General features: G+C 36.7%; 1 protein-coding gene and 1 long non-coding RNA gene across 6 annotated transcripts; both read left to right on the forward strand.

The window, feature by feature from the left end:
* Positions 1–25,656: 25,656 nt before the first annotated feature.
* Positions 25,657–31,491, forward strand: LOC129451662 (uncharacterized). 5 transcript variants are annotated; one of them, XM_073854669.1, is made up of 5 exons: positions 25,658–26,200; positions 26,404–26,469; positions 26,617–26,733; positions 26,902–26,949; positions 27,117–27,558. In XM_073854669.1, exons 1-5 carry the CDS (start codon positions 25,909–25,911, stop codon positions 27,356–27,358), a joined length of 765 nt encoding a protein of 254 aa, XP_073710770.1. In that variant the 5' UTR covers positions 25,658–25,908; the 3' UTR covers positions 27,359–27,558. The 5 variants fall into 5 exon arrangements, with proteins under 5 accessions (XP_055071007.2, XP_073710770.1, XP_073710769.1 ...); XM_073854668.1 differs by lacking the exon at positions 27,117–27,558 and adding an exon at positions 30,929–31,466 and having other exon boundaries at positions 25,659–26,200; XM_073854670.1 differs by lacking the exons at positions 26,902–26,949; positions 27,117–27,558 and adding exons at positions 30,710–30,757; positions 30,929–31,466 and having other exon boundaries at positions 25,659–26,200.
* A 562-nt stretch (positions 31,492–32,053) lies between these two features.
* On the forward strand, positions 32,054–43,338 carry LOC129451666 (uncharacterized). Its single transcript, XR_008646839.2, has 3 exons — positions 32,054–32,143; positions 32,352–32,452; positions 42,596–43,338. It is a non-coding gene; the product is annotated as an uncharacterized lncRNA (long non-coding RNA).
* The last annotated feature ends 18,263 nt before the right edge of the window (positions 43,339–61,601 follow it).

The raw sequence follows: 61,601 nt of genomic DNA on the forward strand, positions 1-61,601 counted from the left end.
TGGACCCGTAATCGAAAAAAAACTTTCAGAAACTTGTACGAACCCTGGCGAAGTGCATTCGGCACAGAAATACTCTGTAACGCCCAACTGCTTTTTTAACACTTTGCCTATGTTTAGCATGAGGAAACAACTCTATAACTTTGTTAATAAGTCAGAATGCATGAAATACCATTGAACCACCCCTTTTAAAAAATCTAAGTTTTGCTGAGATTGCATACATTTTATGTCACTTTTGATTGGATTTCACAGGTGTTTTTGGCATACAGTACAACTTCTGTTCATTTATCTGAAAGCGTCTGCAAACAGAGATGTTTACAACAGCATTTCAACTTTTGGCACCGTCACTGGCCGAGCACTATAAGCTTATGTTTTCTCTGAGCTTGATGTGAACATTCTGGATGTCCAATTCAGGAAGAAAACATTCTTACATCCGCTTAATTAAAACTGCAATCCTTCCTCTGTGTAAATAAAGTTCACACTTAGCCTTCTGTCCTTCACGCTATTTTTCACCCTTATTATACTTAAATCCCATAGTGTAATGATTATTAAAAACTGTCTTGGGAATTACAGTTTGTCTAATTAAAACATCATATGTGTTTTACAGCAAAACAGCCACTTCATCCTTAAATTATGCTTTTGTTTAGAGCTGAGACTCTCTCTCTCTATCTCACTCCCTCTCTCACAAACACATGCACTAAACTGACTGGTTTATTTCTAATCAGATATGCAATAACTGGTAGGAAAGGTGACTTAAGGCCTGGAGGCATAGCCACTTTCACTTCATTTGCTGAATGTTAATTTACTGTTAAATTTAGCAAGTGCAACAAAATGAAATGCATTTAAAAATTAACTTTCCCCATGATGTACACACAGTTACACGAAATGTAATTTTTGCATTGGGATTTGTTATAATGGTAATAATAACAGCAATGCCTCTCTCACCAAGCACAAGTAATTATCAGTATGGTATGTGTGTCCTTTTCTGGTATGTTCTGAATGTCTCTGTGATTTGCTTCAGAGTAATGCTAAAGGTGAGAGTCCTTTGTTGAATGGTGGGTGTCTGACAGGACTGTAATAATACAAGTGAGAAGAGAGAAACCATTAAAATAAATGAGTGAATGTGATGAAACAGAATGAGAAACAAAAGGTTGGGTGAGAAGCTGATGGTGGTCTACAGTCATTGGCTCTTCTCAGACTGTGGTCATTATTCTGAAGGGTTGCCTTGACACTTGTATTGATTGGCCCTACATTTAACATCTGATCACATACATGAACAAACCCTGCTGAAAATGTTGAGCACCTTGAGTAGCATCTTTACAACACCGACACTACAGTATTTTGTTTTCATCCTTGCATGATGAAAAATAAGCCGAACTGCCAAATCTCTTCTTCACAGTGAAGAAAAGGCATTTAGTCAAAAACCCTTAAAATAAACATTTCGTTTATGTGAAACATTTCTTAAAACAAAAAGGTTCATTTGATGTTAAAGGTTCTTTATGGCAGTGGTTTTCAAACTGAGGGCCACGAGATGGTGCCAGGGGGCCCCATGCTTTGACATAAAATCAGGGCCGGGACTCGATTAAAAAAATTAATCTAATTAATTTGAGGCTTTGTAATTAATTAATCGAAATTAATCACATTTTAATCACATATAAATATTTGACCTGAGAACATTGAGAAATAATTTTTTCACATTTTTAGTATACCATGAATAATGACTGAATACATAAGCTTAAGCAACAAAATATTGTTTATTTTTGTTCAACCAAGTCGTTGTACTCGAAGTCGGGCTAACGTCCACGCTAGCTGCTATATGTTTTGCATTGAGATGATACTTGAGGCTCGATGTGCTGCGGTGATATGTGAATTCCTTGTTGCATAGCTTACACACAATTCAATTCAATTCAATTCAATTTTATTTATATAGCACTTTTCACAAGTGTTAATTGTTGCAAAGCAGCTTTACATGAGAAGATGTAGAGGAGAACACAGAAAATCAATAGATAATAAAAGAAGTAGAGAAAGCGGTTAAACCGTACAAGCGAGCATATTAATAATTTAACGTATACAGTAAAGTGCTAAGTTAAGCCAAAGTTGGCTGACTCTCCCTGGGATTAAAAACCCTCTAGGAAAAAAAAACCAATGGGAAAAAGTCCTAGAAGGACAAAAACCCTTGGGAGGAATTAATATATATTTATATATATATATAGAAACGGTAGGGATAGGAGGCGGGTAAGCGAATTAAACTGGTTTAGCCGGTGGTCGTTGGTCGGGCATCGGCTGGTCATCACGTTGAAGGACAGCCAGTGGATCAGTGATGCAATGATCTTCACAGCAACCGGAACTGGGTCTGTTTGTCTCATGGTCCTCGTGGTTGAGGATGAGACAGGGAGAGAAAAACAGAATTCTATTAGCGTAGGGGCCGTTCACATGCAATGCAAGTGTCAAACATTATAGTGGTTCAAGTCGGCTCGGTTCCAGACAGGCTAACTATTGCGGCAATAGTATATTACCCATATGAGGTATGTGAGTGCTTTGTTCTAGACAAACTAACTACTGCGGGAAATGTACATTTACTAGACATTTTATGTGAATGCTTTGTTAAAGAAGAATGTCTTAAGTTTAGATTTAAATTGATCTAAATCAAGCTCTTATCGACGCTTCCATCCGTTCTTTTTTATGAAAAAAATTCCCATCCACGGGGCAAACCAAAGCGATCTCATCAGCTTCTTCGTTCATGTTCACTGTGGTTTGTTGTTGTCTGAAGTCATGATGAACGCTAGTTGGTGCTCCAGTATAATCGTTCCGCCGAAACTCATCCAATGAGAAATGTTCCGCGGTGCACATATAAGTGTGATTAAAATGCGTTAAAAATGTTAAGCGCGTTATTTTTTTGTCTAATTAATTAATCTTAATTAACGCGTTAAAGTCCCGGCCCTACATAAAATACATTAATTTATCATGAATTATGTTTAATTAAACCTAAAAAAAATCAGGCTACTAACCAACAGCACTACTTCGTATAATATAATATGTTTTGTTTATTAAAATATAAGTTTTATAACAAATTTGTCATAAATTTTCTTTGGGGGGCCGCGAAAGAATACACCGTACATAAGGGGGGCCGCACGCTGAAAAAGTTTGTGAACCACTGCTTTATAGAACAATTTAACCAGAAATGGTTCTTCTATGGCATCAGGAAGCACCTTTTTTAAAGTTTTTAATTTGTCTTCTGTCCACTGCTTTTTTAATTAAACTGAAAAGGTATAGTTCACACAAATATGAAAATTCTTTAAATTTTCACACCCTCATGCCATCCCAAATTTTTATGATTTTCTTTCTTCAGTTAAACACAGACAAATACTTTATTATTAATATGTCATCATGTTATCTTCTTTAATAAGGGTCAACATCTCAGTGCTCTGGTTCTCGCACATATAATTGACACATACCATATTTTTCGGACTATACGTCGCTCCGGAGTATAAGTCGCATCAATCAAAAAAACATATATAAGTCACATTGGACTACATGTCGCATTTATTTCGAAAATTATTTCACAAAATTCAAGCTGAAGAACAGACATTTAATCTGGAAAGACAAGTTACAGTATTCAACTAAACAATAGCACACAGAACAGCAGGCTGAATAGGTGTCTGTATGTTACGTAACATTATCAACTATTTGTGTGCATAAAAGTTCCGGTCAAGCACATAATTCACAAAAAAAAAACATCTGCATACTAAAGCTTTTTTTTACTGTGACAGTTTTGCGCAATTAATGAAAATATATTTAGCATATTTATTTGATCAAACGTGCCTATTATATGTTCTACTAAACACTGCTATTTGATTAAATGTTCTTGTAACTTGTAAATCATTTTAAATTATTGGTTTTTAAATATAAAATTATACTAGATGTAGCAAAAAGCACTCTACACATTTAACAATTTTATTATTAATTCAACAATGGTATCGGATCGGTATCGGGTATCGACAAATATACAACGCCCAGGCATCGGGATCGGTATCGGGACTGAAAAAGTCAGATCGGTGCATCCCAAAAGACAACACGCATCAAGTTTGAAATTTCGCATCACTAAATTCATTGAATTACATAAATACAGGAGGAGCATCATATAACGGACTCTTGCGGCTGTAGATGGTAATGTTGTTTCTTGGTTCATATATATAAAAATTAATTCATACTGACTTACAAGTCGCGCTTGACTATAAGTCGCAGGACCAGCCAAACTATAAAAAAGTGTGACTTATAGTCCGGAAAATACGGTACTCTCATACGGTTTATTTTCAAGCAAAAGTTGGGTCAAAAGGAACGAGCCTAGCCCATTAGGTTGTAATTTAACCTATGTTGGGTTGTTTCATCCCAAAATGCTGGGTTGTTTTAACCCATTTTTGGGTCAAATATAAACATTTTCTGGGTTATTTTAACCCAACAGCTGAGCTCGTCCCTTTTTGACCTAACACAACATATCAGCGTTAATCTGTGTTTCCAAGGATATGCACAATACTGATCGCTAAATAAGATTTCAAGATTGATTTTTAAAGATTAACAATAGATTTTTTTAAAGATTAAATTAACTATTAATTATAATATAAATAATACAATGTGTTCGCGTGGTTCATGGTTAAAAAACACATTATTTTCCACATACGGTACATTTTTAGCCCCAGATTTTACTCTGTTCCTGAAACACACGGATTTGAAAAGCGCTGTCCCTGATTGGCCATCTAATCTGTACGTTGTGATTGGTCTTGAATACCTCTGACGTCGGCCGGAAATGTGACACTTTTTACTAGGGATGCTCCGATTGATCGGCCGATAATGCTTGCTTTGCTTTTCAATGAATTACGGCGAAATGCCAATACATCCAAAAGCCAGGGGGCGCTCTCGTGCAGAAACTCAAAATGCGCTGTAGACGAAGAACAATACACACGTTGCTATGATGACACGCAGCTCCAGGAAATGTCTTAAAGATATATTTATATTGCTGTTCTTCAAACCTTTTCAGGTATTTTCATGATAATAAACAATATGTTTAATAATTATTGACGAGTGTTGCTTTTTCAACTGCATGTTATAAACGACTTAAACTAACAATGATTTTAGATCGATAAGGACTTACTGATCAAAAGCCGTAGTACATGAAATAGCTGTGAATAAGATCGGCTGTCCGATTCAGAATAGTGATCGGCCACGTATTATTAGTGGATATCGGCACTGATTGGAGCATCCCTACTTTTTTCCATGTTTGAAAGATTCGCTCACAATGCAATGCTAACAGGAGTGTGAGTCAGAAGTGGGAGGAATTATGATAATGTCGGTCTTGTCTACATAACCAATACCAGGAAGTAAACTGTTGCCTATAATCCATGTGTTTGTTGTAGTCCAAGAAAAGAGATTTACTTTGGAGACGATAACTCGCAGCATTGCTTTCTTTGGGGTATGTACCTTTTGCAATTGTTAACATGTACTAATACACACTTTCACACCAAAGAAAATTTAAAAACGTGAATCGGACAATAGGTGCTCTTTAATGAAGAATGAGATGCTGTATAGCTCAGTGGTAAAGCATTGTGTGTTAGCAGTGCAAGATAAATATATATATATATATATATATATATATATATATATATATATATATATATATATATATATATATATATATATATATATATATATATAAAACCTTGTATAAATGTATATACCTTGCACTGTAGGTTACTTTGGATAAAAGCACCTGCCAAATGCATAAATGTAAATGCTTTTTGGAGCTTTGCCATCTTAGCTCCCTTAGATAACATGACATCATTTCAATATCAAATTATTTGTTTGTGTTTAACTAAAGAAAGAAAAGCATATTGTGTGTCTGGAATGGCATTAGGGTAAGTAAACTATGAAAGAATTTTCATATTTGAATAAACTATTCCATGCAAAAATTTCAATTTTGTCATTAATTATTTACCATCTTGTTGCTTCAGATCTGTATTACCTTCTTCTATAGAAAAACAAATTAAATGATTGGCATAATATGAATAGCTTTTGAACTTGAACAGTCCTCATTAACTGTAATTGCGTGGATTCAGAATGTCACCGATTTCCACCAAGGCTTGAAAGAAGAAAGCGAGGGCACATTATTTAAATGTTTGGTGAAATATGCCTTTAAAGGGCTCTATCATCACCCATGTGATTTTCTTCTCGGTCTCACTGTCAAAAAATTAATTGAAGGATGAAACCATGAGAAAGTCTACAGACTCATTCCAGGTTATCTCTGAGTATTCCATCACACGATTGCTTATTGAGCAAACCTATAATCTTATAGAAGGATCAAAAGAGATAAGCAGGTTTATCTCATCCCTTCTCATCTGTTTGTCAAATCTTCCTGTAAACCTTCCAGTCCTCTGTCACTCATTATTCTGGTCAAGAACGACTGAGGCAGGAAGAGACCTAAAGACTGAAATCCCAGTCAGCTAAAAAAAGCTTTTAAGTTTTGAAAGCATCAGCTTTGAAGTAGTTAGCTTGGCATTTTTGGTCTTATTAGATAATAAGTTGATTGTTTACTGCTGTAACATGTTTTTCCTCTATAAGTCATTACTTGGTATACATTTTCATTCATGATTAAGGTAAATCAATAGCAAGGGCACCTTGGCTACTAAGTATTTTTCAGGCTTTGCACTTTAAGCCTTAATAATGTAATTGCTTGCCAATTGTGTGGATAATTCAAGAATTAAATGTCTGCCTGCTGTCTGCTTTGTGATGATTGTACACGTTTGAAATCCTTCCTGTGAAAACACATATCATGCCATTGTAAAGGTGGAAAATTGAATTCAATGTTTCTTTTTGAATTAAATGAAAAATTGATAATTGTAGTTTGTGTAATCTGGTATTTTTAAAACACTATCAGAAAAAGGTACAAAACTGTGTCCTTTCTGACACTGGGGTAGTACCCTCAAAGGTCAATTTTGTACCTTTATCGGTATACAACACATAGAAATTTTTGTATTTTTTGGGGTACAATGTTATACACTAATGACCTATTGTGTCGGTGGCAGCTGGTGACTGTTCTTCCGATGGGCGCAAATTCAAAATATGTGTTGCTCGTGTTTTCAAAATATGTGTTTGTTGTGTCGTGTGAACCATGTGCATCACGAGTTTTGTCAAAATAAGTGCCTGCTGCATACGCGTCAAAACCGTTTATGATAAAAGAGACGCTCACGTTCACAAAATACACGCAAGACACTACCTTAACACTAAACTCTGATTACGCATGAGATTATACGAGTATTTGGCAAACGCGGGCGTCTTTTTTTAATCATAAACCCTTTAGACGCATCTGCAGCAGGCACTTATTTTGCACTGTATTGTGTACCTTTAGGGACCAATTTTGGGGTGCAAAACATTTAACTGTACCCTTAAAGTTTCACAATACAGTTTTGTACCTTTTATTCTGACAGTGTAAACATTTTGCTCGTAATTCTGCAAACAGTGTGTTTCGTGTATGTGTGATATTTCTCTGGCACATTTAATGCTGGATTGTTACTATTTCAAATTATAATTGTGTAGTTTATTATAAAATTAAATTTATTATTTTACGGTGAACAAATGATACACACATTCTAATAGCTGGGTTTGTACAGTTTCAAGAGCCTTATGTTTATGTAAAGGTATGAGAGGCTGTGCTTAGGGGAAAACATTTTCTCTGTGCGACCTCTTCAGCCGTGATTTATTCTTGATACAGCACTAGCCTCGAGTGCCTTATTGCTCTTATAAAACCATACCACACATTACAAACATTAAAGCAGAAAAAATATGTATCAAGTCAACTTTCATGAAGTAAAATCCAGGTGCTTCTTTCTCGAGGACGCACGATGCGCAGTTCATCACAACATGTATGTAGCCCGTCATGTGTGTGGTTTGTCATTTCAAAATATGTGTTTGGCGCGTCATGTAAATTAATGTGCATCACAAGTGATGTCAAAATACAAGCCTGCTGCAGATGCTTCAAAGGGAGTTATGATAAATTAAGACGCTTGTGTTTTCCAGATACTCAGTTAATCTCATGTGTAATCAGAGTTTACTGTTAAGTGAGTGTCTTGCGAGTATTTTGTGAACGTGAACGTCTCTTTATCATAAATAAAACAAGACACATGATGCACACGGTTCAGATGATGCAACAAACACATATTTTAAAATGACGAGCAACTCACGACACCCATAACACACATTTTGAATTACTTTAATTGGTAACACCAAAAAATCCGCTTTTTTCACTTTATATTTACAATAACACATTAACAAAAATTGTTAATTGAAGTATTTTATTAAGTTGATCCAACTTCTGTTTAATCATAAGTAAAACAGACACTGTAAAATGCAGCATAAAGTTAAAACAACTTGGTTTTGCAAGTCAAGTTTTATAAGTCGACATAACTTATAAAAACATGTTGAGATGATTTAACTGATATTTTTGTGTTAAGGGCTCGTTATAGTTGTGCGTAGGTCCTACGGCGTAGCGGCGACAGCGTAGGTTCCACATCAGTTTTAATTTATACTTTCGCGTCGTCATCCACGTCAACGTGCAAACACACGGGCAGACCACTGGCAGTATCTCTCTATCTCTCTCTAATCCACAAATGAAGAAGAAACAGCAACTTGTTGTTTATGATTTGAGAAGACAAGCAACGATGGAAGTAAAAAGACAGCAACTTTTGTTGCACTTTGAGTTAAATCAATACTCAACTTGGCCCATCTTTGTTTTCACCGTCGCAAACGGAAATACCTATGACGCAGTTTTTTTTACCTGTTGGGAGGGGTTCTGGTGGACCAATCATAGCGCTTGCGGTCTGCGTAGACTGACGTGCTGTTAAAAATTTGCGAGGTGCACGTCAGCGCAGAGCTACGCACAGGCTACAGATAACCTATGGCGTAGCTACGGCGTACGCACTACTATAAATCGGGCTTTACTCTAACTTAACAAATTTTGTTTATTTGACAAAAATTCTGTTTTTTTAACTGTGCAGCTACTGAACAATCAGAATCAAGAACTGGAACCAATTAAGATCCCTTTACCAATTAAGAACCAATTAATATACACTGTCATTTTTTTGCTGCCTTGAAGGGATAGTTCACCCCAAAATGATAACTTTACATTAGATGCGGTTAACAAATACAACTTCCAGAAGACGCACCTGAAATCCTTGCCAGGACACTTCCGGGAAGAATGGCACGGTCACCCTGGTACAAAATCCGTGCAATCAATGGGTGCAATTCATTCTTTGTATTTTTCCCTGAACTGTGTGTTGTTAAAGCTGTGTTGTTTTTCTCTGTAATCTGGAGCAGCCGTGTGGTAAACATCGCACAGTGCCACAACTGATTTATTGCCGCACAGGCTAATCATACATCATTGTTGTGACCGAGATCCGTTCGAATGCTAATAGTACCAGAATCCTTTGCTGTTTAAAGATTGCAAGTATTGTTTTTCTAGTCTCCACTGGACTTCTTTTCTGCACAAATGATGCAATTAAATCCCAAGTGGCCATGTTACCGGGTACATGGACTCTATTCAGACCCAGCTGGATGAAGCTGTGAGTTTTCTTCCCCTCATGAGGACTGTGGCTTCATATGAGTAGAGTGGGTCATGCTTCATGCTGAGAGGAATTAATCAAAGCAATTTGAGTTTCCTGTGCCCGCAGGTAGAAAAAGGAAGATGTCTGCCAGAAATAAATAGGAAGGAGAATAGCTGGCAGCGAATTGTCCCATTAGCAGTTTCACATATGCAAATGTACCTAGCAGGGCCCTAAACCACTTCAGTAAAGATATAAATAGTAGGAGTCTTCGACAGCTCGCCGACTTATGTTAAAGTGTCCTGTGATAAAATCTATAAATTAAAATTTAGTCATTAACTACTCACAGATACACTCTAAAAAATGTTGGTTTGTTTTTAACCCAGGGCTGGGTCACTATTGGACAGAACACATTTCTGGGTTAAAATGTCCCAAATAATGGGTTGTTTTAACCCAACTGCTGGGTTGTTTCAACATGGTTGATTTCCATGGTTTTGCCTCAAAACACAAGTAATGTTTTTAGTGAGGCATGTTTGTTAAAACTATATTTCCTAATTAAACTAGGGCCTAGTCCTGGCTTAAACCAATTCCTGTCTGGGAAACCACCCCTAAGTGTTCCTGTACTTTAACAGGTAGAGCCATATGGCAAAATATTATTTTATATATATATATATATATTGTAATATGTTTAAAAATATATTTTTCACCAATGTTTTTTTTGGAAATTTTTTGTATATTTTTACATACATTTAAAAAATAAATAAAGTTTAAAACATTTAAAATATATATTTAGCCCTCCATATATTTCAAACCAAGAAAATATTTTCACGACGCACTGGAAGAAAAACTTTGTTTTACAAACCTGTAAACCTAATTAATAAATTTGAGGAAAAGGTTCAAATTAAATATATTTTCAACTTCAAAAATTATACTTTATAATATTAGCTTGTATTTAGCGCATATCATAGACTGTAAAAAAGATGGAAGATGCGATCCATTGTAATGAATTGAAGCCAAAAATGTCCAACCATGGTTGCCCCCATGTTACGTAAAAACGTCAGTTTAGAGCCAAGGCATGCGCAGAAGGAATCATCCGTGGAGCGAGAGGCGGAGCAGCGGTATCAAACTTCCGCCAAAACGCTCGCGCGACCAATTCAACCACGCCAATCATAACGACACGCCCCTTTTCTATAGCATCAAAATACTAGCTATAATGAAAAAAAAAAATTATATATATATATATATATATTATAAATTTTGGACAAGAAAAAATATTTGCATACAATGGGTTGTAAAATTAGAACTGTATTTGCTTGCCCTTGAATTACATTTTAAAATATATGTTGATATATGAAGGTTAAAAGGAAGGTTAAAACTAAACATATTTTCAAATTAAAAAATATATTTAATTAGGCTTTACTTTCTACAAAATGTTTTTAGCATATATTTTAAATATATTTTTGGCCAGAGAATTTTTATTTTGCCGTATTGTGTCTGCAACACAAAAGTCATGGTGATCCCAGGAACAGACATACTGCTTAAAAACATACTAATAGATTGAATGCAGTGCACTGTAAGTCGCATAAGAACACGGGGGCCGCATTTTTTCAAATACCCCACACTTTCGCATAAATTGCAGATTTTCGCGTGCAAAATATACGGGGCTTGCATGATTTCATAACCCCTGCATTTTCGTAGCAAAAAGTCACATATATCTTAGCAGAAAGTTGAAAAATGTTGCATTTACTTCACACAAGCGCAGCCATGCCCCCTGTTGCCATGGGAATGTTAGGAAGTGACGTAATTACGCGATGTGAACATCCTTGAATGAGAACAGGGTTTTCGGAATAACTTTTTTATCTTTTTCATCTAACCGCAGTTTTTGCAAGTCCCAGCAGTTTTTGCAAGTTCCTGCAATTTCATTGTATAAAAATGCATAAATAACTGCATATTTCAACGCATTTTTTCCGCAAGATCAAGGATTTTTGCCCGTAACAATCACAAAATAAACATAATAAGTGTTTTTCTGGAAGGACTGAAATCTGCCCTGATCATCGGCTAGTTTAAAAAAAAAACATCTGTTGTCCGAAAATGGGAAGAAGTGCTTTAATCTGCTGATACCTATTATAGGTCGATACATTAGTGCACCCCTAATAGGAACCGATTGTATTTTTTCATAACTGATATTAAACGTAAAAATCTGAATGAGATGTCAGAAAGATTATGAGTGATTAAATGCACAGACACACCATGACATTTATATTAGCTCTGCATAATTTGAGTTGATAGGAGCATTGAGCAGTAGCCTTGTAATGTCTTAACCCTATAATATCAAAATACACACATTATTCTCCGTGGCCCTGTAAAATAACCCATACATTTCATCAAGTTACCACAGAGATACTAATTAGTGACCTCATGTAGTGTCATGTTCAACAATTACAGCCATAACTGATGAAATCCATTAAGCGCACTTCTGCAGTTTTAAGTTAATAGCTGATGTCTCTCAGGATATTAGTCCTGGGGAATAAAATGTGGAACGTACCCTATAAATTCTTTTTGACAGCAATGATGTACAAAGACCTTCATCTCAAACAGAGACGCTCACTTGTATCATCTATATATCATAGATATCACCATCCTTCTTGTCAACAGGGATAGCAGATTGTAAAAAAACTGGTATTTTAGGGGTTTGAAAAATATGCTTTTTAGATCAGTTAAATTAAATTAAATTAAATAGCCTAAATGCATGTATTAATATATGTAACAGCATCCTTAGCATTATCAACTAGAATTGTGTTTTTAAAATTAAGTTGAATTTTCAAGACAAAGTAATAATCCTGTTTGGACTATTAATTGTTTTTGACAGACTATGTTCAGGACAGCTACAGAAGCTTAAAAAGAAAAATTTGAATAATAAAACACAGATAGTGTCCTTAAATTCTTAAAAAATAAAGGTGCTACAAGGTTTTTTACTGAATTTTCCCAAAAGCCCCCCCCCCCAAAAATTTTTTGTCCCAGGTGCCAGGTCGTTCTCTTTCCCCACTTTTTGTATATTTACTAGCTGATTTCAGATTATTTGATAAGACTTAAAATGAACGTTAAGTCTGTTTGTATAGAAGCATCTACCAAATGCGGTAAAAATCCATTTCTTTAGGATAAGAAGAATATGCAGCATACTTTCAGATATTTCCCTGAAACATTGTATAATCTTTAATAAAATGTTTAAGATTCAGAACAGCATGTAGAAACGAAATGTCATTTCATAAGTATGCCAATCACTGTATCTCGACAAAACAACCGGCACCGGCAAAGCAACAACACACTCCAGCACTTTACATAATGACAGTAAATTCAACATGTGAAGGAGGCCAAAACAACACAGTCTGCTATTGAAGGAATAGATCAGCCAAAAATGACATGATTTTCTCACCCTCAAGCCATCATTAATGTGTATGATTATCTTTTTAAACAAACACAATCTGAGTTATATTAGAAAATGTCCTGGCTGTTTCAAGCTTTATAATGGTAGTAAATGGTTCTTCCAGCCTGATCTCTTGAGAATTCGTACATATTTTATGAGTTTGCTAATTCGTATGAATTCAAACAAAGGTAGCCTCATATGAAACGGCTGAAATTCTACAAGGGGGCGTATTTGTTCCTCAGACATTGCACGATAAACGTGACACCCGAATATATAATTATAAATCGTGAATGAACAGTGAGTCGAATGAATATCTGGTAGTAAACTAATTGTTTACAGTATTTATATCGTAATTCGGTCAGAAACATCAAGATTGTGAGGTGAACAAATCGTTTTGAATTAAAAGGCTTGGATATTCCATTTCCTTGGACTTTGGGGGATTTATGAACTATTTGTTTTGGACAATTTCACCGAAGCGGACAAAGGGAAGATTTTAAGCGCAAGTAAATATCCTTAATTGGCGCCGCCCGGTTTATGTAACTAACAACTAGATTATAGTTTTAGGACTGCTAAATCATATTATGCTTTGTGTGTGCGCTTAATGGAATCCTGAGAGTCTAAGCTTTCAAACAATGTGCCGCATGACCATATATTTTGAAGATTTAATGCTTCAAAGTTACAATGATGTTTATGCAGCCCCACGTGCAAGGGAGGGGGTCTGCCGTGTACGGCACAGTGATCCTTATTAGGTTAATCATGAAAAATTGTGCGATTCTCATGAAAAAACAACAACAATGAAACCGAACCCCTAACCCTGCACCTAACCCAAATGTCACAGTGGTCAAGGCAAATCGTACCAAAACTTACGAATGTGATTGTAGGAATTAATAAGAATTAGCCAACTCATAAAATATGTGCGAATTCTCGTGAGATAGCATTGGTTCTTCTGATTTAAAGTCCCTCTATTCTTCACAGTAGTAATCCACATGACTCCAGTGGGTTAATAAAGCTGAACTGAGGGCAATCGGTGCGACTTTGAAAGAAAAATATTTAAAACTAAAAATAATAATATATAATAATAATACATACTTTACAAACTAAAATAACTAACTTCCGGTAACGACCGACACAGGTTTACGAGAGAGTGCGTTTCCAACTCAACGATTGTAAAAGGTAAAAGTTGGATCAACTTAAGAATGTACTTCAAATGGTAACGCCTAAAATAAGTGTTTTTTTTTTACTTTGGGAAGTGAGAAAATGTGTAAATATTTTAGTTGTTACCAATTGAATTAAGTTTTTCACCTGGAATTTTTACCTTCAAAAGAAAACATTATTTTTTTAGGTGTTACCAATTGAAGTAAGTTTTTTAAGTAGAGCATCTTGCATTTTTACAATGCAGCGTCAGAATGTCTGGTTGTTGTGTTTGGCTGCACCAACATAATATACTAATATACTTATATATGTATCACTTTATATTTGGCCATCTGCTAACGTCTGCTATCCACTCCACTATAGTACACAGAACTGGTAGATGTGTTGAAAAAATTTATAAAGTTAACTTTTTAAAATAACTTTCTCTGTCTGTGTTGCTTCTCTGATTCTTGCCGTACTTCCGTTGCCAATATGCGCGCACATAAGTTGCCATGTCATCATTGTGTACAAACAGTAAAAGTGTCTATAAGATGTTACATAAGACGAGAGAGACTTCGAGAGAGTATTTTTTTACCTTCACAAAGCAATCCTAGGATCAATTCCAGCACATATTTGTGTTCACACGAAAGGCACTCTGGCAATTTTATGGGAATTTTATGGGATCAGCACGGTGTGTGAAAGAGGTTATACTGTATTAGGGGAGCTGATCATACCCAAACCCCAAAGGTGTGTGCAGTATTCAGCTGTTCTGCAGGCAATGGGAAATATACAACAATACAAACAATAATACAAGATCAACATTAACTGGTGCAAAGCCTCCACCGGAAATATGTTTGGCCTGCATGTGAAATGCAATTGACCTTAAGCCTGGAGGCTTGTAAAATGATATGTTGCTGTCTGCAGAATGATAATGTGAGATGTTTGAAAGCACAGCTCCGTTCTCATGCAGAAAAGTGCTGGTTTGAAGCTTTTCTATCAAGGTCCAGTGAAGCTGCTACACTGACCAGATGTCAGTAAACTGAATAGGACAGACAAATACTGTACAGATGCCACAGAAATGCTGCCCATTTTCACTCTGTTCCCCGCAGAGCATGTAATAAAGTTCTCAGCCGAAGCTTTGAGCACAATCCGTCTGTCTCTAAAGAAAACCATATCTCTGAAAGCCACGGGAGAGACATTACACCTCTTTGCACTTTAGCTTGTGTTGTTAGACAGACTAAAAATACAGGTACACATTTTATTCACAAGCTGCATTTCCACAACCATTCAAAGTGCGCAAATTGAAATTGTGAATAAAAAATATTGCCTAATGGAAACACTGCAATTTCGCATAAACTCCAATGTATTGCAAAAAGGTTTTTGTGCTCGGGTGAGGGTTTTTTCATGCAATTTAAAAAAGGAACATATTGCAAAACTGAAACCTGACATGCGTAGTCACATGATCATTCTTTAAATATGGCACTGTATGGTTGGTTGAAGGACAAGACTTTGTTTGACTTTATGCGGCACAAGAACCAACAAGCGTCAGATTTACAAGTCATTTCAACTTACTATTATTTATCTTGACAAGACATAAGTTGCTATAACTTATAAAATTAAGTTGACATATTTCAACTATATTTTATAAGTTATAACAACTCATCTGTACTCATCTCACTCCGCATGCTGGTTTGTAGCTCTGCGCGGCACCGTATGATGACGAACACACCCATCACCATAGATTTTGGAATGACTTATCGCGAGACAACAAAATTACGTTTTAGTCACATAACATTGGTTAATTGAAATGTCATCATTACGCAGTAGTTTTTTGCCAACGTTTAGAAAATAACGCTAAAGTTTTGTGCAAATCTTTAATGGAAACGCATCTATAGATTAATTTAAAGTTTAAAGACAAATGTGATCTTGCCTGCCCATATGGCAAAAAAATTAAAATAAAATATTTTTTATATATTTCGAAATACAAAAAATTGCCAAAAATATATTTGCTGAAAAATATTTTGATATATGTTTACAAAAATATATTTATATATATATATATATTTTGGCCATTTTTTGTATATTTTGAAATATATTTAAAAAATAAATAAATTTTAAAGCATTAAAAATATATCTATCCTACTAAATCATTACGAACCTGTAAACATAACAGTTTTAAAAAGATTAAAATTAAATAAACACTAGTCAACATTTGAAGTGGATCAAAGCCATTAATAAAATTTGTCTTAACCAATACCCAATACCCGTTTTTGTCTATAGGGCACTTTTTTGATCCACTTCAAATGTTGACTAGTATATTTTCAACTTATAAAAAATATAGGCTACTTTATAAAATAAAAGTGTATTTAGCATATTTTTCAAATATATTTTGGCAAAGAATACTTTTTCCACATAGGTGGTAAAATTAGAAATGTATTTGCTTGCCCTTGAAATACATTTTGAAATATATCTTGATATATGAAGGTTAAAACTAATTTCAAAATATATATTCAATTGAACATTACTTTCTACAAAATATATTTAACATATATTTATAGCCCCAAAAATGTGTTTTTTTTTTTTGCAGTATAAAATCCAGCCTAAAGTCTCAGTCTACGTTTTAGATTAGGTGCATCAAAGTTTGATTTTACTTATTGATTTCTTACACAGTCAATATTAAAGTTATCAAGATTATATTTTTATTTTCATGTTCTTCACATCATGTAGGATGAGTTTCTGTAAAATAAACAGTAAATAACAAAAAATTATTTGGACAGTTGGGTTTTCACAGGCAGTGTCACAATGATTTCTCTATTTATTTGGATCACAGATTGCACTATAGATCAGTCCATGGTGTTGTTCTATTAACATAGATAATTTGACAGAGAAGGACCTAGAGTATCTGGGTTAGGACAAGATTGATGTGTGTAAAACTGTGTTTGCAGAGCAGGCCTGAGCACACACAATATTCCCAGAAGGTATGTGTATTTATGGGGAGAAATGACCTAATACAGTATCTAATTTGTGGAGAATCGATTCTGCTATCATGCTTCATCATCCAGTCTCAGTCGCTGTGGTGTTTAGACTCAAATCGACCATTCATAGCATCTGTCAGGCAGGGGATAGAGCTGCTGGTGAAGAAGCAAAAAATTATATCATGATGGTATCACTAAAATAAAAATAAAGGGATCCAGGCTAGTCGAGCTTTCTGAAGAAATACTTCAACATTCTATCAATGTCCTTGACAATCCTTTCACTGATGTTTATGCTGTATGATTAAAAGACTAATTTTGCATTCAATTTGCTGTGAACTTTGGCTTCGTCTAAAATCTGTAATGAACCTGGAAGCCGAAGTTAAAGGAATATTCCATTTTCTTAAAAGAAAAATCCAGATAATTTACTCACCACCATGTCATCTAAAATGTTGATGTCTTTCTTTGTTCAGTCGAGAAGAAATTTAGATTTTTAAGGAAAACATTGCAGGATTTTTCTAATTTTAATGGACTTTAATAGACACCAACAATTAATACTTAACTCAACACTTAACAGTTTTCAGTTAAGTGTTGTTTCAAAGGACTATAAACGATCCCAAACGTGGCATAAGGGTCTTATCTAGCAAAACGATTGTCATTTTTGACAAGAAAAATAAAAAATATGCTCTTTTAAACCACAACTTTTCGTCTAGGTCCGGTCCAGCGCGACCTAACGTAAATGCGTAGGGAGGTCACGCGTTACATATATAAAACGCACATTTGCAGACCATTTTAAACAATAAACTGCCACAAAGACATTAATTAGTATCAGTTGACATACAACAACGTAGGAATGGTCCTCTTTTTTAACACATGTAAACACTGGGGCGGAGTTTCGCGTTCGTCTTCTGTGACCTCTTGACGTCATGACGTATTGAGTCGGGTCACGCTAGTGCATCACGACCGGATCTAGACGAGAAGTTGTGCTTTAAAAGTGTATATTTGTTATTTTTATTGTCAAAAATGACATTCGTTTTGCTAGATAAGACCCTTATGCCTTGTTTGGGATTGTTTATAGTCATTTGAAACTCCGTTGAAAAAAACTGTTAAGTGTTGAGTTAAGTATTAATTGTTGGTGTCTATTAAAGTCCATTAAAATGAGAAAAATCTTGCAATGTTTTCCTCAAAAAACATAATTTCTTCTGGACTGAACAAAGAAAGACATCAACATTTTGGATGATTTTTCTTTTAAGAAAATGGAATATTCCTTTAAATGAGGTTAAAATAATTAAAAGGTTAAAGGGATAGTTCACCCAAAATTAAAATCCTGTCATCATTTACTCCTCCCCATGTAGTACTAAACCTGTATGAATTTCTTTTTCTGTTGAACACAATTTTTTTATAATAATGGTAAGCACACAATTGACGGTTCAGGGGGCGGGGCTGGATCTCTTCCCACTGAATTTTTATCACAAGACATAGTGTTGTTGCTTGAGTAAATTAAGTTCTTCTTTTGAAGGAAAAACAAACTTTAAACACATATTTCTACAAAAAGTAGGTGAAATGTAAGGGTTTTTGTTATATTTTGAAGTAAAAACAAATAACAACACGGCTTTACCGGGTATGAGTCACCTTACCAGGCGTAGATTAATACCTATGAATTCATACAGTAAAAATATGTATAATGTGTAATAAATGAATAAATTGAGTCATCATCTAGTTTGGACTTTGAATATGTTTGGACTGTGAACTAGGGCTGTGCGATATGACGATATTTGATCGTGAATGATTAAAATGTCTCCACGATCAACTTTTTCGGAAATATCATTGTATTGTGCCTACATGTAGGCGAGGTAAGGGCCATGTATACGCGTCTGTGTTCGGCTCGCACGCGCAAGTATACTCTATGCAGCTACACGCGGATGGCCGTGTTCGACACATATGCAATAAAAAAGTTTCTTATTCAAATTATTACTCTACCAGGCCATCAGGGCAGCACCGATTTGCGACATTTACATTGCAATTGGCTACTTTTCACTTAACTTTAGAGCAAATATCAAGAAAACAAAGAACATGAATCAAACATTATGGTGACAAATGCTCCACAGCTTTCTGTTCTTGGGAGAAGTGAAAATAAGAGAAAACGATAATGTGTGTGCAAATGCTGTCTATTTCCTTTGTAAAACTTTTGTAGTAAAGTGTCCTGTCTCCATATTTTCTTGCGCATGCGCTGTTGTACGCGTACTGTCCTTGCATATTTTGTTACCTTGTATGACCGCATTTTTAAATGGGGGCATATAGTAAATGGGCCTGTTTTGTTAAACAATGTGGTTTTATTTGTTGTAAAAGCTTCCTATGGACTGGTGTTGAAAATAAGCACATGTGCTACAACACTTTACACAATGCATCTGGTATGTCCAATGTTATTGCTATGTCCGTATTAAATTTAATAAATAAATAAGCATGGCTGTATTAAAGCTCAGTAATGGCAAAATAGTCTTTGTTTGGACTTTGAACTTGAGTCTTTGTTACAGCCATTAGAAAACAGGTTTCCCTCGCAGAAGGCTTACTTTTCTTAAAAATGAGCTAATAAAAGATGTCAAATAAAAATTTTGTGTCTATAAATTTACTCGTATAGCCCTGTAATATGTGGGATGATGAACAGTCAACCGGGTTGTTATCACAAATAAATCCCTTCAGGATGATATTACTTACAGGAGTTAACTAAATTATCAATCTATCTCGACTATATTATTAATCAAAGGTAGACTTAAAGAGCAAACGTTGCCATCCACGGGTTGCAAATAATTGCGGGCTGGAACATCGCAAATTTGTTGGTTCATCAGGTGGAGCAAAGTATTTAAAGTGGAAGAAGTTGGATCTGGATCCAACCTTGTTCACTTGGATGTCGTGTTCATCTCATGTGGCATCAAAACACCTTCTTTTGGATGAACTTTCCCCAGTGAAACAAAATATTATATAAAAAGTATCTATTTCACCATTGTTTACTGTCTTGTCCAAAAAACTGTTTTTTTTTTGCCCAAAAAAGCTTTTTGAAAGACAGTCAAATTTGTTAATAACAAAGAAATGACTCAAGTGACATTTGCGAGAGGCATGTATGCGCCTTACCAACCTTCTTATTGATTTAAAGTCAAATTATTGAAACTAAACATACAAGAAAACATGTCAAATGCACTTAGAGGGTTTTGCATCTATGCTCCTTAAATGATTCTTCAAAGATCTTTGGACTGATTGGTTCTTTGAGAAACCAAAATTGTTTCTTTTATGGCATTGCTGTAAAACATTTTAAGCACCTTAAGTTTTAAGAGTAAATTGCTAAAATATATTTCATCTTCACAGACTTGCTTTGTATAGTGGTCAATATATCTCTTTCTAAAATACTTTTGTAAAAACTGTCTCAAAAAACATTTATTCCTGGTGTGATTATCGATGAAGTAGGCTATTGTAAGTAAAGCTTTTTATGTAGCACTTCTTAAAGGTGTTTTAAAAAGTTCTTTACACAACAAAATATGAATATGAGAGCTAGAAAACTTGAATACCCGACTTTATCTATTTATAGTTAATAATGGTTGCCAGTCAGAATTTATTGTTAAATGAATGACCTCTGACAAAATATTGAGCTTTAATGTCTGTCCTCTTAAAATACTGAGATGTTTCTTCTTTGTGTCTAGATCATCTGACATGTTGTGCTGCTCTTAATGCTATTTTAAGACCTGCAGTTTTCTGACAATGTGCCTCTTGAGACATCATCAGAACATCAGCGTTCAATTTATTATTTAATCTTTAAAGAGAAAAATATAAACAACAAAATTTCCACACATAATAGTAAAATGATTGCTTGCGTTTGAAACAGTGGCTTCTTTTTTCGAGGGCGCACGATGCGAAGTTCGTCACATTCACAACATGTATGTAGCCCGTCATGTGTGTGGTTCATAATTTCAAAATATGTGTTCTGCGCGTCGAGTGATCATGTGTGCATCACGTGTCTTGTCAAAATAAGTGCCTGCTGCAGATGCATCTAAAGGGTTTATGATAAAAGAGACACTAGCGTTTGCCAGATAGTCACATAATCTCATGCGTAATCAGAATTTACTGTTAAGGGAGTGTATTGCATGTATTTTGTAAACGTGAGCGTCTCTTTTATCATAAACGGTTTGGAAGCATGTGCAGAAGGCACTTATTTTGACAAAACACTTGATGCACATGGGTCACATGACACGCCGAACACATATTTTGAATTTGTGCCCCTCGGATGAGCAGTCACGAGCTGCCACTGGTTTGAAGTTTTATCCATGTTTGCCAGTAGACAACAACTCAAAATGTTTCTATTAATACAAATAAAAATGTATTTCCTTACAGCCGTAGCACCAAAACAATGCTATGGTAATCCTCATGTCACCCATTATGATTAACACACTAAATGAGCCCTAAGGAGATTCATTTTGTATTTAAACACGGTTATCACCTATAAAGCTTTGCATGGTCATCTTATCTCAGAGGAACTATTATAATGTGCTTTGATCTTTCATCCGAAACTTTATTTCTTCCTTAGGCAGAAAAGATAGATTACCACTTGTGTTTTGCAGGTGCAGAAAACACAAAATAGGTCTACTTCATAGGCATCAGTGGGCAAGGTCTCACAGAGCCAGTGTGCCATTTCTTCTTTCTGCTGCTTCATCTTTTTGTGTTATGAAACACGAAACACCTGCATATTTAAACTATGTAGCGCTGACAAAGCCTGCCTTTTGTCCTTTGTAATAAATCACCTAATCATTGAGTTCACGGTTACCTTTTGGGCTATTGTATTGTGCTTGGCTGAAGGCTGAAAGGGAAGTTACTGCCATCTACTGGCACAAAATTAGTGAAATACCAGAACAGGGATAGTCTCCAAAAAAATTGTATTCTGTCATTATTTACTCACTCATGATATATATACACAGGATTGGGTAGCATCCCAAAATCAAGCTACAATGTAACAGGAGAGATGGGATCTGGTCCAAAAGAAAGTGGGAGAGCCAGGTGGTGGAGCTGAGGCAACAGGGAACATGGAGCAGATGGGAACAAGCCATTGACTGGAAAATCTCATGGGCCGAGTTGTAGAAGGCCAAACCTTACTGCATTAAGTTCCTCATCCATCAGTATATGACATCTTGCCCAGTCCATCTAACCTCTTCTGCTGGGGCAAAAACAGACAACATGTACCATGTGCCAGAGAAGAGGTACACTGGAGCACATCCCCAGCAGCTGTCCTAAATCATTAGGGGAATGCCGCTACTGGTGGTGCCATGACCAGGTGCTAAGGATGGTTGCTGAGATCATCTGCAGTGCCATCAGTCAGAGCAAGCACCTCCAACCAACAAAGCGCCAAATCACATTCATTAGGGCTGGAGAACATACCACACCTCGAGTAAAAACTCAAGTAGGACTCCTGGGAACAGCCGGTGAGTAATGAGGGCGGACGTAGAAAAAAAAAGTTTATTTCCCCAGTATGATTGCTAAGGGGGCGTGCACACCAAAACTTTTTAAAACGCCTGGAGTACGCCGAATGGCAGCTGTTTTTTCAGCTTAGTGCTTTGGTAGCTTGTATACTCGAGCTGTGAGCCGGTTGGTTGCGGTAATGTCCCGCCCCTCCTCCACTGTGATTGGACAGCTGTGTGAGAACTGACATTGACGAGCAGAGCTTTTCACCCAAAGTTGAATATTTTCGCGGAAGAAAACCGCCAGCTGCTGGCTTATTTGAGAAACGCAGAGCTTCGATTGGAAACAATTGAAAACATACACCGGCCGCGGCGTAAAAGCTTTGGGGTGCACACCAAAACTTTTAAACGCGGTTGAAAATGCCTGGAGGACACAGATTGCAGCTGTTTTTTCAGACGAGCGCTTTGGTAGCTGTGATACTTGAGCTGTGAGCCAGTTGGTTGTTGTGATACTTGTCCCACCCCTCCTCCATTGTGATTAGCCGGCCGTGTGAGAACTGACATTGACGAGCGGAGCTTTTCACCCAAAGTTGAATCTTTTTCAACTCTCGACACTTAGCGCCGAGCACCGCTGGTTTTCAGCACGAAAAAAATGCCAGCTGCTTGCTTATTTGAAAAATGCAGAGTTTCCATTGGAATCAAGTGAAAACATGCACCGGCCGCGGGCGTAAAAGCTTTGGTGTGCACGCCTCCTAACCATGGGTTCACACCAGCCGCGTTTGAGGAGTCAAATTCGTGTCTACCGCGTCTAGTTTGCTGCTTGAACATTTTGAGTTTACTCGCTTCATTCACGCTTGAAAGACGCGCGTGAAATTCTAGTTATCAAGACATTCACATAGAAATTCGCATCATGGGAGGGGCTTCTGCGACTCCACTCACTTTCTGTAATCACGTCACTACTAAAGCAAGCTCCTGATTGGTTAACCTGGCACGTTTTTTCCGCCTAAGTTCAAATTTTTAAACTTGACAACGCTCAATTCGCGTGAACTAGATGTGCAAATGAGGCGGAAACGTGTGTATTGCGCCGCGCTAAATCCCTCATTCTAGCCGCGAGACCTCCAGACGAACGTCAACGCGTCTTTACATTGACTAAACATTGAAATCACTCGTGCTTGACGCCTCTACTGCAACTGGTCTGAACGTAGCATAAGTGTTACTGTGGGTTCACACCAGATGCGTGTTCAACGATTTGCGCGAGTAGATTATATACAAAGTCAATGCAAAGACACGATCAGACACGTCCTCGCGTGGGGCAATGCAAATGACACGATATGGGCGGCGCATTTGTCACGATAACACACGCTATTCACCTCAAACGCATCTTCGCCCAAGTTGAAAAAAAATTAGCATGACACGAAATCCCGCGAGTAATCTAGAGCGAGTAACGCGATGCCCCGCGTTTGGTGTGTAAGTAGCAATATAAGTGTATTTATAAAAAAAGTCTATATAATGCATTTACTACATTCTTTTAAAATATAACAAATGCATGTCTTTCCATTAGCTTCTGTCATATCGTATTTTTGTCATTGCCAAACTAGACATAAATAATGAATAACTTATAAATCTTACATATTTACTTGTAGTTTATAATACCTTCCACATGACTTATTCATCTTTAACATATCTTGATGTAGTATATTATATCAGGTTGCAAACATGGCTGCTGTCAAAACAAATCAGTCACACTGACCAGCACTTTGCTTTAGGCTTTTCATTATACAGTACTGTACTGTAGATGTAATGTTTATTGATGCACTTTGATTATGTATGCAGAGGGGAAATATATAAACGCTATAGTATACACACAAAATTGTAGGTATTGTAAGATAACTAAAGTTAATTAATCAATAAATCAACATGTTTACAATATTATTACTCAAATATCAGTTTACAATCACCTGGTATATTAAAATGTTAAAATAGTATTAGTTAAGTCTGTCCCTGACTTTAGCAGAGTGATCTAAAGGCTCAGTAACATGAAAATGCCATTTCTGAGAGCTGGGTTTGACTGTGGAGAGTACAGTATTTGTATTAACAGGTGAAATATAGTAAGCTGTCAGCCGTTCAGCCTCATGGCAGATTTATCAGCCGTTCTGTCAGACTCAGGCTGCTAAGGTCTATTAAATATATTCATTGACAAACTCTGCAGCCGGCTACTTTCCCCGTAGTGTTTGTCAGGAGCTTTTAGCGGGCTTGACATCCGAACATGACACAGCCTTTCACCCCGGTGAAGACAAAAGGAAACACATATTTTACAGAAGTGGCCTTAACATGCCATCTTGTGTTTGCTGTGGTTGAGTTAAGTGCTACAGTATATTACAGACATAATTTGTTGAGTTGATTTGGTTCAGGCTTTTTATCACATTATATGGTCTCTCCTTACAATAAGTGTGATGCTTATTACTCCTTAATGTGTTTGCTAAATGACATGAAAATACAGTAATTAAATCACAGATTGTTTGCTGATGGTATGGAAATAACCACACCATCTTTAAACAATACAAATTAATTGAAAGGGCTGGCTCTACCTCGGGTATGGTTGCATAAAGAACGTGTAATATCTCATTGAACAAAATGTATTAGTAGTATCAAAAGGTTATTTAGATTATTCAAAGTATTTAAAATTATTTAAAGTATTTAAAAACTATTTACTTGAAAGTTTCACTGTTTTATACACAAGAACTTGAACTACACAATTTTTGATCAAACAAAATTAAGCTACATAAACTAGCACTAATACATTTACAAAAATCGTTCTCTATTATAGATATCAATATGGTGTTTATTAATTTTTCAATATTTAACTGTAGTAATTGTGTATCGCAGCGACACTGCAACAGGCCTTTGCGTCACTATAACCACGCCCCTAAAAAAAATTCAAACACCTCACAAGAAGATAAGTTTACAGTCCCAAGTTAAGTTACATATTTAAAAATGCGAATCTACACATTGATATTCAAGGTATGCATGTGTTCATTGAGAATCAACAGATCCACAAAATAAAACTCTATCCTTTGATACTGTCGCCATCCAGTGGTAGATTACATTACTGTAATCAAAAGCGAAAGTAAAAAAGGACTCGTTTCCTGATTGTATGCTACCGCTAAAACCGAGACGGGTTAGCAATGTAGGCTAATCTCCAAATAACTTTCTGCTTTTTGCTTTGCAGGTGTGTTTTTGGGGGTGTTTTTTTGCTTGCATAGGTCTTTATGCGGGTTAAATATTTCATCAGACAGTAGGCTACCATATCATTGAGCAAACTTGGCGGATTCTGCTTTGTTTATCCTTAAGGAAAATCCATGGATATCATCGTGAAAAATAAGCTTAAACTCATCAAATGGCTACAAGTGGATCCGACCATTATTTTGCAACACGTACAAACGCACGGGCTTATAACAAATTCGGAGTACGGTAAACTGAAGTCCATTTCTAGAAATAAGTCCAAAGAGAATGTTGCTATTGATCTCCTAGACATCATCTGTGAAAAAGGTGAAAACGTGTGTCAAGAGTTTCTGAAGATGTTAAAAGATGATGATGTGAACGAAATTTCCCCTGAACTCAGCGCCTGGATTAAAACGGTTGAAATTAAAGGTAAGAATATCTCGTATTACAGTGGTAATGTAACCCATGTAATGTAATGAATAGACAATTAAATGCAATACATAGTGCTTCACAGGCAATAGGTATGCATAATATACAAAAATGGTTGTAAACAAAGTTTTTAAACAAAGATATTTGTTCGTATGATGTTTTCATGATCTGTAACATCATGAATATTTTTGTTTTATCTGCAGAGACCATTCCGGCGGGACCATCCAACCATCAGCAGAATCTCAGACCATCATCAGGAGTTTGTGCAAGTTAGTGCAAAATTTTTAGTCATGAAAAACATATTATTAATATGCGTCATTACATATTTAACATGCAATCTATTATTGGATGTATAGTGAACAATTAAAACAAAATATCTATAAAATGCAGGTTGTGATAATGGTTTGTATTAACAGGTTTAACTGCGAGTGATGGCAGCACTGTATTTGCACCTATCATAATGAATTCAAAATCAGGCCCCATTAATATAAATATGAATGCACCCAGTGGGAAACCGGATCTTGTGAGAAACTGTAAGTGTAAAATATCTAATCTAATTATTATTTTGTCATGTAATCACATTCAGAAGTTGAACAATTTATTTCACTGCAGATGACAGGACTTTTACTCCTGTTACAAGCAAATGCATTTTAGCAATAGAATAAATAGATAAATAATGCCTTTTGTTTTCAAATTTACAGCTGATCAAACTAAAGATTGTGGAAGAGGAAAATCTAAAGTAGTAACCGGTTAGTAGGTTAGATTTCATTGTTTACTTATTTTATTTGACCTTGATAAAAACGTGTTTAATTGACATACTTTGTCGAAATGTATGTGTGTAGTTTAAAATAAACTTTAATCTTTACTTTCTTATTTCTGTTCTCTTCACTTCCTTTATTCGTTTTTCATTTCGCAGATTTTAAGGAGTTTCTGAAAGACAACACCAGTTCCTTGGTCCAAAACGTTAAGCACATTGAAGTTATTCTTGATGATCTTGATTTACATCCTGAAGCAGCTGCAAATGTGAGATCAAAGGGAACAGATCAAGCCAAGATGAGGGAACTGCTTGGCTATATCAATTCTAAAGCCATCGCTAAACGTCTGGTTAAAGCTTTGTTTAAGCATGAACGTGATCTCATGGATGATCTACTCAGCTAAAATTGTATCGTCTACATTCCAGTAACTTTTTACCAAAAAATTCTTAATCAATTGTGACATTGTACAGACCAGGTTTATACCAACACAGTCTCAGGCTTTTTTTAAATGAACAATTGAATAAACACCTATTTTTATTTTGCCCAATGTGTATACACATGATGACAATGGCTTTGTAATAAAAAAAATACAGTTTTATATCATATATATAGTCGGTTTGTTTTAGTATTTTAAGGATCCTTTAAACCCACAAGTTGCTTACTGTATAAGAAACAATGTTGCAATAAAAGTTACATGAGGGTAAGAATTTGCAGGATGGGATGCATTATTTGCTAATTTAGTTGTAGCATGAAGTACAAAGTGAGACTTATGAAACAAAGTTAGCAAATTTTCTGAAGGTATGCAGCAGCTCAGCTACCTTGCAGTGGCGGCCGGTGACTTTTGTTCGAGGGCGCTCGATGCAAAATTTGTCGTGTGTGTGGTTTCCTATGAAAGTGATCTTATGTGCATCACGTGTCTTGTCAAAATAAGTGCCTGCTGGAGATGCGTCTAAAGGGTTTATTATATAAGAGTTGGTCTCCTTTGCCAGATACAATCTCTCATGCGTAATCAGAGTTTACTGTTAAGGTAGTGTCTTGCGTCTCTTTTACCATAACCAGTTTTGACACGTATGCAGCCAGTAGGCACTTATTTTGACAGAACACGTGATCGTGTCTGTGTATCACAACTTTTCGGAGTATGGATAGTGAGTTTGTCAAATCGGAAATGCACCAAAATTGCATTTGGACGGATAGTGTGAACAAGGTATGAGTTTCCCTAAAAGCGAGTGCGACAATAAAGTTTAGTCTAAATCTGAGCCACTATGGTGGTTCAGCAAAAGGAAGGGACAAAAACTAACTTCATGTGGCTGCAACCTGAGAATGTGTAATCGCTATTCAATTTTAAATGAGACCTGACAAGTAATTACTAGAAATAATAAAGATGTGTGCAACAGTTGCCAAATCCTTAAATGACAAATGATTTTATGTTTAGCAACAGCACAGAGAAAATCTCTTTGTTGCAAATGTTGGAAGCTTTTTCTCAGTAGTCAAGAGTTTAATCGTACTACTTAACACTGGATTGGAAATCGGACAGAGAGATAAAGCATATTCACTTTGGCTTGACATCTGAACATGACACAACTTTCACCTTGGTGAAAACAAAAGGAAACTCATATTTTACAGAAGTGGCCTTAATATGTCATCTTAGGTTTGCTGTGGTTGAGTTAAGTGCTACAGTATATTACAGACATCATTTGGTGAGTTGATTTGGTCAAAGGCTTTTTATGGTCTCGCCTTACAATAAGTGTGATGTTTATAACCCCTAATGTGTTTGCCAAATGATATGATAATACAGTAATTAAATCACAGATTGCTTGATGATGGAATGGAAATAACCATGCCGTCTTGAAACCAATAAAAATTCATTTAAAAGGCTCTTTATCAGGTATGGTTGCATACAGAACCTTTAATATATCATTGAACAAAAAGTATTTGAATAATCTAAATAACATTTTGCTACTACAAATTATTTAAAATTATTTAATTGTTTTATGGCATTGCACTACAAATCCACTTTCCCGCAACTCTATTTTTTAAAGTGTACTTTATGCAGAAGCAGTAAAGTAAAAGTAGTGTACTCTAAAACCTATAGGGATAATTTTTTTATGCTCCACAAGAATTTTTAATTTGTGATCATTCATTTTTAAATAATTCCTTGAAACTAAACCTACATAAACTGGAACTGATACAGTTACAAGAAACTTTCTCCCTTATCCAAATATTTTAAAAAATTATGCTTTAAGTGTGCAACAGCGCAAGAGTAATTTGCGTCACTAACCACGACCTAAAAAATCAAACACGTGACAAGAAGATAAGTCAGTCCCAAGGTTAATTTTTTTTTAATGTGACTCTATACATTGACATTCAATGTATGCATGGTTTCATTGAGAATTATTGATCCCCAGAACAAATAAATAAATAAATTAATTAATAAATAAAACCTCTATCCTTTAATATTGCCGCCATCCAGTGGTAAAATAGATACATTACATACACTATAAGCGAAAGTAATGAAAGACTTTTCCTGACTGTATGAAGTTAAAACTTGGACGGTTCTACCGGTTAGCACTTAGCATTTTAGCTCATCTCCAAATAACTTTCTGCTTTTTGCTTTGCAGATGTGTTTTTGGGTGCTTTTTGCTTATAAATATTTCATCAGACACTATAGGATATCATTGAGCAAACTTGGCGGATTCTGCTTTGTTTGTCCTTAAGGAAAATCCATGGATATCATCGTGAAAAATAAACCTAAACTCGTCCAATTGCTAAAAGTGGATCCGATCCGGATTTTGCAATACGTACAATCGCACGCGTTTATAACAAATACGGAGTACGGTAATCTCAAATCCATTTATAGAAATTCGTCAGAAGAGAATGTTGCTATTGAACTCCTAGACATCCTCTGTGGAAAAGGTGAAAATGTGTGTCAAAGTTTTCTGAAAATGTTAGAAGATGATGATGTGAACGAAAATTGTCCTGAACTCAGAGCCTGGATTAAAACAGTGGAAACTAAAGGTAAGAAATGAATTTATAATATTTCGTATTACACAATGTTAGCCAAATGTAATGTGCATTGGAAAAATAAAATACCTGGTGTTTTAAAGGCCATATGCATAATATACAAAAATGGTTGTAAACAAAGTTTTTAAACAAAGATATTTGTTCGTATGATGTTTTCATGATCTGTAACATCATGAATATTTTTGTTTTATCTGCAGAGACAGAAAAGGCGGGACCATCCAACCATCAGCAGAATCTCAGACCAACATCAGGAGTTAGTGCAAGTTAGTGCAATAAATTATATTTTTAGTCATGAAAAACATAGTATTAAATTTGCGTCATTACATATTTAACATTTCTATATATGCAATCTATTATTGAAGGTATAGTGAACAATTAAAACAAACTATCTATAAATATAAACAAAAAAGAAACTGTGCAGGTTGTGATAATGGTTTTGTATTAACAGGTATAAGTGCAACTGATGGAGGCACTGTTATTGCACCTATCATAACGGATTCAAAATTGGGCCCCATTAATATAAATATGAACGCACCCCGTGGGCAACCATGAGAAACTGTAAGTGTAAAAAATATAAAAATAGTCAAATTATTGTTTCATCATGTAATCATATTCAGAAGTTGAACAATTTATTTCACTGCAGATGACAGGACTTTTACTCCTGTTACAAGCAAATACATTTTAGCAATAAAATAAATAGATAAATAATGCCTTTTGTTTTCTAACTTTACAGCCGATCAAACTAAAGATTGTGGAAGAGGAAAATCTAAAGTAGTAACAGGTTAGTAAGTTAGATTTCATTGTTTACTTATTTTATTTGACAGTGATGAAACTGTGTTTAATTGATATGTGTTGTCGAACTGTCTGTTTGTATTTTAAAATAAACTTTAATCTTTACTTTCTTCATTCTGTTCCCTTAATTCACTTCCTTTATTCGTTTTTTTCCCCGCAGATTGTAAGGAGTTTCTGAAAAAGAACCACAGTTGCTTGGTCCAAAACGTCAAGCACATTGATGTTATTCTTGATGATCTTGATTTACATCCTGAAGCAGCTGCAAATGTGAGATCAAAGGGAACAAATCCAGCCAAGATGAGAAAGCTGCTTGACTATATGAATTCTAAAGCCATCGCTGAACGTCTGGTTGATGCTTTGTTTAAGCATGAACGTGATCTCATGGATGATCTACTCAGCTAAAATTGTATCGTCTACATTCCAGTAACTTTTTTTACCAAAGACTTTTTAATCAATTGTGGCATTGTACACACCAAATTTATATCAACACAGTCTCAGGCCTTTTTAAAATGAACAATTGAATAAACACCAATTTTTATATGAGTCATTTTATATTGCCCATTTTGTACATGATGACAATGGCTTTGTAATAAATAAAAATACAGTTTTTATCAGTTAAAGTCTGTATGTTTTAAAATTTGAAGGATCCTTTAAAAGTTGCTACTGCCTGTTTTTCCATAAACTCTGTTTTTATCAGAAACAATGTTGCAATAAAAGTTACATGAGGTAAGAATGTGCAGAATGGGGTGCATCATTTGCAAATTTTGTTGTAGCATGAAATGACAATCTAGGAAGGAAAGTTAGCAAATTGTTGGAAGATAGCAGCTAAGCTACCTTGTAAAACTAGTTCTAGACAAACAGAATACAGAAAAGAGTCCCTGAGGCCTGTGTGCTGCGGGTCACGCAGTTATGTCACTTAATAATTACATCACGTAAGCTTATTGCAAACTTCTCATAATTGTTTGATGATTCTAGCGCAAGTAAGATAAGGAAAAGATTCGGATTTTGTATTCTCTGTCTTTTATTGTTGGATTTTATAAAAAATGTAATTGTGCGCATGGATTTTTCATTCTCCCGAAATGTAGTTGTTAATTATCTTGCTGAAACGTAACATAAACCCCTGCTGAAAAAAACAGCATAGCAGCAAGACCAGCATATGTTGTGTTTTGGTGCTGGTATGCTTTTTTTCAGCAGGGGCATCAAACATTAAACAGAAAAAACAAAGTGAACAGAACCTTTAATTTACACAAATTCTGCACGTGATATCTGTCGCTTACAAAAGGTGACGTGACTTCCGGTGAGCGCCATGGGTTTTTGCCTTGCTTTTGTCTCAGAGGCATGTACGTTTCATTGCACTGGAATGATTTTGCGACAGGTACCTAAAATAAACAACTTTTCGATCAAAGCATTGACTAACATTACTGATTTAGGGAGCAGATTAGGACATTTCCAACTGTGTTCAGCACATTAACACATTGTGGCATATACTAGCGACCACATTTACATTCCCGTCAAATTTAACGTTATGTCTTTGTCTCTGGTATATGCACCTTTGTTTACATTAAATAGTGCTATTGTTGTAGGTTTAACTACAGTGTGAAGACTGCAATATCTGAAGCTGCAGTAACACAACTGAGCCACTAGATGGAGGTGGTGGTTCAGCAAAAAGGGCCGGGAAAAGAAGGTAGGAGGGACTTCATGAGTCAATTCAGTGCAATGACTGTTCTGCACATTATATAGCATTACTGCACTCTTCTGGGTACTAAACGGGTATATGTCACATTACAGCACTTATATAATACTGTAGATTATGCTCATGAGCAACCTAATGGGCCAATATGCTTCAATATATTTAGTGGTTGCATTTGTAGCCTAATCTACAAAACACATTACAAAAGTATACCATTTGTGTTTCGTTGTCAAATGTAAAATCTTATTGCATATATAATAGCTAATATTATGTCACAATTTTTTGTTGTTGTTGTGCCATTGACTACATAGAGTACACAAAGTAATTTGTTAGCTTTTACATGCAATTCAGTTTGCTTCAGGTTTATTTCTATAGTGTGTTTTAATAAATTTGCATTGTTGCAAAGCAGCTTAATAGATTAAAATAAATTAACATGGGCTATATGGACTACATGCATTACAGTACCTTTGCGCATAAAAACCGGTGTGCAGTGCATTTAAGGATTCATTTTTTATTAGTATGTGTGTCCCCTGGGATTCAAACCCACAACCTTGTGTTGTTAACTTGTGAGTCACTTTTAAGATGTGAGTCACTTTAACCACATCAGTGATCTCACCAATTGATATTAAAGGGGACATTTCACAAGAGTTATTTAAGATGTTAAATAAATCGTTGGTGTCCCCAGAGTACGTATGTGAAGTTTTAGCTCAAAATACCACATAGATAATTTATTATAACATGTTAAAATTGCCACTTTGTAGGTTTGAGCAAAAAATGGCAGTTTTAGGTGTGTCATTTTAAATACAAATGAGCTGATCTCTGCACTAAATAACAGAGCAGTGGTTGGATAGAGCAGATTAAGGGGCTGTATTATCCCATTCTGACATCACAAGGGGAGCCAAATTTCAATTACTTTTTCACATGCTTGCAGAGAGTGGTTTACCAAACTAAGTTTCTGGGTTGATTATAGCACTTAAACATAGAAAAAGTCTGATTTCCATGATATGTCGCCTTTAACCAAATGACTAGAATAAAATGAGTGGACAAGATTTAAAATGGCATATAAAGGACAACATTTTATGCATTAACATTAACAACTAAGATCAAGTAAATTGCACTTTCACTTTCCCATGAAAAGGTAACATTAGTTAAAAAAACAATAGTTTGAGGTGAAGCCAATGACTAGAGACATGTGGCTGCAACCTGAGAATGTGTTATCACAATTCAATTTTAAATTGGACCTGGCAACAGACAGCAGTTTTGCTTTTTGAGCCTTTACTGTAAGAGAAGATAAATAAAACCAAACTGAATCCTATTGGACATTGAACTAGGAGTCAGTAAAGCGAGAGGTCACTGCAAGAGAAATATTGTCACTACTCCTCGAAGCAGCAATTTGGACAAATTGAGGTCAGGAGATCGATTGAGAAACCCTTAAATAATGAATTACAACAATCAAGTCTAGAAGTAATAAAGATGTGTGCAACAGTTGGCAAATCCTTAAATGACAAATGATTTCATGTTTAGCAACAGCACAGAGAAAATCTTTTTGTTGCCAAATGTTGCAAGGTTTTTCTCAGTAGAGTCGCCTAATTCTTGGTAGAGTTTACTGCTTAAAACTGGATTCGAAACTGAACATTGAGAGACCAAGCATAGTGACTTTCTAACAGGACGTGCCATTGTCATTCATGGATTGCATAAGAGAGGAGATCTGATTATCACCTTCATTCGACATACTATTTGAGCCGCAGCTGTTTACATTTACACTATACATTTTGCAGATGCTATTAGGCAAAGCAACTCACAGTTCATTCAAGATATTTTGTCAGTATGTGTGTTCCCTGGGAATCGGACCCATGACCTTTGCGCTGCTATCACAATGCTGTACTTATTGAGCTACATGAATCATTTATAACAAATGAAGGTTTAACATAAATATTTTGTGATATGGATTTTAATCTGGTTACAGTGCTGTATCACTGAAAATAATTTAATTGGTAACACCTAAATTAAAAAAAAATCTTCAATTGGTAACACCTAAATAAAAAAAATCCAATTCCATTTAAAATTTTTAATTAAAGGCGCTCTAAGCGAATCTGTGAGACTTCACTTTTTGTTGATGTTTGAACTGTTTTCAAACAAACGGAGCGTAGCAAACTCCTCCCCCTCCCTTCGCCCAACCCCCAAATCCTTCTTGTCCTTTATTGGCTGGAACACTTTGTTATGTTTCGTGGTGCTAGGTTTGGCCACTGTGTTTTTATTGCAGTTTGTGGAGCCTGGGCTGTCCACAGAGATCGCGTGTTTTACAGTTTGATCAGCGGACAGGCAGCAAGCAGATAGTGAGGAGATGTATGAAAATTCAGGGGACCAAAATACAGAGGCTAAGATTAAACTGTACTAGCGAGTGTAGTAATAATGTAATGTATAGAAAAGAGTTCTATGTTTTTTTATTAAAATTAAAACATTTAAGGGACGAGACAGGGAAACAGAAACGAAGTCTTATTAGCATAGAGGACGCTCGCATATAATACAAAACCTCATTCTCACAACACTTTGGTCCCAGAAAATACCCATAAAATTGGCGGACATGCTTCTGTGTAAATGCAAACACGTCCCGTTCTTGAATCGCTCCCGGAAAGAGGGTTAGTAACATTGCCATAAGACACCTGGAAAGCCCTCTGTGTGAATAAGATGCAGAAACAATGCCTTAAGGGGCGTGCCGTAGTAGTGAGGATGCACATGTCATGGCAAAATGAAGTTATGGTTCAGCTCTTTAAAATGAGGGGTTTACATGCAGATTAACATTCACAACGAGAAATGTCTGTAAACTGGACTGAAGCAGATATCAGGTAGCTCGCTGAATTGGAGATCATTCAGCACAGGAGCATAAAAGATTAGCACGTCACACGCTCATATATGCTTATAATAAACAAAAATGCGCACCCAACAAGATACATCGCTCAGCTTTTTAAAACGGGGGGTTTAAATGCACATTAACAAACTTGACTGAAGTTCGTCACTATCCACTCTGAAGCTGAGATCATTCACTTGCATACCTTTATAGTCTCATCATAAACAAAAATGCACTCGATTGGTTTCTGGAAAGAGAAATAAGTGATAGTAAGCAAACTTCAGATGCTGCAGAGAATAAAACTACCAAATGCAGGAGTTTAAACACGTTATGGGATCTTTACGCTATCTGTGTGAACACACACAAAGATTCCGGAATATCATTGGCAGTCAGTGGGGAACCTTCAGGGCCTTCTACGCCTTCAGAGAAGGCCTAAAAAAATTAATAAAAATATTTTTTATAATAATACTAATAAATAATAAAGTATTCAATAAAAATATGTTTTTACATGTTTAAATTTATATTTAATTTAATTTAATACATGTAATATATTTTCTCTCATCTATGTTCTAACGTTAAGCTTACTGTCAGGTTCATATCCAATCAGAATCGTCTGTCTCTATTAAGGCCCGGTAAACTGGCTCATTCATTGGTTAGGACTTCAAGAATCCCAAGGAAGGCCAAGCTATGTGTTTTGGTGTGGAGAGTGACGGGCAAATCGACCAATCACGCTTTGATTTCAAGTGGGCGGGTAAAAAACAAAGCATTGTAAGCCTTCATGAAGTCCTAATCATGCAACAAGCTGGATGCGAGCTGCCGTAAAACACCAAAGAAGAAGAAGTCCTAATCATAGACCGTCTAATGGCCCGAATCTCTGCGGTGAGAGTGGTTGAGGTAAATGGCAGAAAACGTGATTGACGTTGTGGCTAGTTTGATAGGGCTGAGGTAAAAACGAAATTACTTAAGCGGGTACTCGTGAAGAGCACAGCCGAGAGATGCGCGTGCAGCTGCGCTGCGCATATCAGACGTGAACACGAGAAAAATAATGGGTTTAATTATACTTTCACTTCCTGACAGTTTTACTTGAGGATAGTAATGACTGCAGGCGACGCCGAATTACATACAATATAATTACCTAACTAAATCTCAGAGAATGCAAAAACATTCACCGGGGCTAGGGATTTTGCGAGCCCGCAAAATATAACAGTTATAAGCCACAAGGAGGTGCACTGAGAACGCAGGGTGCTATATTTCCCCTTATGAAAAAAGACTAACAAGCTATCCTACAGCTAAATATATATTTACAAAAAACAAAAATTAAATGCAAATTTACAGAGCAGCAGAGTCTGTATTTCTGTTTATCAGTTAGATTAAAGTAATTTTAAACTTTAAAACTGCATTTAAAGGCAAACGATGCCTATTCTTTAATTTAACTTTGCGTGCTCAGAATTTTTACACGTTCACTTTATAATTTAACGAAATACGAATAGACTATTATTATATTCTTAATTTTAAAATTTATGAAAAACAAACTACTCTCAATTTATTTTGGTGTTTTTTCCCCCATGCTCACTTGTCTCCATTTTCCTGTTTTTAAGAATTAAGGCGGTGTAGTAAGTAGAACCTATCCATTAAATTTGTGACTTTCATTTATTGCGCCATGCGTAATTGCGCATGGAGAGGCATTTGCACTTCATTGCATATTTTGAAGGCCCAGCTGAAGTACTCACGGTTCGCCACTGTTGGCAGTGTGAATGAGCCAAAAATCGAACGATCCTGGACAAATCCCAGATGCATTTTCCGTAATGTCTGTGTGAAAAGGGCTCAAGTTTAATGGTTGAATATCTGCTCGGTTCCAGACAAGCTAACTATTGCGACATTGGGTAGGGTCACATCAAAGATTGAAATCATTGTGAAATCAAACTATGATGTTTGTTTCCTCATTATTAGTTTGAGACTTCAAGCTGGATTTTACAGACAGAGTCATGTTTGTTTGGCACACAGAGTTGCTTGCTATTCAGGGTGTTGCATATAAGTCACTTGTGCATGTGAAATTTTGGTCAAAATGTTGCAGCATTTACACAGTTGCCTATGACAGCAAGACAGGTCACTGATTTGTGATTTACAGTCTCTAGAACTGAGTTGTGACTAGAGTCGATGCAGGATGTCTGTGGTGGTTTGAGGTACTAAAGCATTTTCACATTTCATAAATTTATCTGACTGAGGTGCTCTCACTGCAGTATGCTAATTATAATTCATATCGCCTACCTGTGATATACTTACTGCTATAAGTGGATCGCTGCCAAGCAGCTGCCGCCTCTTATGGCAGATGGTATGATGGTAAACTACAGTTTCTCTTGCCTGCATCTGACATGTCAGTCAGAGAAATACTTCTCTTCTGTATAAGCTCAGTCTGGTTCCAGCTAGAGTAGATTTGGGTCAGTTCCTAGCGATGTGATGTTTTAAGTTATGTTTTAAAAAAAATCCATGCTCTCTGCAGGAAACAGTATTTGTAATCCGCTTGTTAAAGGGACACTCCACTTTTTTTGAAAATATGCTCATTTTCCAGCTCCCCTAGAGTTAAACATTTGATTTGTACCATTTTGGAATCCATTCAGGTGATCTCCAGGTCTGGCGGTACCACTGTTAGCATAGCTTAGCATAATCCATTGAATCTGATTAGACCATTAGCATCACGCTCAAAAATAACCAAAAAGTTTTGATGTTTTTCCTATTTAAAACTTCCCTGCTATTGGAAGTTGCAATGCAACTTTTCGCAAATTTTACGTTTCTGTTGGTCTTAGTACACAGTGTAACTACAGAAGAGTCAAGTTTTAAATAGGAAAAATATCGAAACTCTTTGGTTATTGTTGAGCACGATGCTAATGGTCTAATCAGATTCAATGGATTATGCTAAGCTATACTAACCCTCTACAGCACAGTGTTGCCCTCAGGCAACATACTACCTTTTTGAGCCTCACACCGACACTTTAATTTTTTTATAAAAAAAAATATATGTATAATATCACCTGACATGTCTCTCCAATGAAATGAGGGGCTGGAGTGGTTGTGACCTTTTGTTTGGGGGTGGAGCCATGCTTTTGGAAGCAAAGCCACATGGGATGCAGTGCCACCAATTGCCAGGATAAATATCACTTTTTAACATTTTTAAATTTAAATAATTTTACAGAAAAAAATATGTGTATGTGCATCAGTATGTAAAGAAGTATGTTTGATTGTCTGAAGACTTTCTTTGTTTTTATTTTCATACTAAGACCGTGTTTTTTGTTTGTTGCCCCAGGGCAACGTTGTGCTATAAGGGTACTAAAACACCAAGGTTTTTTATCTGATAAGATATGCATTAGAAAGTTTAACTCTAACAAACATCAATCACAAATGATTCCACTTAATCACAAACATGACTAATTAGTTTTATGGGCAACATTGTGCAGTTAGACCACTTTTATTCAGGCAAAATCATCCCAAAATGATGCATAACACACACATAAAAACACGCGCACACACACACACACATGCACGCAGGCACACACAAACACACACACAAACTCATGCACACATTTGTTGGTTTATATGTTTATATGTAAATGTGGAAAACATTAACACATGCAGTGTTAGTTACAATTAGTAGTGTTCATGTTTGGCTATAATCATTTGTGATTGATGTTTTTTTTTTCTAATGCATATATTTATCATATACAGGGTTCCCACACCTTAGTTAACGTCAAATTCAAGGACCTTTCAAGGACTTTCCAGGTCCAATACCCTCAAATTCAGAGTCTAAATGTGGGGACATATTTCAAGGGAGAACAAGGTTACAGATACATTGTTACAGTTCCCTTTCAAGGGAACTCGCGCTGCGTCACTGCGGTGACACTTTGGGGACGCCTCTAGAGGTAAGTGCGTCTGAATGTGTATATCAAATTCAACCAATAGTGAGGCTAAACAACAAAGACAGGGTGACGCAGGTGCCAGAAAGTACATCGCTATCTGAAATATAGCCAAAGACGACGTTACAGGGACGCAGGAAGTATGGCAAGGGAGACGCAGCGTCTCGTTCCTTTTATCAGGGAACAACAGTTACATACGTAACCCAAGACGTTTTCATGTGTCAAACACAACTATGCAAAAAAGCATTTTGGTATGAATCAACATTAGCATACAGAAGATAAAAGCATTTAAACTGAACAGTTTAGCACGTGTGCTTAAAAGGCTAGAACTGTATGATATTATCCTACACTACACAGGGAATAATATGGATTTTTTACCAGAAATCTTCTTGCATAAAATACATTCAATGACCTGTATCTATGTATGTATATTTTCAAAAACTTCCCAGGGCCTTGAATTTTTCCTCCCAGATTCACAAACTTTCATGGATGGAAAACCTGCATATAAAAAACCTTGGTGTTTTTATACCACCGCAGCACGACGTTGCCCTGAGGCAACAAAGTAAATTCTGAGTCAGGGGTGGTGGGGGGATAAATTGTATGATGGATATTTTATCAGTGACCCCCAAGCTCCCAAAAAGTGAGGTGAAATATTTTTTTCCCCAAAAAATAAAAAGTTATGCCATAGAGGGCTAAAAGCTGTACTGCCAAACCCAGAGATCAGCTGAATGTTTAACTTTAGGGGAGCAGAAAAATGTGCATATTTTCAAAAAAAGTGGAGTGTCCCTTTAAGTGATGATGTAAAAATACCATTTCCAGGTCCAAGCCTATACTCGCTTCATATGAGACTACAATTGCAACAGCCGTTAATGAGTGGTATTCATATCACACATTTAAAGTAGGGGTTTCTGACATATTAACATTGTTTAAAAGTTGGATTCCTCATGCTAAACATAGGCAAAGTGTCAAAAAAAAGCATTTGGACTTATGACATATGAGTGTTGAATGCACTTCTCCAGGGTTCGTACAAGTTTCAGAAAGTGTTCTTCCTTTTATGGGGAATTTTACTGGAGAAAGTACAGTGGAAGTCCTTATATGGGCACTTTAACCGGAATGGCCAATATGATCTCATGGAAATCCGTGTTATAGTCACGGAAAATATGATCACTTTCCATGTCACGGAATTCTGCTTTTTTCTGTGACGGGACCATGAATGTCTTTTCTGTATCATTTTCTCATTGTTTTTTTCCTATTTTCAAATCATTGTGTAAGGGGTTAGATTCGGGGTTTGCGTTAGGATGTACTTTTATGTTAAGATGTACTTTTATGTATTGGTTTCTACATGTCTTTCTTCCGCTTTTAAAACTATTCTTGCCTGGAGTTGGGGTTAGAGTTGGGGTTTGGGTTAGGATGTCTAAAAATGTAACAGAAAGTAATTTTAACCCTAACCCCAAGCGACAATGATAAGAAAATAGGGGAAAAAAACGAGAAAACAATACATGAGAAATCTGTGGGACTGACACGGAAAAGATGTCCGTGGGTCCATCCCGGAAAAAAGCTGAATTCCGTGACATGGTCACGGATGAAGCGATCAAATTTTCCGTGACTATAACACAGATTTTCGTGAGAGATCAGGTTGGGAATAGTGCGCACACACCAATAAAGAGCTGACACGAAATCAATTTCACAGAAGTGTGGGATAATGTTTTGTGTGTTTGCTTGCTCGTGACTCGCTCTACCTGCGGTACACCTCCAGGAGCTTGGGTTAAATCAGAAAGAATCAAGACAGTTGATCAGTCTTTTATAAATCTGATAAAACTAAAGACACTTTGGACATGAAGGATGTAATACTAATGTATACTACTGCATAACCTATTGAATCTGATTAGACCATTAGCATCGTGCTCAAAAAAAAAAAAAAAAATTCTGTTGGTCTTAGTACACGATGTAACTACAGAAGAGTCAAGTTTTAAATAGGAAAAAAATCGAAAGTCTTTGGTTATTTTTTTAGGCGCGATGCTAATGGTCTAATCCGAGTCAATGGATTATGCTAAGATATACTAAAAGTGAGCTAAATGTTTAACTCTAGGGGAGCTGAAAAATTAGCATATTTTAAAAAAGTTGAGTGTCCTTTAAGTCAGTGGTTCCCAAACTTTTTCAGCGTGCGGCCCCCCTTGTGTAAGGTACATTCCTTCGCGGCCCCCCAAAGAAAATGTGTGACAAAAAACTGTTCTAAAATTCAAAATTTTTATTAAAAAACATTAAATTATACAAAAAAGTAGTGCTTTTGGTTAGTAGCCTTATTTTTTTAGATTTAATTTAAAAAGCTGAATTCCGTGACATGGTCACGGATGAAGCGATCAAATTTTCCGTGACTATAACACAGATTTTCGTGAGATCAGGTTGGGAATAGAAGTGTGTTGTTGTTTGCGAGAGAAATTAAAGCGTGTTTAGCTTACCAATGAACCCAGCATTTTGGAAACAATGTATATGGTTTGTTTATCCGATGTGGCAGCGGAGTTGTGCGTGAGTGTTTGTTTAGCGCTGGATTTTGTGGAAATGGGGCGGTCCCAACTAATCAAATCAAATTTCTCTGTTTTGTTGACGCGTAAGTGGATATAATGTAACGACACGGACGTAGTGAATCACATTATCCAGAAAAAGTGGGATAATGTTTTGTGTGTTTGCTTGCTCGTGACTCGCTCTACCTGCGGTACACCTCCAGGAGCTTGGGTTTAATCAGAAAGAATCAAGACAGTTGATCAGTCTTTTATAAATCTGATAAAACTAAAGACACTTTGGACATATGAAGGATGTAATACTACTGTATAGGTACTTTAGATTATAGATTAACATCAGATAAGCAGTAACAGCTTGTGTTAAGTGAGCTTTATTAAGCTATTATATAATCTCGTGTTGTTGTACACTATATCCAAGCTCATGACGTCCCAGACAACAATACTTACTTTCAGTATGAAATCATCTGAGATTTTTTTTTTGGGGGGGGTGTTACACTACACTGTGAGTTTTTTACTTGCTTAAGATATCTGAGGTAGCATTAGGACCTGGATGTTGATGTCTTAACAAGCGGATGGAGAGTCAAGTTGAAATCTTAAAACAAGTAAAATGCAAGGTTGATTTTTTTTGTTGTGCCCTTTGGTTTTTGTTTATTGTAAAGTCAACTGGTTTTCCACACTCATATCAGTTCAGAAGAACATGAGCCGGCCTTCATACCTTAGTGGGAGAGCATTGAAATCACAGGTTTATTTAAAGTTCTGGCACATGTCATTTGCAGTATCTCCACAATGCTTCCCAGAACTTATAGTCCTTTAAATAACCTTGTTAAACTGAGAAGCACATTAAAATAGTTTGTTTCCACAGACTGCAGCAGTGACATGAAGGTCCACAGTCAGATGGCGGCTACTTCTTTTCTCCCCCTTTACTGGCACAGTGTTTCCCCGGGGCGTATCACATGTATGTAAAACCCTTGATCACCTATCAGTGTGGGATTCCCTGCTCGAAGGCTTTTTATAGTAAAAAAGTTTCAAATAACAAGTGCTAAATCTAAGTAGACAGTCTTAGGGTCTGTTTACACAGGACATTTTTTTGGATTCAAAAACAGCCATGTATTGAAACCGAGCACATGGGTTCAAGATGCTTTATTCATAAGTTGAACTGCAGAAACTTGATATGACATCTTAATGCATTTGTTTAACTGTCTTGTTCAATTCTGGTTTCCTGAATAGTCCGATACTCTCGGAAATGAACAAATTGAATGTATAATTCACCATACGTGATGCCAGGAGCTGCCTAATGGCAAATCATTATATAAGAGCTTGTATATTCAAGTACAGTACTTACACAGTCTCGGCAATTATCAGCAATCTGCTCTGTTAGTTCTGTTCTCGAAATATACTCTAAACATTTTGGCAAGCTTTTTAACATTAAGAGCTATATTATTTTGCTCTTTAAATACACATTGGCACTACCTAATACAGTACTGTGCAAAAGTATTAGGCCACCACCACCAGCTTTGTTGTTTTAGCAAAGTTTTAAAGTCCATCCATATACATTTTTCACTCTTTTTAAGATATTTTAGCACCTAAGATAATTGGCACCTCTCTTGGCACGAAACACATCTTGAGCTTTTTTGAGGAGACTGAAGTCCTGAATTCATTTGATTAGAATAAGAAATTAGGGTTTAATTTTATATAGGTTAAGGAGATCCTGCAGTTGCCTGTTATTGCTCAAGTGGAAGAGGAGTTTACCCTAAAGTCTTGACACTTCAGCTAAAACTTTTATACTGTTTTTAATACTACATAAAAGTTTCCTGTATTTTCTGGTTGTATTCTAATAAAGAACCAGAGAAATAATTATATGATCACTAATGGTGGCATGGTGGCCTAAGACCTCATAATTCACACGGGTATATTTAGCAAAAGCCAAAAATACATTGTATGGGTCAAAATTATTGTTCATTTTTTATCCAAAAAAGATCATTGATATTATATAAAGATCATGTTCCATGAAGATATATTGTAAATTTATTTCCCTTAAAGGAATAGTCTACTCATTTTCAATATTAAAATATGTTATTACCTTAACTAAGAATTGTTGATACATCCCTCTATCATCTGTGTGCGTGCACGTAAGCGCTGGAGCGCGCTGCGACGCTTCGATAGCATTTAGCTTAGCCCCATTCATTCAATGGTACCATTTAGAGATAAAGTTAGAAGTGACCAAACACATCAACGTTTTTCCTATTTAAGACGAGTAGTTTGGTGGTACAAAATAAAACGTAGCGCTTTTCTAAGCGGATTTAAAAGAGGAACTATATTTTATGGCGTAATAGCACTTTTGGGAGTACTTCGACTCGGCGCAGTAACACCCTCCCTCTCCCATTATGAGAGGGAGAAGGGGAGCGGACCTTTCAGGCGAGTCGAAGTACTCCCAAAAGTGCTATTACACCATAAAATATAGTTCCTCTTTTAAATCCGCTTAGAAAAGTGCTACGTTTTATTTTGTACCACCAAACTTGCTCGTATAACTACTCGTCTTAAATAGGAAAAACTTTTGGTCACTTCTAACTTTATCTCTAAATGGTACAATTGAATGAATGGGGCTAAGCTAAATGCTATCGAAGCGTCGCAGCGCGCTCCAGCGCTTACGTGCACGCACACAGATGATAGAGGGATGTATCAACAATTCTTAGTTAAGGTAATAACATATTTTAATATTGAAAATGAGTAGACTATTCCTTTAATATATCAAAACTCATTTTTGTGAGTTGGGGCAGTTGCTAAGGACTTCATTTGGACAACTTTTAAGGCGATTTTCTCAATATTTAGATTTTTTGCACCCTCAGATTCCAGATTTTCACAAATATTGCCCTAACAAACCATGCATCAATTGGAAGCTATTTATTCACCTTTCAGAAATCTCAATTAAAAATTACACAAATAATTTGTCATTCAGAGTCATAATTATTGCCAGCAACGCGGGTCTGTATCCATAGATCGTGTTGAATTATGCTGTAAATGTTAAATTTGAGATGTTTTGAAAGAAACTGTCCTCTCAAAATGTGAAATGTGTCATTACTGGGATCATTGTTAAGGAAAAGAGTTATACAAAGATGTGTAGGGATATTGAAGTTTTTTTTTAAAGCTTAACAGGAGATTTTGATCGTGCACAGACAAATTTATCAAACATTTTTGTGAAATTATAGATGGCATTTTAGTGGCAGCTTATGGCTTTCAGAAAACATGCATTGCACCCATCTTAGCATCAGTGCTGATAATAGGTTTTAATGGCACTTTGATTAAGCCAAATCTAATAATGTCAACTTATCAAGTTAAAAGTCAGAACAGCCACTTCCAGTTGGCCTTCTGGAAAATCATTGAACTTTTAACCCTTTGTGCATGGCAATATAACAATGTTACAGGACATGACTTATAGTTTATAAGTTGCAATTCAATATGATACGATTGAGCAGTTTTATGATTGGTTTGCATGAAAATCAGAATTCAATAGTCTTTTCAGAAAAGTCCCGCCACCAGGCGGCCATGTTTGCAATGCCTTTGCGCAGGTGTTTCAGTCATGCAAGAATAAAGTCCTATTTACTTGAATGGGGAAAGACAGATATCTCTTAAAATAATTGGCTAAATCAAACAATTAAACCTGACACAAATTGTACAATAACTTTTCTTAACACATTTGCGGTTATTTCAGGTATTTTGCATTACTTTGGACTTCCTTCACCAGAATGGCCATATTGAGCTTTGCATTTTCCCCCTGCAGTGCTTAATCTTGTTATATCCAGTTTCTTGAATATTAGTTATTTCTCATCTTTCTAAATGTAAGCATTTATTATTTCATTGTTGCCACAACAATTTTAACTTTATAACAATTAATGATATGCTGCCATCAGCTGTTCTAAATCCTCATGGAGGTTGTTTTTAGTTGACTACAATAACTATTCTGCAGTCATTGCCAACAGAAATAAGTTATGGCTTTGTACAGTGTAGTGTTTATGAAAGCACTTACCAAACATAAGGCTATTAGGCTATCTAATGTAAGTCTTTATAGATAAGGGTTTGCAAAAGTTCTCATTGTAATGGTAACAACCATGGACATTAATTGCATTAAATTTTATTCCTAATCTAATCTAATGTTGGGCCAATCTGTCTGATAAATGATTGTGCAATTTGTGCATATACTCCAATCTAAATCCTGTTCACTTTAATAATACTTTGATGTTATGTACAGTACACCTGAACATAGGTCTGTGCTCTGTGTCGCTTTAATGTGTAATCTATTATAATATGGCATTTTCTGTACGCTTGCTGCTGTTAAGGACAAAAGGTCTAAATGAAAATCCATCATACAAATAGGCCATTACAGAGCAGGTTATACTGCAGATCAATGCTTCCCCAAAACTGCTGACTCCTTTTTTAACATGATTGATGTTCATATTAAAATGTGCTTTGTGTTCATTATTCCAGTGTGTGTGGATTTCAGAGGAAAGTTCCAAGAACTTCAAATGGAGTGTGATTAACCAACCTCAGTTCACTATAGCTGAATGAGACTACTATCTCTCCTTCTTTTTCTTCTCTATTATTGTTTAAAATCAAAATGTAATCTGCATAAACCATTTTGGAAACACTTTACTTGAAGGGGTGTTCATAAGACTGACATTCAATTTGTTATGCCTTTGTTATGACAACTTGACATAAACCAATACATTATAACTTGTCATGACAACTTGACATTCCCATGACAACATAACTGGTCATCATTTTTTTAGGCATCATGTTTTAGGCACTGCCACTGAAAATGCTCGGTCTCCTCTGTTCTTACGTTGAGACGACCTCAATGATCTAGCCTGAGTATGGACATGTACTGTAGCATGTAGTCATTAAGGGCCCTATTTTAATTATCTAAGCGCATATTCTAAGGCGCACAGAGCACAGTCTGTGGGCGTGTCTGAATTCACTTTTGCTAATTTAACGATGGTAAAAATGTTTTGTGTGCTAAGCGCACAGCCTAAAAGGGTTGTTCCTATTTTCATAATGAGTAATGGGTGTGTTTTGGGCTTAACATGCAATAAACCAATGAGAGTCTCCGTTCTCATCCCCCATTTGCACTCATGCCATGTTGATTTTCTATTTAGATGGGGATTTAAGAGACTCAATAGTAATCATTTACATTTTAATCCTTAAATTTTTTCATATTTAAAAACATTTGTGTGCTGCTGTGCATCCGTGTTTGTGATAAGCAAACGTGCGTTGTCGTCCCATTTATGGGCGCATATTACTAACGCGCTCATTAAATAACAAAAACAATATTGCGCCATTGACTTTAGACTCTAGACCAGGTTTTAGTTGGTCAATGTAGTCTATTTTAGTTACCTCAAAATAGCAACGTGCCAACAATGTGACTGAACACACCTCATTTTCAGACCAGAAGGCCTATGGGCGCAAAATTAGGCGCAGATGCATTTGCTATTTAAACAACATGGTGCTAAACGTGAAAATGTTTATTGCGCCGGGTTGAAACTAGCAAAAGACACTTGCGTCGCACATTGCGCTGCATTGCGCCGGGTGTATTATAGGGCCCTAAGTGTTAATACTAATTGTTAATAAACAGACAAATGAAAAAATGAAAAAAAAATTGACAACTAACAGAACTTGTTCTTCCTCACACAAAGGGTTTTGAAATTTTCGAATATGAAATTAACGTTTTTGCAGCGATATTGACCAAACGCTGTTTTCATTTAATTTTAGGTTAATCTGTCTCCAAATGCAATAAAATATAATTTTATCCATTTTAATTTTATTATTATTATTATTGGATTATTAATTTTATTACTCTACCTGGTGGAATCTAAAAATTATGAAATAAAGAATATTCATGACGCTGTTATAAAACTATATGACAGAGTATTAACACTTAATGACAAATTCAATTTGTATCACTGGTAAAAAGTGGTCAGACACAATAATGATGGCCTCATGACAGCCAATGTCAAAACCAACCACATGACAGTTTATTGTAATGTTAACCCATAAAGCTAAGTAGTTTCAAATTTTGATAATTTATCTGCTATGTCATGTGTATGACATATTTATCAGAATTTTGCATTAAAAATGACAGCATTGAGCGAATGAGACTTGTCATAAACGTGCATAAAGTCTCCTTCATTTTCGTGGAACGTGTCATGTCATGATTGTGGGGATGTCATGTCAGTCTTATGAACACCCCTTTATGTAAAGTGTTACCCAAATTTTAATTAGAATTTTTTGTGCATCATTATTGTGCATTATTTCATATCTATTCCAGTTATTCATCTTATGATAATGTTAAACGTCCAGTCCACCTGCTAGTGTTGCCATGCTGTTTTTTATGTTGGAGATGAGTCATCTTTTATTTTGAACTGGAGGAATTAAGTCTCTCTGAGCTATAAATAGTTAACTAAACCCTGACAGGATGATCAGGACCCTTTTGTCAAATACAGTACAGTTAAATTATTTTTACTAATGGTTTACTTAAAAATGGGCTTGTGCTGAAAAATTAATAGCACATTGAAATTTGTTATCTGATGTAACAAGACTCGTACATCATAAATCAATGTTGTCTCATTTCAGTAAAAACATTATAAAAATTAACATTTATTCCGTGCAAGGCTAAAGTAATAATCACTGTAATTTATTTCTTTGTGATGGTAAAATGTGATTTTGAATTATTACAAACCTGTAGTAGTAAGCACTGCATTGTCCTTTTTTGGGGCACAAGTCCGATGTCATCCATGGCACAGTAACTTATTTCAGGCTCAGGCTCATGATAAAGATGCCTGTGAGTATTCAGCTGGGGTTTACACTGTTGCTTTTCCGGTATGTAGTCTGCTTAACTCCCTGTAAAGCTGTTTAACAGTGGTGGTCTTTGCAGCAGTGGAAAGCAAAAGGCCATGCCCACATGGGGCATCTGTATTCTTCAGGGGGTGAGGAATGAAATTTCCTATAATGATAACGCTGGAAGTTTAAAGTACTAAAAAGTCTTAATGTTCTGATGTTTTGTTTCCCTATGCATTGTGCTATCTGGTGCGTGAATATTATGCAAGAGTGCTTTTTGTCGCTTATTAACTTATTTCGCTAACAAGGGAATGTGGAGCACTGGACCAGACAATATCTGATGTATTTGTGACTTTGTGCATTGTGTTTCAGCACACATTTAAGCTTGTCAAAATATATCCTGAAAGGTCGAATCAGACGCCTTTACACTGGTGCAGATAATGGAACAGCCCCTGAAATAGTCCAATTAATACAGCTTATCATTAGGGATGCCTAATTTATTTTGACTAATTCATAAGAAATGTATGTCTGAGTCTCAGAATAGCAAAAGACCATTAACAAAAGACCAACTCATGCAACTAGTTTGAATAAGCTTTTCCTGTATGTTAATTTTTTTTTATAAAAGTGATGTGATTGTCAAGTACTATATGGTATTTGAAATGTGAGCTACCGGCACAGTGTTTTGTGCACACATGAGCATGTTTGTGTGTGCGTATAAGTCCTTATGTTGATGTGATTGAATGTACTTCAGTGTGAATAACATTTATTTTTATTGACGTTTTCATTTCATTGTTCATCAGTTAACATTATGTCCGAGATAAACCATAAAATCCTTTGTTGAATTTAATTCTCTTGTCTGTGGTGTATTCAGTAGCTTTCGTAATATCCATGAAGTTTCCTGGCAACCGTGGATTTTGAGTATTGAATGATTCATAGGTCTGAATGTGGATACAGACACTAGAGAATACACATAACCTCCAGATACAAGAGACAACGTGGGCTTTAGTTTCTCACATCATATGGGAGCCGACATTTCTGTAAATGAGTAAACGCATGTAGTGATGTTCATTTACTGTAATTTCCCAGCTGTAATGATGTTTTCCAGTATGGGAGGAAGTCCGTGTCATTAAACCTCAGAATTGATGATATTCTTGTTGTCCTGTGTAATTTACAGGAAGTGTTTTGTATGGTTATTAACTTTCTTTACCACTAGGCCTGGTTGCTGTTTTATCTTTGTCAGTTGCGTTTGTTTGTGCCAAAAACTCATTGTCACAATGTAAGGCTGTGGGTGGTGGCCTGGAGCTTTGCTATGCAGTTGCTGAGGTGTTCGAACGTTATGCAGTTTTTAGGATGTTTGCTCATAGGCCCCTCATGGGCTGCACGATTCTGGAAAAAATGAGAATCAAAATCTTTTTAGTTTCAAATGAAGGTCACAATTCACTCACGATTCTGAAAATGCATGTGAATTCACCAAATAGGATGTGTTCCTGCATCAACATTTTCATTAACCAATTAGATTGCAGAATTAAGGTGTATGTTAAATTTAGGATTGGATTAGGGGCTTTTAAATGATTCTCAAACTATTATTTTACACTAATTTGAGGGTTCAAAAATGGTTAGGGTAAGTTGGGGTATCTTTGATTAAAATCCAGGATCACATCTTACTTTGTGAAAACAACAATTATTCCAGCAATCTCTTTAATTGGTTTAATTTATTTTTTATAAATCTGAAAGATTCAATGACTCACTAATAAACATGTTTTATTACTGGATAAAAGAAGGTGTTTGCCCTCGATCGTAGACAATTGTGTTTATAGGTAAACTGTAAACACTTATCCCAGTACTTCTGTGATAATTAAAATATTTTGAATAATGTATATAATCTAGAAAGAAGTAATAAAGATACTGTGTGATTGAAAAGAGCTGTTTGAAACTTATACATCAGGGTTTCCAAAACTTTTTCAATCCAGGACCCACCTAGATATATTATACCCATCTTAAAAGTAGTTTTTATTTTCCTTTCATTTTCCTTAAAGACAACATTTCACAAGACTTTTTTAAAATAAATCTTTGGTGGAGTACGTATGTTTTAGCTCAAAATTCCATATAGATAATTTGCAAAATACCAGAAAAATGTGCTTTTTTGGTTGTGTCCTGTTAAATGCAAATGAGCTGATCTTTGCACTAAATGGCTGTGCCGTGGTTGGATATTTTAGATTAAGGGGTGGTATTATCCCCTTCTGACATCACAAGGGGAACCAAATGGTTTACCAAAACTAAATTACTGGGTTGTTCTTTTTTTACATTTTCTAGGTTGATATAAGCACTGGGGACCCAATTATAGCACTTAAACATGGAAAAGTCAGACTTTCATGTTATGTCTCCTTTAAAACAAAATAGTACAAAATAGTAGAATAAGCATTTCAAAGAGGCTTCCTTAGTTGTTAATTTTAACACAGTTTGCAAATAAAGCGAACTACTTGTATTTCCAGTATACAGACAGACTACTGCTGTGACACACACTGCCAGTATGAACGCACCGATAGCGCATCCGTGAAAGTGAAGCACAATGCACACAACAACACAAGCTTCATCCACACTTTAAATGCGCCACTTGCACATCCGTGAAAGGAAAGCACAATGAACACAAAAACACAAGGGCTGTTTCTCAATTCCAAGAACGCACAGAACGGACTTGCGTCCTCGTGGAGATTGAACTTGCCGGGCGACCTCGGAAGAACGAACTCAGAAGGTCGCGAGAACACAGAACGCACTTATGAGAATTGAGATGTGTGCGATCTTCCTGTTGGTCACCTGAACTCCGCCATAGTTTTGCCGCAATGACTTCTGGGGCGTGAAGCAATTTCAACGCGCAAAGTCTGCACTCGATGCATCCTCGATATCAAGAACTCATACGGGTATTTTCATGTGTCCTCTGTACTTGCGTTCTTCAGAATTGGAATTGAACTTTGACTGTTAATGATGACGTAGAGCGAGGACACAAGGACGCAAGATCGCTGAAGAATGCATATTGAGAAACAGCCAAGCTTCATCCACACTTTAAATGCGCCACTTGCACATCCGTGAAAGGAAAGCACAATGAACACAAAAACACAAGGGCTGTTTCTCAATTCCAAGAACGCAAAGAACAGACTTGCGTTCTCGTGGAGATCGAACTTGCCGGGCGACCTCGGAAGCACGAACTCAGAAGGTCGCGACAACACAGAACGCACTTATGAGAATTGAGATGTGTGCGATCTTCCTGTTGGTCACCTGAACTCCGCCATAGTTTTGCCGCAATGACTTCTGGGGCGTGAAGCAATTTCAGCGTTCAAGTCTGCACTCGATGCATCCTCGATATCAAGAACATATCCGGGTATTTTCATGCGTCTCTGTACTTGCGTTCTTGAGAATTGGAATGAACTTCGACTGTTAATGATGACATAGAGCGAGGACACGAGAACGCAAGATCGCTGAAGAACGCATATTGAGAAACAGCCAAGCTTCATCCACACTTTAAATGCGCCACTTGCACATCCGTGAAAGGAAAGCACAATGAACACAAAAACACAAGCTTCATCTGCACTTTAAACGCACCACTTGCATATCCGTGAAAGCAAAGCACAAATATCACGCAACAATACAAGCTTCATACCCCCTTTAAACGCACCACTTGCACACCACTGAAATCAAAACACAATGAACGCAACAACACAAGCTTCATTCACGCTTTAAGTGCGCCACTTGCACATCCGTGAAAGGAAAGCACAATGAACGCAACAACATAAGCTTCATCTGCACTTTAAATGCGCCACTAGCACATCCGTGAAAGGAAAGCACAATGAACGCAACAACACAAGCTTCATCTGCACTTTAAACGCACCACTTGCATATCCGTGAAAGCAAAGCACAAATATCACGCAACAATACAAGCTTCATACCCCCTTTAAACGCACCACTTGTACACCACTGAAATCAAAACACAATGAATGCAACAACACAAGCTTCATCTGCACTTTAAGTGCGCCACTTGCACATCCGTGAAAGCAAAACACAATGAACGCAACAACACAAGCTTCATCTGCACTTTAAATGCGCCACTAGCACATCAGTGAAAGGAAAGCACAATGAATGCAACAACACAAGCTTCATCCGCACTTTAAACTGGCTACTTGCACATCCTTGAAAGCAAAACACAATGAACGCAACAACACAAGCTTCATCCACACTTTAAATGCGCCACTTGCACATCCGTGAAAGGAAAGCACAATGAACGCAACAACACAAGCTTCATCTGCACTTAAAACGCACCACTTGCATATCCGTGAAAGCAAAGCACAAATATCACACAACAATACAAGCTTCATCCACGCTTTAAACGCACCACTTGCACACCACTGAAATCAAAACACAATGAATGCAACAACACAAGCTTCATCCGCGCTTTAAACACGCCACTTGCACATCCGTGAAAGCAAAACACAATGAACGCAACAACACAAGCTTCATCTGCACTTTAAACGCGCCACTAGCACATCCGTGAAAGCAAAGCACAATGAACGCAAAAACACGAGCTTCATCCGCACTTTAAACTGGCTACTTGCACATCCTTAAAGCAAAACACAATGAACGCAACAACACAAGCTTCATCCACACTTTAAATGCGCCACTTGCACATCCGTGAAAGGAAAGCACAATGAACGCAACAACACAAGCTTCATCTGCACTTAAAACGCACCACTTGCATATCCGTGAAAGCAAAGCACAAATATCACACAACAATACAAGCTTCATCCACGCTTTAAACGCACCACTTGCACACCACTGAAATCAAAACACAATGAATGCAACAACACAAGCTTCATCCGCGCTTTAAACACGCCACTTGCACATCCGTGAAAGCAAAACACAATGAACGCAACAACACAAGCTTCATCTGCACTTTAAACGCGCCACTAGCACATCCGTGAAAGCAAAGCACAATGAACGCAAAAACACGAGCTTCATCCGCACTTTAAACTGGCTACTTGCACATCCTTAAAGCAAAACACAATGAACGCAACAACACAAGCTTCATCCACACTTTAAATGCGCCACTTGCACATCCGTGAAAGGAAAGCACAATGAACGCAACAACACAAGCTTCATCTGCACTTTAAACGCACCACTTGCATATCCGTGAAAGCAAAGCACAAATATCACACAAAAATACAAGCTTCATACGCGCTTTAAACGCACCACTTGCACACCACTGAAATCAAAACACAATGAACGCAACAATACAAGCTTCATTCGCGCTTTAAGTGCGCCACTTGCACATCCGTGAAAGGAAAGCACAATGAACGCAACAACACAAGCTTCATTCGCGCTTTAAGTGCGCCACTTGCACATCTGTGAAAGCAAAGCACAATGAACACAACAACACAAGCTTCATCTGTACTTTTGAAGCGCCAACTTGCACATTCGTGAGAGCAAAGCAAAATGAACGCAAGAACACGAGCTTCATTCGCACAATAAACTGGCTACTTGCACATCCTTGAAAGCAAAACACAATGAACACAACAACACAAGCTTCATCTGCGCTTTAAAACACGCCACTTGTACATCTGTGAAAGCAAAATACAATGAACGCAACAACACAACTTCATCCGTGCTTTAAACGAGCCACTTGCACATTCATGAAAGCAAAACACAATAAACAAGAGCTTCATCCGTGCTATAAACGCATCGTTTGAACCAGTGAACCAATGAAGAATTGTCATTGCAACCCACTGTTTTCAAAATCCCTCTATGACTCCACGACAGCACTCATTCAGATTTCATAGTTTCAGTTTGATTTCTGTTAAAGGTTTCATAGACAAACGAATCGTTATAATTTAAGAATGAGACTGTGTGTTTTTTTATGGAGATTGTGATCTTTTTTCCAATTAATCATGCAGCCCTAGGCCCATGTCACATCTCAAGAATGTCTCAATTCAGTTAAATTCAAATGTATTTGTCTTGCACTTTTTACAAAGCAGCTTTACATGAAAAACAAAACACAGGAAAAGTTTACAGTATATTTTTACTGAATATTATTTACATAATAGTAATAATGCAAGTTTTTTTTGGGGGGGGGCTGTATATTGTTTTCATTGGTTGATAAATATTGTTTGGCTTGGACAATTGACTTTTGTTTTTGAAGCGCTGGAGCAGGGGAAGGGAATTCTATGACATTTATTTATTTTTCTTAACTATTAAGTTATGTTTGGGGAAAGGCATAATAGCCAATAGTCTTATGGTCTGCTTGTCTTGATATATAATAACATTAAAATCACTTGAAATAAAATAATGAACAACTTAAACCCCATCCACACAGATCTTTGGTCCCAGACAATTCACGTAAAATTGCCAGACAAGCGTCTGTGTGAACACAAACTCGTCCCGTTAATCTTCTGGGATCGTTGCCGGAAAGAGGACCTAGTCAGATACACGGATAACCCTCTGTGTGAACAAGAAGCCGAAAGAATGCCGCAATGGGCGTGTCGTAGTGAGGACATGCGCGTCATCACAACAAAAGTTATGGTTCAGCTCTTTAAAACGAGAGATAACATGCATATAAATATTCACCACAAGAAATGTTGCAAACTATATTGATGCAGTTATCAGGAAATGATAAATGAGACGCATAAACAATGACGCACGTGCCATAGTGTGGACGCGTGTCATGGCAACATGAAGTTGGTTCAACTCTTTAAAATGAGGGATTTACAACATTCACGACGAGAAATGTCAGCAAACTGGACTGAAGCAGATATCAGGTAAGTTAGATTGTCACTTACTGCGTTGAAACGGAGATCATTCAGCAGCATAAAAGAATATCGCGTCACGTGCCCATTTGAGCTATAATAAACGAAAATACCCGCGCGTCATCCCAACAAGATATATCGTTCAGCTCCTCGAAATGCGGGTTTTAAATGCATATAAACAATCACGATGAGAAATGTCTGAAAACTGTATTAAAGCAGAGATCAGGGAGCTTGTCAAATATCCACTCTGAAGCTGAGATTATTCACCAGCATAGAACAAAGCGTCACGCGCTCCTTTATAATCTTATCATAAACAAAAATGCAAGCAAGTGGTTCTTGGAGAGAGAAATAATATATAATATGCAAACTTCAGACGCTGCGTAGAAGAGAGGGCGGGACTTTCAATAGGTCACGTGTCTTTCCGGGACCATCAGAAGCCGGGTAATCATGGCAGTGTGAATGAATAAAAAATCTAAGGATCCCGGAAAAATCCCGGATGCCTTTCCCGTGTATTTTACGGAATGTCTGTGTGAAAAGGGCTTTAATGAGATTTATTTTTTTTACACACTGTTACACTGGCTCCATTCCTATACCTGTTTCGACACATTTTTTTAGTTCTTCTTTGGTCATGTCAAACTCCTACCCACCCATTCATTTTAAAATCTGCCACCTTTGCCTATGGCCAATGGGGACAGAAGTGTATTAGCCAATCACCAGTCATTAATGACTTATGATTATAAAGCCACCGGAAAATGATGTTCTGCTGATTGCCTGATGGACTAGTGTAGTCCTATATTTTTCTTGCCAATCTGCCTCTTTTTCTTTTCTCATCTGTTTTGTGTCCCATTCTGACCTCCCTATTACAGTTGACCATAATGTCAATTAAGAGGTGATTACTGGCGTGCATGTACAATGACATCATTTATAGGCCAATAGCACGCTTTATGTTGTTTTGTTGATTTATTAATGATGAAAGGGATCTCTTGTTCTTATGAATACAAAATAATTGTCTAATTTTTGCACAATATCGGCTAATAATAGAATATATTGAGTGAATTTGAGAGTATCTGCCACAGAGGAAAATGTATGTGCTCCCAGGTTACTCTTTCATAGCTCTGGAGTGTTTCATTTAAGTATCAGCTTAGTCTCAGATGTTTCTCCTAAAATTAAATTAAAGAAACGAAAATAGAAACAAGTGAAAAAATTGTATTATTAAGAGGATGGAGCAGTAAAATGTAGCGAATTTGCGGGAGGAGGGAAATAACGTTATTTGAAACACTATGAACCTCCGACCGAAACACTACGGGGATTCCCAAGGGAATCTTAGATTTTAGCTCAAAAGGGAATATGTATAATTAACTGTAATTAATTATACAAGTTTATCAGGTTTTACCTGGCGTAGCAGAATTAATAATAACAATTAATTAATATGTTCGTCCACCGAAGACATATATCCATAATCGTATATTAACGTCTAAGAAATGTTAATTTCATGGCCTTTAAAATTAACCTTCTCACTGATATTCAGTGCTACTCGCAGCTTGTAGCTGGATCAAAAGGCAGAAATAGTGACTTTAATTTCGTGAGCATTGAACACAGAAACAATTCAATTGTGAAAATGCAAACCGGTTTATTAACTATAAAATGAAGTACACATAACGACTAACTAAACATACACACATACAATAACATAAAACATAGATGAGAAAGAAAAGATTGAGAAAGCTAGAGAGAGAGAGTAAAAGATTGGCAAAGCACTATTGCTTAACATCTGCACAAACCATCGGAAAATCTCTAAGTAGCGCCTTAATTTTCATAAGGGGTAAAGCTTAAACATCAGCGAGTAAGACAAGTTTATACTTGCATTTGGCTCTTTGTGTTTTCGTTGCGAAGTTTCTGCTGCACGCGGTGCGAGCAAGGAGAGAGAGAGAGTCCAGATGTGTTCGTAAGATGTAGTCCGTTAAGTTGTTTCGTAGGGCGGATTGGTCCGCGTGGTTTTCCGAACTCTAGCGCAAAGTGCAAGCCAGGAAGACTGTCCCGAAGAAAGACAGGGCTCAGAGAAAAGATGATGAATCCGAGGGACTCTGGTTGAGTCTCAGCGAGTTTCCAGACTGCGCTGGCGGGTTACCTAAGTAACCGGGCGATTGAGCGCTCATGAGTGAACTAAGCCACTGACTGAGATACTGAGCGAATCGTTCGAATTGAGAGATTGAGCGAACTGAGCAATTGAGCTAATGAGCTTGGGCGATAGGCCGTTTTGACCTTTCACACGCCCAGCCCATTTTGGGTGTATGGCCAATGTGTGCGCGGGGAAACAAGCCTTTGTTCTTTCAGACATCACATTTGCATTATGATAAAAGTTTGTTTCCATAACTCTTCAAATCGATACTAAATGACATTGATGCGGCTTATGGTAATATGATACATAGAAATGATTGGGAAATAAAGAGTAGATTAATTTGATACTAGACAAGACATGGGTTTAAGATCACGTTGAATAATAATTTCATACCTAAGATATGAACCATGCTACAGTGAACAAAATCTAACTAAAGTGTTAACACACAGTTACATCGCACATACATGATCATGCAGTAAAGGGATATAACATATATATACATTAAAACAGCTCATTGTGATTTTTAAATGTGGTTTCATCACAGACATATAGTCTGTGCCCCCAGCTGGGTCTCTGGCAATCGTCGAACGAACGGCTCTCAGGTTTCTCTGGTGGGATCCCTTTGAACCTCCTTTGAAGACTGCATTTGTTTTAATTGTCGCCCACTTTACAGCCTTGATAGGTGGTAGATATCTGGGTGATTGTGTTATCAGGACACAGGGTTATCTAAAGTCACAATTTTAGGGCTGTTTACGATCCAGATGCCAAATGGCCTCAATCTGACTCCGAGCCATTTGCTACAAAAATAAATGTCGATTGGGCATTTAAAATAATCTGGATTAAGGGAAATGTGATGAGTAATGTTCAAGTTCATAATGAAATCTTCAGTAATATTGACTTTACAGTAGGTAGCAAATCTGAACTCAATTTGTGACATTCTTGAGATCTTTTCTGAAACTTTTGAATAAAAGTATTGAATAGTTTTTTTATGGACGTGCATTGCATCAGACAGTAAAGCTGCCATATTCACATTTCCCCTATTTTTTTTTAGATTTAGGAGTAAAAGGAGATGCCTGATTTGTCAATTTTCCAAGCAAACATGCCTAACAACCTATTAAAGTGCATTAAGTTATCGGGTAAACTAGATTGTGTGTGCAACCCAAAGCGCATATAGATTTATCTCTCAGCTGTCTTACTCTGTAAACTGTACTGTAATTGAGTTCCTCTGTGTTTTCTCCAGAGCTTTGATACAGAGCGCTTGATTTTAAGTATTACATCATTGTACGTGTTGTGTATGGCTTTTAGACTATTATTCATTTTACAAATGGGCAAAGCTTCATTTGCTATTCTCTAGGCTCTTAACAGACTGGCTGTTCGCCAGAAGTGAGGCTAAATAAATAAATCTTAAGGAAGAAATTAATATGGTCCTCCCCTGCGATCTTTTGAGATTTTTCATTCTTTTTCAGCATGAATGCCACCAAACCTCACAGTCTTCCCTAGGGAAGATTTTTTTTGTTTGTTTTTGAGAGCATTTTTGTATTTGTTGCATAATGAACTTCACAATAGTCTAAACATAGCTTTTGGTAGCTTATTTTCAGTACTAAGAGATGCATTTTGTTTGTGTGTTCAGTAACCATTCAAGATTATTATAGCTTTTTATTCTTCAGATATTCTCCTCTATATTCAGCTCTGGTTAAAATTGTATTCCCGTATATGACATCTATATTATTATTTTTGTGTTAACAGCCTTATATTTCTCAGTTTTACAGTAAAGTTTGTGGCAGCTCGCAAGGCTTCTAATGAACAAGCAATGACCATAACAACCATAACAGGTCATAACAATTTTATTGTGTATAAAAACAATGTCAACTATATAATAAAAACAATTTGAATTGCACACATATAATTTCCAGGTTAAACACACATACTTTAAAAAAAAGTGTGTGTGTGTGTGTGTGCGCGTGTGTCTGTATGTCTAGTGTGTCTATCTACTGTGTCTGTCTCTCGTCTGTTTGTCTATCGCTCTACTATATCTGTCTGTCTGTCTGTCTGTTTGTCTATCTCTCTCTACTATATCTGTCTGTCTATCGCTCTACTATATCTGTCTGTCTGTCTGTCTGTTTGTCTATCTCTCTCTACTATATCTGTCTGTCTATCGCTCTACTGTATCTGTCTGTCTGTCTGTCTGCCTATCTACTGTTTCTATCTACTGTGTCTGTCTGTCTGTCTGTCTGTCTATCTGTCTGTTTTTCTATCTCTCTCTACTACATCTGTCTGTCTATCGCTCTACTGTATCTGTCTGTCTGTCTGTCTGTCTGTATGTCTGTCTGTCTGTCTGTCTACTGTATTTCTCGGTCTTTCTATTTAATCTAAATATCAACTGTGACTGTCTGTCTGTCTATCTCTCTACTGTATATGTCTGTCTATCTGTCTACTGTATCTGTCTGTCTTTCTATCTAATCTATGTATCCACTGTGTCTGTATGTCTGTCTGTCTGCCTACCTACCTACTGTATCTATCTACTTTGTCTGTCTGTCTGTCGGTCTGTCTGTTTATCTATCTCTCTCTACTGTATCTGTCTGTCTGTCTGTCTGCCTGTCTGCCTGCCTGCCTGCCTATCTACTGTATCTATCTACTGTGTCTGTCTGTCTGTCTGTTTGGCTGTCTATCTGTCTGTCTATCTCTCTCTACAGTATCTGTCTGTCTATCGCTCTACTGTATCTGTCTGTCTGTCTTTCTTTCTTTCTATCTAATCTATGTATCAACTCTGTCTGTCTGTCTGTCTGTCTGTCTGTCTGTCTGTCTGTCTGTCTGTCTGTCTGTCTGTCGTTCTGTATGTCTGTCGTTCTGTCTGTCTGTCTGTCTGTCTGTCTGTCTGTCTGTCCGTTCGTTCGCCTGCCTGCCTGTTTGTCTTTCTGCCTATCTACTGTATCGATCAACTCTGTCTGTCTGTCCATCCGTCTGTCCGTCCATCTGTTTGTCTGCCTATCTACTGTATCTATCTACTGTGTCTGTCTGTCTGTCTGTCTGTCTGTCTGTCCATCAGTTCGTCCAACCATCTGTTTGTCTGTCTACCTACTGTATCTATCTACTGTGTATGTCTGTCTATCTCTCTCTCTACTGTATCTGTCTGTCTATCGTTTCTATCTACTGTGTCTGTCTGTCTGTCTGTCGGTCTGTTTGGCTGTCTATCTGTCTGTCTATCTCTTTCTACAGTATCTGTCTGTCTATCGCTCTACTGTATCTGTCTGTCTGTCTTTCTTTCTTTCTATCTAATCTATGTATCAACTCTGTCTGTCTGTCTGTCTGTCTGTCTGTCGTTCTGTATGTCTGTCGTTCTGTCTGTCTGTCTGTCTGTCTGTCTGTCTGTCTGTCTGTCCGTTCGTTTGCCTGCCTGCCTGTTTGTCTTTCTGCCTATCTACTGTATCGATCAACTCTGTCTGTCTGTCCATCCGTCTGTCCGTCCATCTGTTTGTCTGCCTATCTACTGTATCTATCTACTGTGTCTGTCTGTCTGTCTGTCTGTCTGTCCATCAGTTCGTCCAACCATCTGTTTGTCTGTCTACCTACTGTATCTATCTACTGTGTATGTCTGTCTATCTCTCTCTCTACTGTATCTGTCTGTCTATCGTTTCTATCTACTGTGTCTGTCTGTCTGTCTGTCGGTCTGTTTGGCTGTCTATCTGTCTGTCTATCTCTTTCTACAGTATCTGTCTGTCTATCGCTCTACTGTATCTGTCTGTCTGTCTGTCTTTCTTTCTTTCTATCTAATCTATGTATCTACTCTGTCTGTCTGTCTGTCTGTCTGTCTGTCTGTCTGTATGTCGTTCTGTATGTCTGTCGTTCTGTCTGTCTGTCTGTCTGTCCGTTCGTTCGTCTGCCTGCCTGTTTGTCTTTCTGCCTATCTACTGTATCGATCAACTCTGTCTGTCTGTCCATCCGTCTGTCCGTCCATCTGTTTGTCTGCCTATCTACTGTATCTATCTACTGTGTCTGTCTGTCTGTCTGTCTGTCCATCAGTTCGTCCAACCATCTGTTTGTCTGTCTACCTACTGTATCTATCTACTGTGTATGTCTGTCTATCTCTCTCTCTACTGTATCTGTCTGTCTATCGTTTCTATCTACTGTGTCTG

Source organism: Misgurnus anguillicaudatus, chromosome 17, assembly GCF_027580225.2.
Source record: "Misgurnus anguillicaudatus chromosome 17, ASM2758022v2, whole genome shotgun sequence".
Classification (NCBI taxonomy): Eukaryota; Metazoa; Chordata; class Actinopteri; order Cypriniformes; family Cobitidae; genus Misgurnus; species Misgurnus anguillicaudatus.

Coding starts and splice junctions, on each gene's coding strand:
- LOC129451662 (XM_073854669.1), top strand. CDS start 25,909: ATGGATATCATCGTGAAAAATAAGCTTAAACTCATCAAATGGCTACAA. Junction 26,201..26,403: donor TAAAACGGTTGAAATTAAAG/GTAAGAATATCT, acceptor TTTTATCTGCAG/AGACCATTCCGGCGGGACCA. Junction 26,950..27,116: donor AAAATCTAAAGTAGTAACCG/GTTAGTAGGTTA, acceptor TTCATTTCGCAG/ATTTTAAGGAGTTTCTGAAA.